The 72,089-nt window shown below is 46.4% G+C and overlaps 1 protein-coding gene across 25 annotated transcripts; it reads right to left on the bottom strand.

The window, feature by feature from the left end:
• Nucleotides 1-46,080: 46,080 nt before the first annotated feature.
• LOC119325169 lies at nucleotides 46,081-52,668 on the bottom strand. Of its 25 annotated transcripts, none has more exons than XR_005157421.1 (10): nucleotides 52,483-52,668; nucleotides 51,573-51,779; nucleotides 49,744-50,559; nucleotides 49,334-49,412; nucleotides 49,006-49,223; nucleotides 48,686-48,900; nucleotides 47,507-48,580; nucleotides 47,292-47,365; nucleotides 46,695-46,939; nucleotides 46,081-46,600 (listed from the first exon to the last, which is right to left on the bottom strand). XR_005157421.1 is itself a non-coding variant. In XM_037598924.1 (4 exons), the coding sequence occupies exons 1-3, from the start codon at nucleotides 52,662-52,664 to the stop codon at nucleotides 51,309-51,311; spliced, it is 459 nt and encodes a 152-aa protein (XP_037454821.1). In that variant the 5' UTR covers nucleotides 52,665-52,668; the 3' UTR covers nucleotides 50,560-50,578; nucleotides 51,262-51,308. The 25 variants fall into 25 exon arrangements, 1 of the variants encoding a protein (XP_037454821.1); XR_005157409.1 differs by having other exon boundaries at nucleotides 47,455-48,580; XR_005157403.1 differs by adding an exon at nucleotides 51,262-51,352 and having other exon boundaries at nucleotides 46,695-48,580; nucleotides 49,744-49,861; nucleotides 50,513-50,559.
• Nucleotides 52,669-72,089: the final 19,421 nt, after the last annotated feature.

The raw sequence follows: 72,089 nt of genomic DNA on the forward strand, positions 1-72,089 counted from the left end.
CGGTCAGGTGACAACCTGGTAATACTTCTGAGAAGATATTCAGAAAATCACGAACCACCGGTATGTTACTAAGCTCGAGAACAATCTTGCTTTTCAGGGAAGGACGATATGATCAATAGAGTAAGGATTTGAAATAATCCTAACTCATCGATCGAGGAGTGAACCAGGAGAATGGACTAGGTAGCACGATCAATCTTAGAATGATGATTCTATAACCAACACACTAAGAATGAAATTATTGTCCTTTAACTACCCAGCAACGAGGTTGCTAGGCGTATTGATTTCACACATCACAATTCATTTGTCGGTATTCCGGTTGCATCAACACGAAGACCGAGGAATGACTAATGATGGCAAGAAGTATCACTGTACCAAGAGTTCATAGGATGGTGTGCAATTCCCATGACATTCTTGATATAAAGATGGTAATACTCCAAGGTAGAACAGAACAAAAGCTGGATTAGCAATTTGATCTGCGGAGCACAACTTCTTTGACCCAATCCTGGATATGGAAGAGGTACTGGAGTTTGTTTCTCCTAGTCATTCTGAATGGAATGGCTTGACGGACCACAAGAGTAATAGGCATCGATGAACGAATGCACACATAATCTTGACTATCAATTGATAGACGGGGGTCAGAAGACAACTAAAGAGGGACAACTCAAAGGAACATACGATTTTCTGAGTTGTGGATGCATGGTTTAGCATGTCGAACAAATTCAACATATTTCTTCCGGATAACCCAAGCAGAAAGGTAGAACTGGCAGAGTCACGATTTATGAATGGAGAATTCCTCAAGAATAATCCTGTTGTGATATTTCAGTTCAACGAGGAACTTCTGCCATAAGTAGTTCACGGTATTTGGAAGAAGAAGATACCACGGACTTCAAGGACTATCGCAAAGGTTACTAATATCCTAAAGGCGCTAGCAATTACTATCAACATGAAGTAGGTAGAGTGAATCTCGGGTTCAAGAACCCAGGAACAGAATACCTACTACTAAGTGGCATCACGGGATGCTTTCGAGAATAAAAGCCAGAATCATCACACTGGGTTCACAAAACATTGCTAGATTACTAGGTGACTCCTTAAACACCTAGGGCCATAATAGTGACTCCAACATAATGTCAAGGCAATAGAATACCTCAACTCAACAATTAGTGTGATTGAGCTGGCATAAAGGAGCATCAAAACCAGAGGAAAAGGATTTTGCAAATGCATCAGACTATTTAGAAACCTGGAATGACTCGGACAGCATAACGGCTGTAAATGCTCAGAAAAGATTTGAGACATTCACAAAAATGGTGGCATAACCACTCAGAAGCACAATATCAAGGTTTCGAGATCAACAATTAACGTACGGAAGTAGTAGAAACTGAACTCAAGCTTAAATCCAACAATCTTATAAGTCTACGGATTAGTAGCACGTGATCCTAATAGAAAGAAGAGATAGCCTAGTTCTTAATCCCCGTAGAAGAGAAGATGATGACTCAGATCAGAAGGCCATGAGGTATAAGGAGTAAAAAGAGCCTTACGTTCCATCCCTCAATCAATTCCCTTATATAACTAAGAATTTCTAGACTCAACTTCGACCAGTTTGGCTTGGTAATCCTACAGGCAGTCAAGCCCTGATACCAACGCTGTCAGGACCCCGACTCAATGCCACATCGATCTAGCATGTAACACCTCATATCACTTTGCGGCCTCACGCACGGTATTTCCACGGGTGTCGCCTTACCCTTTGCCCGGGACCGTTTGCGCCTTTTGGCACACGTATATGACAGTGTCGCTAGCATCCATATGATAAGGAGCCCGGGCTGACATGGCTAGTCGTAAACCCAAAGTGGCACAGACTTACAGGGACAGGCATCCATGACCCAGCATCGAACGTGTCGGTCATCAGCGAGTGAATCCAGGCTGTAGCACTGGGCTAGCAGGACTCCGGTGAACCGGGCTGTAGCGGGCTAACAGGACTCCGGTATTCATCGCGTGACATTTCCCCGAAGGGACAGACACAGGAACGAAGAAGGACACATGCCGGCCAGCCTAAGTGTTCCGGAGCAGTAGCAAGCTACCATGGCTCGGTGGAAACACTAGGAGACATTTCCCGGTAAGAGAGGCTACTAAAGATAAACAACTAGATAGTCAGATCCCACACATACCAAGAATTTCAATAACATACACACAATATGCTCGATATGTGCAAATACAGCATAGCATCACAACATGACTCTATGACTCAAGTAATTTATTCATTAGGCTCCGAGGAGCGAGATATTACAAACATGGGTCTCATGACCCAACACTCAGAGCATACAAGTCAAAGCACAAGCGGAAGCTATCATGTCTGAGTACAGACATCTATAAATGAAAAAGGCTGAGAAGCCTGACTATCTATCAGATCCTGCCGAGGGCACAAGATCGTAGCTGAGGTATCAAGCTAAACGTCGAAGTCCACGCGAAACTACTAGTGAGACCGAAGTCTCTCTGCAAAAACATAAAATAGGCAAACGTGAGTACAAATGTACCCAGCAAGACTTACATCAGAACTATCTACATATGCATCATTATCAACAAAGGGGTGGTGGGGTTTAACTGTAGCAAGCCAGCTTTGACTCGGTGGCTATCCTAAACTACGACTGCAAGCGACTCTTTTGAGGTGGCGCACACGAGTCCACATATTCACCATATCAATACACTACTATGGATCCGCTCCCGTCTCCCTACGAGAACGCCATCCATAACACTCACGCTTATCTTGCGTATTTTAGAGTATCCACTTTCACTTGTCTATGAACTATGCAATGGGGTCCAAGTTTCCATATCCGAGGAATCCGGCTATTCGAATAGATGATGTTAACCCTGCAGGGGTGTACTTCTTCACACACGCTCTCGCCACTTACCGCCCTGTACACGTCATGTACCTCGGCAACCTTCAAGCGGAAGCCGGGCGAGGGAGTCGGCCATGACCTGACTAATCGAACAAGTCTCTAGTCCAGGTTTATCGCCTATTCGGGTTCCATCCGCAAGGAGATCCGGCCGGGGTGTCACTCACGGCCCCAAACGATGTGAGCAGGGTTCCCAAGCCCACCATCCGGGTGCCACTTGGTACACCGTGCCACTGTGCCTAGTCTGTCCCAAGCCCACCTGTACCGGGTGCCACTTGGTAGACTACTAACACTACCTACAAACACCAGAAACTAGTTGCAACTCCTGGACAGAGATCATGTTGATTAATAAGTCGAGAGGGGCACTTAAGCATTCCAATGTGTGGTAGTAGCTGGTCATGGATCACAAACACAGAACTCAGTTCCTGAGGACGGCTGCAATGAGACAACCCACCATGTACTCCTACATGGCCTCTCACCGCTACCTTTACCAAATCGTGTTCACACACTTAGCTCACACACATTGGGACATGTTCACACGCCTCTGATTCATCCCCGATGAATCAGACCTGACTCGACTCTAAGCAGTAGCAGGCATGACAAACAAGCATGAATGAGTAGGCACATCAGGGCTCAAACAACTCCTACTCATGCTAGTGGGTTTCATCTATTTACTGTGGCAATGACAGGTCATGCAAAGGATAAAGGGGTTCAGCTACCGCAGCAAGTAACAAATATGTCGTTGTTGTCCTAATGCAGTAAAAGAGAGCAGGAGCGAGAGAGTGGGATTTTATTGGAATGAACAAGGGGGTTTTGCTTGCCTGGCACTTCTGAAGATAATATAGCTCTTCATCAGTGTCAACGATCACATCATCGATATCACGTCTATCGAGAGGGGACAATACCGGCAACACAGAAGGGAACACAATCAATGCAATGCACAATATGATGCATGATCATGACATGGCAAAATGAATGTGTTTTGGGCTAATGCAACTAGCAACAGATTAAATGAAGTTGGTTTGAATACAAGATTCAAATTCAAACTCCATATGTGATTATTCAAATGCCATTTAATTGATTTGTGCTAAACAGCAGCTATAAGTTGTTCTAACATGCATGAAAATGGTACAGATGGATTCCTTGGATTTTTCTGATAATTTTTCATATATAATTTATTTAATTTGGAGTTACGGTTAAATTTCTATGAATTTTAGAAGTTTTAGGCATTTTTCTGGAATTTCAGAATTAAATTAAATCCAGAAAGCATTACTGCGTCAGCATGACGTTGGCATGATGTCAGCAAGTCAACAGGGGCCGGCTCGGGTCAAACCTGACGTGTGGGGTCCACACGTCAGTGACACAGGGGCTAATCCCGCGTTGACCCGGGCTTTGACCCACTACGGGGCCCACTGTCAGTGGCTGTGGGGGGGTGTTTAGGCGTCATTAGTGTTAATTAGGCGTGCCACGTCGGCAGTCGCCGGAGTTCGGCCGGCGACGACCAAAACTGCGGCGGGAGCTCGCCGGAGTGGCGCTGCGAGGGGTTTTGGGCCAAGCCAAGGGCACCAGAGGGTTGCCCTTGCTTGCGCGCATCCAAAGGAGGCATGCGGGAGGCGCGGGGTGGCCGGAGTTCGCCGGAGTAGGGGCCGCGGCGGCTGCCGGAGCTCGGGTTTGGGCGGAGCGAGGTTACGGAGCGCTAGGGGGCTGGCTGAGGGGCTATGCGGACTCCTGGGGCAGCTAGGAGCACGCTAGGCTCGTCGGACTGGCCGCAACAGCACGTCAGTGCCATGCCCGGCGTCCATGGCGGACGGCGGCGCTCGGGAATGTGGCCGGGGTGCTACGGCACGGGAACGAACAAAATGAAGGAGGGGAAACGGAGTGGAGCTCACAGGGGTTGCGACGGTGGCCTCGGGGAGCTCGGGGAGGCACCGGAGCCGACGAATTTGACGAAGATGGCCGGCGGGTCCGAGGTAGAAGACGACGTCGATGGCGGCGATGCGGCACGTCCGGGGCCTCGTGGCTCGTTGAGGAGGTAGAGGGAGGACCCGCGGAGCTTCCTGGGGCGTCGGTGAGGCTAGGGGTGGCCGGTGGCCATGGGTACGGCGACGATGGCGGCGAGCTCCGCTCGGTGGTGTGCGCGAGAGGGAAACAGAGGAGGGAATGGGGTCCAGGGGGAGAAAGGGGAGGTGCAGGGGGCGAGGGCGTCTCCGTGGCGTCGCGAGGGAGTCGGGGAGGCTTCCACGGCGAAGCAGGAGGTGGCCGGCGCTCTTCGGGCGCGCGCCACGCCTCGCCTCTGCCTACTGGCAGAGGAAGAAGAGGACAAGGGGGGGGGAAGGAGGTGGGCTGGGCCGCGCTGGGCCGGTCCTGTTGGGCTGCACGGGTAAGTGGCCAGGTAAAACTCTTCTCTCTCTTTCTATTTCTGTTTTTATTTATTGTTTTCTATTTTGTTCTGTTTTGTTTTAGTTTAGTAAAATACTAAACCATTTTAATAAATTCTGTAGTTTATTATGTGGCTTACTAAAATATATACAAAGCCACTCACAAACTTCCAGAATTATTTGGAGTCATATTTAATATATATTAAATATAAATCCAAAGCAAATAGTTATTGGATTAATTCAAATGGCCAAAATAAATATCTCTGTGACTCCAAAAATATTGGTTTAAATTTTACCTCTCACCAATATTTCCATGGAATAACAGGAACATTTTCTTAGACTCATATGATGAAATTTAAATGTTGGTTATTTTTAGAGGTCTTCTGAGGCTTTGAAAATTCCTCAATTCAATTTCATTTGAATTTAAACATGATGCTCACATGAGGTCTAGCCTAGTGCATTACCAGAAGCTAGGGATGTGACATTGGTCACATTGCTTGCAAGGCTTATAGTAATGTGCATTACCGAGAGGGCCCAGAGATACCTCTCCGACAATCGGAGTGACAAAACCTAATCTCGAAATACGCCAACTCAACATGTACCTTCGGAGACACCTGTAGTACTCCTTTATAATCACCCAGTTACGTTGTGACGTTTGGTAGTACCCAAAGTGTTCCTCCGGTAAACGGGAGTTGCATAATCTCATAGTTACAGGAACATGTATAAGTCATGAAGAAAGCAATAGCAATATACTAAACGATCAAGTGCTAGGCTAACGGAATGGGTCATGTCAATCACATCATTCTCCTAATGATGTGATCCCATTAATCAAATGACAACACATGTCTATGGTTAGGAAACATAACCATCTTTGATTAATGAGCTAGTCAAGTAGAGGCATACTAGTGACTATATGTTTGTCTATGTATTCACACATGTATCATGTTTCCGGTTAATACAATTCTAGCATGAATAATAAACATTTATCATGATATGAGGAAATAAATAATAACTTTATTATTGCCTCTAGGACATATTTCCTTCAGCAACAAGTTGAATAGATATCCCTGTTTAAATAGAGGCAAAAAAGGAATCAATTACTAGCTAATAAAGGAGGATGAAACATGCAGCCACAAAAATGGTAATCCCGCCAATCCCTAACAAGTGTTGCAGTTTTGAAATAAGATTCAGTAGTTAATTCTGAGAGTGGCATTGCTTAATTTTACCAGCGGTATTAGACTAACAAAAAGCATAAATAGTTCCAGGGGAGAGTGGGTGCAATAAAACCATGTGATTCCATCTACTTATAAAGGGGGTGATACAGAGTTTGTTGTAACAAAGCAACAAGCATCATGTCTGGTTTGGTACCATTTTTGTTCACTACTTAATGGGAAAAGAGAGCAATACAATAGCTTCAATTCAACATTTATTTAAACAGTACCAATACAAGTATCACATCATTTCAAAACACACTACACAATCATGTGGATGAAGGCAAGTACCAACCTGTCATGACGCACACAAGATCAAGTACGAATCTGCCAACACGAATAGGAAATCCAATCTCATTTTGTGCAGTTGCACTGAAATCAAGCAAAGTGTTTCGAGTAGCGAAGCAAAATGTCGCAATAGCAATAATTTGAATAGATACCCCTGTTTTAACAGAGGCAAAAAATGAAACAATTACTTGCCGATAAAGGAGGATGAAACAAACGGTGACAGAAAGAAGCATCTAACTTATCTTGGATGGAAAACAAAGTAGGATAGTAGCATTTCTAAAACGGTTGCAATGATTCACATTAACAGAGACATTCTCTTAAAACAACATTCGTTAAAGAATGTAATTTACTTTTAATAGTGACATTGCTTCAATTTTCCGGCGGCATTCTTAGATTAACAACAGCAAAATACCTGTATGGGACATGCCAGCACCATGTGCGTCCACACGTATAAATGGGTGATGCAGAGTATGTAGCCAAGCAGCATATATGCGTTGGTCCCATATTTGTTCTCTTTGAACCTTTTTCCTATGTGAGGGCAGCAAATCTAGTCCTGCACAAACTACCCCCCCCCCAGTTTCTTTCCCTTTTCAACAAAGAGATCGGTTCCTTACAGATGTGTGTACTGGGTTACCCCCTTTTTCCCTTTTCGACCAACAAAGCGGCTGGATAGCCAGTCTATACTACTTTCCGTCCCTCTTATCCTCATTGAACCATTCTTGCTCCATCCCACCGCACCCTTCTTTCCTCTTTGAACCAAGACCTAGATTCGACTACAGATCAAAAAAGATCCACATGTAGCTAGAGCAACAACGGTTTCAAAGAAACTTATACCTTAGGGTCATCAGGATGTGGCAAGGCGTGCGGTGGGAGGTCGGATCTGCCCACACTACATACGATAGTGAGGAAGAAGGGGTCGGTGGCCCTCCCGCACAGGCGCTAGGTGAAAGAGAATAGCGCAACTTGCAGTGGATTGCCTCCCTTGCCGAAGGCGATAGAGTGAATGCTGCACCTCCTCCCCTTCCCGGTGCGACGGGATACGGATGCCTCCTTCACCAGCTGTGAGGGGGGGGAGAGAGAGACAAGAGGCCAACGCAGTCTTGTTTAGATCTGGTGAAGAGAGGGTGAGAGACTGTGAATATAGAAAACCCTAGCAAATGAACCCTGAGCCTCCAGCATGTATATATATGTAGTGTGGCGAGAGTGTGGAGAGTGCAAACCCTAGCGAACAAGCGTTGAGGCTCCAGCTTATATATTTACTACTGCAGTATGGACTGAGCTCCGGTGCCTTCACTGCACCTGCTTTTGGCTGTATGACAGGTGAGCCAGCCACATTTTGGGCCCACCTGTCATAAACCCAAAGGTAGGTGCACTAAGTCAATGAAGTTGCGTCCATATAGTACTCTCGTGTATACGACTAATATATAGTGGAGTGGTTTTCTTATTCGCTCCATAACAATCGTTTTAAATTGTGTAAGTATGAAACAAAACTCTTTATTTAACGTACAGTGAAGAAAACTACTACTACTTCCGATGAACTAACGATCCGCGCGTCTTGGTTGCACTTCCTATCCTTCACGTGCGGTACACTACCCTCCCTTAAGTGAACAACCACACATGCGCCAAATTATCGGAAACGTGTGAGAGTGTGTACAAATAAAGACTTTTAATTTCAATTATCGGAAAGGTTTGAGAGTATTACGAAGTTTGACTTCAGTCAAATCTAATATGCGGAGTAAATAAAAATGGAGGGCTACTACGTCCATCTGGGTTTTTAGTCCACACCATTTTTTAAATCAAAGTTAATAGTTGGACAAATAAAATTATAGGGGAGCTGGAGACAAAGTTGTGAGAAGGCTTAGAAATCAATACAAAACTTATGCTCTTAGTACCAACGTCGATCCTTCTTCGAGGAAACATTTGGTTTATATCCAATTGTGTGATAAAATTGCACCAACTTGAAAGACGATTGCGTCTCCAACGCAACCAAGGTGAACTGACGAAGGATATCATCTTTGTGTGTAACAAGCAAAGAGCACTGATGGAAGACAACTTGTTTTTCATTGAAAATCGACCAGCTTCATCAGCCGATGCAACCATGAGGCGCAACCATGAGCATCATAGGTCATCGTGGTGATGCATCATCCATTTGGCATCAAGTTTGGGTGAGGCACCTATGAAGTTCGACAAATCCTCACTGTGGTCTGTTTCTTCTCAGTAATCAAGCTCGAGGAAGGAAGAACCACGTGGCAGAGGACAGTGAGGCGGAACAACAATGGCCATCCAATTTTGTGCAGTTCCACTAAAATTGAGGAAGACATGCCCGGGTATGGAGATACGCATCGCTGTTTCCAAAAATATAAAAAAGGGATATAGTGTTGTTACTTGGTTTTACAAGATTAGCAACGACATCTCAATTGTCAATAAGAATTAATGAAAAGTACACCAATAAACAGAAGCATCATAATTATCTTGTTGGGAACTAAACCAGGATACCCGAGAAAAAAAGCATTTCTTCATTTAACCAGTGATAGTACTACCACCATATGGACAATGACCGCACAACCACCATGTACTTTTTGTCGAAACAACATGTATACCTCCACCGAGGCATAAATCAGGACAACTTTTTGAGTGGCATTTCCTCTATAATAGTACTAGTAGGTGATGTTGGACCATCCGACGAACTCTAGCTACTATACATGGGGAGCTAGGGAGTAGTCGCATAGAAGAAAACCCGCACGCAGCGACCTGGGGAGCTGGACCAGTACAAGAAGTTATACCTCAGGTGGGCGAGATGTCGTTTAGGCGGGCGGGCGGGATCTGCCCACACGACGGCAACGAACAAGGGCACGGAGGATCTTCGTCCATGCCAGCGCCGGCTCCGAGAGGATGGTGCGTATCGGCTTCCTCCATCGCCGACGGCGACAATGTCAACGTTGCACCTCCTCACCTCCCGCAGCGGACTGGATTCGGCCGGATATGTGACCACCGGTGAGGAGAGAGATAGAGTGGACACTGTCATCTTGTTTTGATATGGAGAGGGTGAGAGAGCGAGACGCAAGAAACTCTATCAAATAAGAGGCTGTAATGGAGTAAACAAATCTCTCCATAGCAGTGGTTTTAAATAGAATACGCACGTTCCCGGAAAAAAGAAACGAAAACTGGCGGACAATTTTTTAACGTACCAAGAAAGAAAACTCGATCAAAAACACGCCCCCGCTTCCAGGTCGCGATAGTCGTCGAACACACACACATAGACATAGACATGCATATCCGTGTTTACGTAAAATTCCTTTTCCATCTCCATCTCCAATCATATTTGTCCAACTGGCATATTATTTACGTTGTTAATTATATATGCAGCAATATTAACGTACACCATCTCTTATTTGCGGACGTCCGGACCGCTGCCACGGCTGGTCCTGACCAACCCGAACCCTCTTCATCACCCGCGCGTGCTTCCCGCCCAAAATGGTCATTGCCGCATTCATGCCCGCCAGAGCGGACGTGACCTCTCACTGGCGCCGACATTGAAGCGGCGCGTCGGCCGAGAGAGCGTCGCCCGCGCCGCTTCCTGGTGCACGTGACTGCTCCGCATTCAAAGGTCGCAATAGCCGGCTATAACATGCATGTAAAAAGTTCTTGGGAGTCCGTGCTACAGCTAGCTGTCCTCCCCAACTCGTCAATCTCTTTCAGTAGTGCTAGTACTCCATGGCGTGATCCATCAACAAGCGGGCGAGAAAGTTATCGTATACCCGGTTTGCGGTGAGTGGCATGCCAAGCGATCGTGTGGGGTCGAGCCATGGAGGAGGTGAGACACGAACACGACAGATGTGATTTTAATGTTGGTTTTGCTCGATGGCACAATCCAACGAAACAAAACGTTGGTTTCTCTATGTTTCCATTTTTTCTCCAAAAAACGGAAACTTTCCACTCCATTTTCATTCCTATTCCAAGGTTGCCCCGTTACAACATTCCATCAAATACAAAGGAAAACTAACACGGATGCTGATGCATCTCAATGATTCACAGATCATAGCCAATATTTACTTCACAACTAAAGACAAAAGTTGTGAGACCGTGTACGAAAGAAAAACTACTAATGGGGTCACTACGACTTAAACCCTAAACCCTAAAACCTAAACAGGATTTAATTTCTTGGCCAGGTAGAACCTGTCGAAGGAAAGACGGCTGGCACCCTCGGATCATACGATGCTTTTGTGCAGTTCCACTAAAATCGACCTGAACATCCCTGATGGCAAAGATATTGAAGAAGTGTGATTATAATAATAGTACTGGCACTAGTTCATGAGACATAAACTCATCACAAGTAGAAGCCGATAGAAGTAGAGAAAGATCGACATGGAGATGGAGCTACGGAAGTGGAGCAAGCCGGCTCCAAAAGGAAGATGGACTACCTGGGACGTCGGGCTGTAGCTAGAAGGGCGGTTGGGACGCGGCATCGGCCCATACCGCGGTGACCCCCAATAGGGATGCACCGACTGTGGGTTTTCTCCCTCGCCGATGTCGACCGCGTCTATGCAGAACATTGTTCCCTTCCCCCGGCTGCGGGATCAGGCCCGTCGTTCTATGCTTGTGAAGAGAGCAACCTAAGCAAGCAGGCTTGTAGCTTAGGCTCCTGCTAGTGTATATATATTGGTTTTCTTTTTCTCTAACATATCAACCATTTTATATTGCGTACATGCCATTGAAGAGTGAAATGATGGTTGCTTCTTCCGACTAACTTACTGTGTGATTTGACTGCTCCTTAGTGCCCCTACACGTACTCCCCCTACGTGCATGCAACAGTCACACGTACACATGGATGCAAAAACGCGCGCGACGCCCTAATGCATGCATGTCCGAGCACACGACAGAACACACACGGTCACGCTCAAGTGCTCAACCTACACGTGCATGCACACACATACTCAGTCAGGGTGAGCTAGTGACCGTATAAACACCGGAATATATATATATATATATATATATATATATTGAGCGCAATGAGCGTATTATGAAGTCCACTGACCATATTTTTGCAAATATACAGTGACAGACTGTATTTATCTCATTTAAAATTAAGCTATATTAACCGAAGAGGAGGCAGTGTGGACTAGCATTACTTTGTTGTGTCCCTCAACTTGCCGAACAAGGAGAAGGTTGCAGGACGAGAGAAGCTTGCGCGTGGTGGCTCGCAGAACAAGGAGAAACTTTTGACTAATGCAAGCTCTCCCTCGCTCAGGCGGTGGACGTGCAACAGTTAATTCGGTGTCAGATTACCAGAAGCATACACTATACTAATAGTACTATTATTGTTCGACTTCCCCAATAGGCGAACATCCAAGTGCAAAGTTTACTAGTAGTACTAGTACTACTACTATACTCCCTCCTTTCCTGTTTATAGTGCTCAATTCAAAAATCTCACCAATCAAGGTAGATGGCGAGTGGTGGAATACTTTTTGTAGTTTTGCAAAAGCACCTAATTAATTCTCTTGTTTTCCTCAAAAAATTATGTTTATCAATGCATTAATTGCAATGCATGCATGCATAAAGTACATGCATTGGTCAAATTTCTCTTAATACTTACATGCAATGATTTAATGCACCTTGGAATCTGAACATGTGATGGAAAACAACCAAATTGAGCCTTATAAAATGGAAAAACTAAAATTTTGAGATAAGCCCTATAAACCGGAAAGGAGGGAGTAGTCTATAGAGGTATGTACTATACTAGTACTAGGAACCGGATGGAGGAGCGCCTGCACTCTTATTATAATTTTAAAATGTGATAAAGCAATCTTCAACACATTTGGTTCTCTTCGAGGGTTCTCGCATGTGATAATGGAAGTTGATTGCATGGAACACTCGCCACAATTCTCGCTTCATTCTGGCTCATATCCTGTTAGAAATAGGAGCACTCGGTAATATTTCCTATTTTTTTGTTATTCAGCATGTAAACAGGTCAGCAAACCTTGCGGCACATCTTCGTGCAAACCGTGCTTGCTGCACTTTTAATGTGGCCGAGAGCTGGCTTGATGAAACACCGCACTTCCTACATATTTTTCTACGGGGTACCTTGCTTCCTAGTGACCAGTGTCTTGGCTGATCGTCCTAAGAATTCTTATATATATATATGAATAAAGCTATCTCATTGACCCGCAAAAAAGATTAAGCCATATTAACCGGAAAGGAGGGAGTATGGACTAGCACTACTTTTTGGTGTCTCCCGTCAACTCGCGGAACGAGGAGAAGCTTGCAGGACAAGGTGAAGCTCGCTTACGCCTTTTGACTAATGCAACCTACCCTGGGTGGACATGCATCAGTCCATTCGGTATCAGATTGTCAAAGGCATACACTGTAGTACCCAAGGTTGTCAAAATCGTGATCTTGAATCGGACAGAGCTTCGATGGTAGGATCGCAAATCATAGAATCTTCACTATCATAATCGTAGAAACGTAGATTCTAAGAACTAAAATCGTAGAATCACAGGGGTTAGTTTGGATCGTGCAGTAGTAGAATCGTATAACAGAATCGCAATTCTGACAACCTTGGTAGTACCCAACATGCGGAGTACCATCATTGTTCGACTTCACGAAGAGGCGAAGAGCCAAGCGCAAGGTTTAGTAGTACTAGTAGTACTACTACTAGAACTGCATGGTGGAGCGTCTGTACTCTTATTTTTTTAATCTCTGATAAAGTACATGTTTATTTCAGAGAAGGGCGGAAAACGGCATCCCAACATGTAATGATGATATCGATCAACCAACCATGCTCGAATATATCTTGGCCTCCGTGCGAGCCCGTATGTGTGTTCTCGCTCCTTGTCTCTCTCAAGGAACGGTGGGTTGGCTCTTTGCCGTCAATTGAGATTGGTTTGCTCACACTCCTGTCCAAGAGGAGGTGCGTTGAACGACTAGCCATACGCGTACTTGGTTTTGCACCTTCGTAATACTCCTCCCTCCGTCACAGTTTACAGGGCGCGCTTCATTATGATGCATTTCTCTCAATGCATTTCCACCACCAGAGAGACTTTAGACGCGTTTGGTTTAATGCTTAATTAATTAGGGCGTGATAACTGCAATCAAGTCCACAATTTTCTCTCGATGTACTACTACTATGGAGTGGAGTAAGTGCATGCATTTGTGTACCCGGGGTGGAAGCACTGCATGCATGTGTGTACGCATTATTCCCTCTAGTAATAGACGTCGTGCTATAACTACCAATGCTATTTTTCAGGACGATCGCTAGTCGCCTTGGTCCCACAGATTCTTTTCTTTTTTCTGAAGCGTGCTCTATAAACAGTGATGGATGGAGTAGTATGAGCGGATTCAAAGAAGAGCGTATTGATGGTTGCTTCTTCCGAGCAACTTACAGTGGGAAAGGTGGGGCTTATGATTTGACTGCTCATTACTCACTATTAATGCAGCGCAACGACCGGGCTGAGTTCCCATGCGGTTGTGCACTACCCCCTCGGTTCTTAAATATACTCCAGAGTATTTGTCTTTCTAGATATTTCAACAAGTGACTACTCAAATATTTGTCTTTTTAGAGATTCAAATGGACTACTACATACAGATGTATATAGACATATTTTAGAGTGTAGATTCACTCATTTTGCTCCGTATGTAGTCACTTGTTAAAATCTCTAGAAAGATGAATAGAGTATTTAGGAACGGAGGGAGTACACATACGAAGCAAAATGAGTGAATCTACACTCTAAAATATGCCCATTTGAAATTTGTAAAAAGACAAATATTTAGGAACGAAGGAGTATAATTTTGTGCACGGCACATGGACCCGGATGCTGAAGAGGCTTCTGGCAATGCTATCAAGCTTCCAGCATTTCTTTACATAATTGACGTACTATACAAATAATTTTCCAGCGACATGAAATTGTACAATGGTGTGAGCTTTCAGCTTTTGTTTCGTGTGTCTTGCCATCGATGCTCTTTCAGAAACAATAAAAAACTAACTTCCTTGCTAATGCATGTCAATTGTAGCAGATCAAAGCTAATATTTATATCACAACTAAAGACAGAGTTGTGAGAAGGTGTTAAATTAAAATTGATCCATGCTTTCATTGGCAGCAACGTCCCCCCAGCTCTGTCTAAATCAACAAGGCATTTTGGGAAAAAAAAAGTAGCTGTCTGGAGCATGCAACATTCTAATCATTTTGTGCAGTTCCACTAAAATAGAGGTAAGCATCCCAGTTCCAAAGATATTAAGTGTAATTACGATAATAGAGGACTGCTGATGAAACAATAAACACACAAATAGAAGCCGGTCACCTTTGCAGTCTCTCTTAAGGCTAGCTCGTTGGAGAAGATTACGCTCAGAGTTGGATGAGGAGGATAGAGCAAAACCAATCTCCCTTTGTGCAATTGCACTGAAATGTAGAGACGTTTCCCGTGTGACATTTTAGTACAACTACACAAAACACTCTTAAGAAAAAAGTGATTTGTGCAGTTCAACAAAAGGTCGCAATAGCAACGAGGTGAAATGGATAGCCCTGTTTGCAAAAAAGAGGTAGAAAGGAAACAATTACTGGCCAATAACAGTTGATGACACATGTGACGACAAAAAATAAGCATATTCCTTGTCCTAAGGGAAGATAACAACACGGTTGTGTTTGTCTAAAATGGTGTGAGGACGAGATTGCAATATGGAAAGTATGCCGGACGAGCTACGTTTTGGGCAAAGAACTATGGAAGATCCACATGCAGCGACGTGGGAAGACAGGCAGTCGAGCAAGGCCGGAGGGGATACCTGGAGGTCGTCGGGATGTAACTAGGTGAGCAGCGGCGGGCGGAATCTGCCCATACCGCGGCAGCGAGCAGGTGGCGTAGGCCCTGCCGCACCGGAGCTTGGTCAGAGAGAACGGCGTGTACCGTAGATCGGGACGTGCTGCCTCGGCGTCATCGAACAGAGAAACGATGCAGTTCCTCCCTTTCCCCTGGTGGATGGGATGCGGCTGGATCAGTGATTGTCGGTGTCAAAACCGGCGGATCTTGGGTAGGGGGTCCCGAACTGTGCGTCTAGGCGGATGGTAACAGGAGACAAGGGACACGATGTTTTACCCAGGTTCGGGCCCTCTTGATGGAGGTAAAACCCTACGTCCTGCTTGACTGATATTGATGATGTGGGTATTACAAGAGTAGATCTACCACGAGATCAAGGAGGCTAACCCCTAGAAGCTAGCCTATGGTATGATTGTTGTTATGTCCTACGGACTAAAACCATCCAGTTTATATAGACACCGGAGAGGGCTAGGGTTACACAGAGTCAGTTACAATGGTAGGAGATCTACATATTCGCATTGCCAAGCTTGCCTTCCATGTCAAGGAAAGTCCCATCCAGACACGGGACGAAGTCTTCAATCTTGTATCTCATAATCTGGGAGTCCGGCCGATGATGATAGTTTGGCTATCCGGACACCCCCTAATCTGGGACTCCCTCAGTAGCCCCCGAACCAGGCTTCAATGACGACGAGTCCGCCGCGCATATTGTCTTCGGCGTTGCAAGGCGGGTTCTCCTCCATATTCCATGTGTTTGCTGAATAGTGTCCGGCTTCCTTATAAATGTTGCGCTCCTTGGCTTCAACGTCCAATAATGGCCCTCTTCCACATGTCGTATGAATGCGAAAAGCCAGGGTATTCTTACGTTTTACCCCCTAGCTGCGCGAATAAGCTGCCTATAAGAGAGGCGAGGATCTAGATCCGAATCACACCATCCTCCTTCCGCAAGTACTCATCGAAGCGCCTCTGACAAAAATCCATTCCATCATGGATAGTCGACGAAGCTCCTTCTCTCGCGCTCGCAGCCCTCAGCCAGGAGATTGGAGGAGATGTTCAGTCCCGCATAGCGAGTTAGTAACGCTCCAAGCAGAGGGATACCTTCCCCCAGCCTTTATGGTTCCGGTTCGAGCCGGGCTGACCACCTACAAGGGTGGGAAGCAGGCGGAGAGCGTCCCCAATCCCTCCAAAGGAGAGCGGGTATGCTTCGTCCCCTACCTAATAAGGGGACTCGGATTTCCCATACATCCGTTTCTCCGGGGCTCCTGGAGTTCTATGGACTCCAGCTTCACCACCTTACACCTGCCTCTATCTTGCACATCGCGGGCTTTGTAGCCCTTTGCGAGCTGTTCTTGGGCATCGAGCCCCATTTTGCGTTGTGGAAGAGATTATTTTGCCTCGTACCCCGTTCTCACGAGGGGTCGATATATCAAGTGGGTGGAGCCGAGATATGGCGCATCGCCGGGACCGGATATCTATCCGGAACCCCGAAGAAGGCGTCCGAAGACTGGCCTTCGACATGGTTTTATATGGAAGACGCCCCTCTGCCGGATCCAGTTCGGATCGGCCTCCCGGAGTTCAGCAACGCTCCCCTGAAGAAATGCCTGAGTTGGCACCCGCGGAGCCCTCAACGGGAAGATGATGGGAGCGTCCAATATCTGATGGGCCGGATAAGGTTACTGGCCCACTCCGGATTGACCATGATTGGAGTCATGGCCACGTGCATTATGCGAGGGGTGCAGCCGCTCCAATATAGGGGCCACCCCATGTGGGATTTCAACGGGGAGGATGACGCCACCCGTCATGGCCGCAAGGGACCGGGATCGGCCGCCGATCTGGTGAAGATCCTGTCCGGCTTGTACAAGAGGGAGAAGGAGGACTTCCTCCGCACGAGTCCATTGAATGGATTCTCCATGAATAACCCTCAGAGCTGGGTAAGCGGACGTTTATCTATCTGATCCATATTTCCAAAGTCAAGTGTCCCACTTTGTGATTTTGAAGCAGGAGCTGCGCCGGGACGTGGAGGGCATACAGAGCCTGACTCCACAACCCGAGGATCTGGGACGATCCCTTGATCCGGCCTCTGAAGAGGATCCGGACATAGAGGTGGAGCTGATTGACGGGGTGTTCCACCAACTTAGCATGGAAAATGCTCTAGTCGCCATTACGGCTGACTACCCCGGTTTATCTCCGGCTTCCCAGGTGACTACGACCGGAGCCCTGACACCATTACTTGGTCCCTGCTCACTTCTGACCACCGTATACCAATGGTGCTCCACAGGAGGCGCCTTTAAGGCGGGAAGCCGAACCCGCGGCGGCTGACCAACAAGGGTCAGTTCGGCCCAGTAGGCGGAAGAGGAGTGCGGCGCGAATCGAAACGTCGCCGCAACGGTACGGCGCACCGCCGTTTTTAAGGGAAAGGTTCCTAGGAGGTATATTAACGCTCATGATTTTTCCAGGAGAAAGAGCGCTCGCTGGACAGTGCCCGGAGAGGTTGCCAATCAAGCCTCCGCCAGCCATGCTCCAACGCCTGGTCCGGAAGGGGAGGCGAATACAAGGCATAAGTCGGATGCTCCTCCAATGGAGGATGCCAACAGGCTGTCCGTCACCAGGTCTGAGGTGGAGAGCGCCATGAATCACAGGCGCCGCCGGACGGTTCTTCGTGACGCATGTTTCTCTCCGGAGGCACTGAATTCCTTTAATGCGGGAGACGCGCACCTCCGTGCCGCTCGAGATGGTCTAACCAGAGCCACGGAGCAGTATGTGAAAGACATACGTGTGAGGAATTTTAATAGTTATATATGCCAGTAGCCCCCGAGACTTAAATAGTTAGAATAACTGATTTAAGGATCATTTGTTATGCAGGATCTTACGGAGAAGAATTCCTGTCTGTCCCAGGAGCTTCAAGAGTGCAAGGCCCAACTTGAGGCCGCGCTAGCCGCCGCAGGGGGAGCCACAGAGACCCCCTCTGGTACTACATACTTCGAAAATATAAGTAGTTTATGAAGTGCGGCGTGTGCGTAAGTCTGACAATAATATTGCAGAGGGTGTCGGACTGGAACCGGACAAGCAACATCTGTTGCGCCAGCTGAAGGCCGGCGAGAAGGTGCTTATGAGGGTGCAGCAGGAGAGAAACAAACTCCATAATGCCAACACCCAGCTAGGCCAAGAACTAAAAGATGTTCGGGTCCAGTTGTCTGACTCCGTAAAGGAGAATCGGCGGCTTCGTCGCGACATTTACAGTAAGTGCTTGAGCAAACTCTTTTGAAAAGAAGAGTTCGGCGAGGAAGTCGATTGACATAAATATGTCTGTAGGTGTGCTCACGGGTCGTCCGGTGGAGGAAATGCCTGGTTCCATGGGTGACCTTCTTCCCGAGCTGCTGCAACTGCACGAACGTATTCGGCAGGCAATGAGCAGTGTCGTTCAGGCCTTATGGCCGTCCGTCTCCCTACCCGAGGGTCTTGGAGGGCTTGCTGAGAAGCTTCAGGGAGTATGGCAGCGCTTCCGTCTATGGAAGATATCGGCCTGCCGTCAAGGCGCCAGGGAGGCCTGGGCCATGGTGAAGACTCGGTACACAAAGGCTGATCCAAACCACATGGCCGAGGTCAGACCTGTGGGGCCCGATGGGAAGGAGATCCCTGTGAGCCTAATGTACGGCCAAGTAGAGTTGGCCGCGAAATATTCCCAACGAGACTGTAAACTAGACAGCCTGTTAGATGGGATTGAAGAGGAGTTCAATCAGTTTGTTTGACAGTGTAATTTTAAAATGACATGTAAAATGCCTTCTAGCCGGATTGTAGATCGTTTATCTTTGCGGACCTTTTCGCTTCAACCTCGGGACCCAACAGTCCGGAGTGTGTCCGAATACCCTATCGGTTATATAAAAACCGGGGCATGCATGGAGACCAGGCGTAGGGGTCATTAGTGCTTTATCAGACAAGTGCCCAACTAGTTATGTTATATTACATGGTTAGTAAGAAACATCTTCCAGGGAGAATAGTTCCGTTAGGGGTTCCTTTCCCTGGGAGGCATGCCCTAAGGTGCATGTCCGTACTGCGAAGAGAGCAGAAAAAGCATCTGGGGGCAGATAAATAAATAAGCAATAAATCATCTTTCAAGTCACCGACCGAATATTCCCTTAAGAACGCTAGCTTTCGGCTTCACCTAGTCTGAGGTACACATCCGGCTGACCCGGCAGTAACAATCACAGAGGTGCTCCCTTTACCTCCTAGCCGAACAATCGGGAACGTAGGGGTAAGCATAGGAGCCAGGCAACCCAGCTTGGCCAAAACTTAAGTCATATCGATGCATATAATGGTGAATGAAAGGTACATGCGGAAGTATGACACATGTGTTGGGCATGAAGCCCGTATAAATAAGCTTCTGTTAAAGAAACCCCCAGGTATAATGAGTGCGGGTAGCACATCAAGTGTGTGCGAACAATGCGCAGATCAGCCATCAAAGGCTTTTATTAAAAAAGGGAAAAAAGAGGGGAACAAAATACAGCGACAATATAAAAGGTGGACGGAGGAAGGAGACGAACTCTGAGTCCGGCGCTAGGCGTAGAATCTTCGGAGACGGGCTGCGTTCCATGGGTTCGGCTCGAGTCGGTTGTCAGATGCGTTACGTAGATGGTATGCTCCGCTGGTCAGGACTTGGTCGGTGATAAAGGGACCTTCCCATTTGGGCTTAAGTTTGTCCTTTTTCTTGTCCGGCACGCGTAGAACTAGCTCGCCAACATTGTAAGTTTTGGCCCGTACTTCTTTGCTTTGATATCTTCGAGCCTGCTGCTGATAGAATGCGGAACGAGCTTTTGCCACGTCCCGCTCCTCCTCTAAGGCGTCCAAACTGTCCTGCCGATCCAACTCGGCTTCTCTTCCTTCGTACATGCGCACGCGAGGTGAGTCATGAATTATATCGCAGGGCAAAACTGCCTCTGCGCCGTACACCATAAAAAATGGTGTGAATCCGGTAGTGCGGTTCGGCGTGGTCCGCAGCCCCCAGAGTACGGAGTCGAGCTCCTCTACCCAGTGCATGTTAGATTCCATGAGGGACCGCACTAATCTGGGTTTGATGCCACTCATGATTAGACCATTTGCTCGTTCGACTTGACCGTTAGTTTGGGGGTGATAGACTGAAGCGTAATCGAGCCTGATGACCATGTTTTTGCACCAGAGTTTAACCTCGTCGGCCATGAAATTCGTGCCGTTATCAGTGATGATGCTGTGGGGGACGCCATAACGGTGTACTACCCCGGATATGAAGTCTATCACGGGTCCGGACTCTGCCGTTTTAACTGGCTTGGCTTCTATCCATTTGGTGAATTTGTCCACCATGACCAATAGGTATTTTTGCTTGTGGGTTCCCCCTTTAAGGGGTCCGACCATGTCAAGCCCCCAGACCGCGAACGTCCAGGTGATGGGTATAGTTTTGAGGGCGGTGGGTGGCATGTGGCTTTGATTAGCAAAGAGCTGGCAACCGACGGATCGTTGGACTAAGTCATGAGCATCTGCCCGGGCAGTCGGCCAATAAAATCCTGTATGGAAGGCCTTGCCTACAAGGGCCTGGGCTGTGGTCTGGTGCCCGTCGAGTCCAGCGTGAATTTCAGCCAGGAGATTTCGCCCTTCCTCTTCGGAGATGCACCTTTGAAGGACTCCAATTGTGCTTTTCTTATAAAGTTATCCCTCATGGACCTTGTAGGCTTTAGATCGCCGAACTATGCAGCGGGCCTCATTTTGGTCTTCGGGAAGTTCCTGCCTAGTTAAGTAGGCTAGGAATGGTTCCGTCCACGGGGCAATTACTGCCATTATTTCGTGGGCCAAGGGTGTTATTTCATTAGCTGAGCCACCGACTGTGTCAGGATGTTCTGTGTTGGGTGGCGCGGTTGGTTCCGGGTTGTTATTTCCGGACTCCTCTTCCCATAATACGGATGGCTTAAAGAGCCGCTCAAGGAAGATGTTTGGAGGGACGGAATCGCGTTTTGCGCCGATGCGCGCCAACACGTCGGCTGCCTGGTTATTATCCCGGGCTACATGATGGAATTCGAGTCCTTCGAACCGAGCTAACATTTTTAAGACAGTGTTACGATAGGCTGCCATTTTCGGATCCTTGGCGTCAAAGTCTCCATTTACTTGGGATATTGCAAGGTTTGAATCCCCACGCACCTCTAGGCGTTGAATACCCATGGAGATTGCCATCCGGAGACCATGTAGAAGGGCCTCATATTCGGCTGCATTGTTGGAGTCCGTGTACATTATCTGAAGTACGTATTGGACTATGTCTCCGGTTGGGGACGTCAATACGACACCAGCCCCCAAGCCGACCAACATTTTGGAGCCGTCGAAATGCATGATCCAATTGGAGTATGCGCCGTACTCTTTAGGGAGTTCGGCTTCGGTCCATTCGGCGATGAAGTTAGCCAAAACTTGCGACTTTATAGCTCGCCTTGGTTTGTAGGTTATGTCAAATGGTAAGAGCTCAATGGCCCATTTTGCAATCCTGCATGTCGTGTCGCGGTTGTTTATAATGTCGTTGAGAGGTACTTCGGAGGCCACTGTTATCGAGCACTCTTGAAAGTAGTGTTGCAGCTTCCGGGATGCCATGAACACCGCGTATGCTATCTTTTGATAATGTGGATACTGGGACTTGCATGGAGTTAAAGAAGTGGATACGTAGTACACTGGTTTTTGAAGAGGGAATTTGTGTCCTTCTGTTTCTCATTCGACGACGAGCACTGCGCTTACAACTTGATGTGTTGCCGCGATATATAATAACATTGGTTTGCCTAGGTTGGGCGCGGCCAGGACCGGATTTGTTGCTAATATGGCCTTTATTTCTTCGAGTCCGGTCGTGGCAGCATCCGTCCACTCGAAGTGTTCGGTGCGCCGGAGGAGGCTGTAGAGAGGCAATGCCTTTTCTCCCAAACGGGAGATGAAGCGGCTTAGAGCCGCCACGCATCCAGTCAGTTTTTGTATTTGTTTGAGGTCTTTTGGGATATCCAATTGTGACAGAGCTCGGATCTTGGCTGGGTTTGCTTCAATTCCTCTACCAGATACAATGAAGCCCAAGAGCTTTCCGGCTGGTATGCCAAAAACGCATTTTTCTGGGTTGAGCTTGATGTCATATGCTCGGAGGTTGTCAAATGTGAGCCTCAAATCATCTACTAGAGTTTTGACGTGTTTGGTCTTAACGACCACATCGTCTACGTATGCCTCCACTGTTTTGCCGATCTGGGTAGCCAGACATGTCTGAATCATGCGTTGATATGTTGCACCGGCGTTTTTTTGAGTCTGAAGGGCATTGTGTTGAAGCAGAATGGTCCGTATGGAGTAATGAATGCCGTTGCAGTCTGGTCTGTTTCCGCCATTTTGATTTGATGGTATCCGGAGTATGCGTCAAGGAAACACAATGAATCGTGCCCCGCGGTAGCATCGATGAGTTGGTCGATGCGGGGAAGGGGGAAGGATCCTTTGGATATGCCTTATTAAGGTCTTTAAAATCGACACAGAGGCGCCAGGATTTGTCCTTTTTTGGTACCATTACCAGGTTCGCTAGCCAGTCCAGATGTTTTATATCTCTGATCAATCCGGCTTCTAATAGTTTGGCTAGCTCCTCTCCCATTGCCTGTCTTTTGGGTTCGGAAAATCGTTGAAGAGCCTGTTTGACTGGCTTGAATCCTTTTAGGATATTTAGGCTGTGCTTTGCTAGCCTGCTTGGGATTCCTGGCATATCTGAAGGGTGCCAGGCAAAAATGCCCCAATTTTCCCGAAGGAATTCTCGTAGTGCGGCTTCTACATCAGAGTTTAATTGTGCCCCAATGGAGGCCGTCTTTGTGGGGTCCGTTGGATGGACCTGGAATTTGACTATTTCGTTTGCTGGTTTAAAAGAGGTGGACTTAGATCTCTTATCGAGTATCACATCGTCCCTATTCACCGTGGAGCGCAGTACAGTGAGTTCTTCTGCCGCTAGGGCTTCGGATAGTGCCTCTAGGGCTAGTGCGGCTGTCTTATTTTCAGTGCGGAGTGCTATGTCTGGATCACTGACCAGAGTGATGATTCCATTGGGCCCGGGCATTTTAAGCTTCATGTACCCGTAATGGGGTACAACTTGGAAAATTGTGAATGCCTCTCGCCCTAATAGAGCGTGATATCCGCTGCTGAACGGGGCCACTTGGAACATGACCTCCTCGGACCTGTAGTTGTCCGGCGAACCGAACACCACATCTAGTGTGATTTTTCCTGTGCAGCGTACTTCCCGACTAGGGATTATTCCTTTAAAGGTTGTGCTGCTTCGCTCAATGCGGTTCCAGTCTATTTCCATTTTTTGGTGGGTTTCCTCATAGATGAGGTTTAATCCGCTGCCGCCATCCATGAGTACCTTGGTAAGACGAAAGTCGTCCACTATTGGACTAAGGACCAATGCGGCTGGTGCTCGGGTTGTTCGGAATTTAGGTTCATCGCTGGCATTGAAGGTGATAGCCGTGTCGCTCCATGGATTTGTTGTTGCTACTTGGTAGACTTCGGCGAGGCTGCGGATTGTTCGTTTCCGCATATTATTTGATGCGAAAGTCTCGAAGACTGTTAATACCGTACTGGTACTGTTGGGCTGGTTATCAGGGGCTAGAAGACCTTCGCCACTTTTGGCCACCTGCCGTAGTATCCAACATGCTCGAAGGCTATGTGTTGGAGTGGCGCCCTTTGTATTATGGAGTTTGCAGGGTCCGCTGAGCCAACCCTCCAGTACGGTTCCGTACCCTTTAGGGTTTTTTTGCTTTTTGGTTTTTGACCCAGGTGCTTGAGCATGGTGCACCCTTTTATTCCGGACTAGGGTTGTGTTCAGGGCCGGGTTGTCCCAAAATCTGGTTTCAGTTTTCCAGGCACTCTCCATCACACAGTATTTTCGTACTATGGTCACCAGGTTGGCGAAGCGCGTAACTTCGCGACGACTTATGGCGTTCATGATTCCCTTGTCCGTGCAATTGTTGCAGAAAATAGAGATTGCGCTTTCCTCACGGCAGTCCTTTATCCTGTCCATAACCAGGAGGAATCTGGCCCAGTAATGATGTACTGTTTCATCGGGCTCTTGCCATATTTGAGATAGATCGCTTGTGTTTGGGTGGGTGGGTGGAATTAAATTCGGAACCCTGCCCAATCTGAGGATCAAAGGCCGAGGAGCTTCCGGATTTGGAAGCTTGGATTGCTGGACGTCGTCCAACGAATCTAGTCTGCTGCCTGACTTTAGGTTCAGTACTCGATTGACGTCTGTCCCTCCGCGGGAATCCGGCATGGAGGGATCAGGTATCCGGACATAACTGGTCTTTAATATAGAAGAAGAGTCGCCGCGTTGTTCTTCTACCACAGCAACGTGGTGGGTAGCCTGGGGAGAGTTAATTTCTCTCAGATCGGTTTTAAGCCCAATCTGATCGTAGTCTATAGCGACTCCCAGGGCGGTGATGCGATCCAGGAGCTCGTTTACGGAAGAGAGCTCCATCGGATCTAGCTGTTCGGTGAATTCCGAGTTGACGCGAAGATCGCTTTTGATGACCCGAGAGGTCATCGTTGAAGCGGTGGCCGAACAGGCGGTCATAAGAAAACCACTTAGCTGGATTGCCTGGCCGGCGGCCAAAGCTCCTTTGGCAATGGTACCGTCTTTAAAGACGGGAAGAGGCATCCTTCCTGATTGCGATGGCACCGAGGAACTCTCAATGAAAGCACCAATGTCGGTGTCAAAACCGGCGGATCTCGGGTAGGGGGTCCCGAACTGTGCGTCTAGGCGGATGGTAACAGGAGACAAGGGACACGATGTTTTACCCAGGTTCAGGCCCTCTTGATGGAGGTAAAACCCTACGTCCTACTTGATTGATATTGATGATGTGGGTATTACAAGAGTAGATCTACCACGAGATCAAGGAGGCTAAACCCTAGAAGCTAGCCTATGGTATGATTGTTGTTATGTCCTACGGGCTAAAACCATCCGGTTTATATAGACACCGGAGAGGGCTAGGGTTACACAGAGTCGGTTACAATGGTAGGAGATCTACATATTTGCATCGCCAAGGAAAGTCCCATCCGGACACGGGACGAAGTCTTCAATCTTGTATCTTCATAATCTGGGAGTCTGGCCGATGATGATAGTTCGGCTATCCGGACACCCCCTAATCCGGGACTTCCTCAGTGACCAACGGTGAGAGAGAGAGAGGCCACCGCAGCCTTGTGTCAGATACTCTGAAGAGCGAAAAACCAGGCAGGCAGGCTCCATTCTATATAGTGGAGAGGACTACCTTTTTCTCCATAAAAATTGTTTTATATTCTGTGTACGTGCCATTAAGTGCTATAACTTTATTTAAAAATAACGCGACAACGCGTCAAGTTGAACTTTGTTTCATGCACGCATGGTACATGACCTTCCTAGGTAAACAACCGCTACATGCATTCAAATTAGCACGTGGGTTGCCATTTCGTAAAGAAATGAGCTCCACCGTGTGCCCGCGCGGGTGTGGCTGGGCACGAAGCGTGAGTACGTGCACGGTGCACCTATTCTCTTCTTGTATACGTACACCACCTATGTGGGGTTGTGTGAGAGAGATACAAACCTAGAGAGATATAGTGTGTGGGTTCATGAGAGTTTTTTTGGGGGGGGTCAATCAAAAAATTTAACATATGCAATGTGTGTGAAATAGAGTCCTGGATATAACATATATATAGAGGGGGCGATCCACGAGAAGAGAGTGGAGGTATCATCGGCTTGAGGTGTCCATAGAATCAAAGAGAGGGATGATGTGTGTGTATGTGTGTGCACGATCGATAAAGAGTGCCATCGAATTTGTGTGTGCCCACGTCAAAGATATAGAGTGGCTGGCCTACTGGAACGTGAGAGGGGACATGTGCAATTTGTCTCTATGGCATGGGTACCTACCTGCAGTGCTCGACTATCGGTGTGTGGTGGGGGAAGAGGGAGGCCCAGTTAACTATAGAGGTACAATGGCTGGTATAGGTGTGGAGGAGGAGAGAGGCCTACCTCATGTATTAAGGAGATCGATCTGCCTCATGTGTTAAGGGAGATCGATAGGCATCCATGCCTATGTGCAGAAGAGGAATAAGGTTGGGAGAGAGACAGATCTAGAGTGTTGGAGGGGGTGGTATTGGAGTTGCTTCTAACAAATGGTGGGATAGGCTTGATAGACAAATGGAGGGCACGCCCGCAATATCAATAAGAGAGGATATGGCTGCTTGTTGTCTGTGAACGTGTGTGTGAGAGACGGGTCAGGAGGCATGCATGAATGATGAGGGGGGGCGATATGGCTGTGGTAAGCAGACGTAACTACATAGGAAGATCAATCGCCCTTTGTTAGAGAAAGGTGAGACATAAGTTGTGAGGTACGTCGTTCGATGGGGGGGGTAGTTAAAGTCGATCTAGGTATATGTTGGGAGATCGATCGGTATACATGCATGTGTGTGTGTTAGAAGCAAATGAGGCACGAGGAGAAGGATAGAGAGAGAGGGATGCATCTAGGAGGTGGTACGAGAGGCATACTATATCGAGGGGGAAGGAGTGTGCGAGTACGAGATCGATGAAAAGAGTGGTGGGAGTGAGGCATGGACGGTGATAAGAGAAGAGGGGAAGCTTGTGTTTGTGCTAGGCACACCTGGCTAGAGAGGCATATCGATCGATGTGTGCCGTAAAGAAGGAGCTGGGGGGCCCACACACACCATGGGTGAACGAACTAAAGTGAAAAGACGAATTTGCGCGATGGAGCTAGAGAATGCTGAGGGAGGGTGAGAGGGATGCAGGTGCGGGAGTCCTGGACTAGGGGGTGTCCGGATAGCCGAACTATCATCATCGGCCGGACTCCAAGACTATGAATATACAAGATTGAAGACTTCGTTCCGTGTCCGGATGGGACTTTCCTTGGCGTGGAAGGCAAGCTTGGCTATACGGATATGTAGATCTCCTACCATTGTAACCGACTCTGTGTAACCCTAGCCCTCTCCGATGTCTATATAAACCGGATGGTTTTAGTCCATAGGACGAACAACAATCATACCATAGGCTAGCTTCTAGGGTTTAGCCTCCTTGATCTCGTGGTAGATCTACTCTTGTAATACCCACATCATCAATATCAATCAAGCAGGACGTAGGGTTTTACCTCCATCAAGAGGGCCCGAACCTGGGTAAAACATCGTGTCCCTTGTCTCCTGTTACCATCCGCCTAGACGCACAGTTCGGGACCCCCTACCCGAGATCCGCCGGTTTTGACACCGACATTGGTGCTTTCGTTGAGAATTCCTCTGTGTCGTCACCGATAGGCTTGATGGCTCCTTCGATCATCAACAACGACGCGGTCCAGGGTGAGACTTTTCTCCCCGGACAGATCTTCGTATTCAGCGGCTTTGCACTGCGGGCCAATTCATTTGGCCATCTGGAGCAGATCGAAAGCTATGCCCCTGGCCGTCAGGTCAGATTTGGAAGTCTAAACTTCACGGCTGACATCCGCGGAGACTTGATCTTCGATGGATTCGAGCCACAGCCGAGCGCGCCACACTGTCACGATGGGCATGATTTAGCTCTGCTGCCGGACAGTGCCCTGGAGGCGGCACACAAGTCCGCTCCGACCCTCAATTCGGAGACGGCTGTGCAGATCGAGGATGGGTGGTTAGACACCGCCTCGGGGGCTGCAACCTCTACGGAGATAGAGCTGAATACTGACCTTGTCCCTTGTGAAGCACATGACTCCAAGGTGCCGGACTCCTTGCCGGACTCCGAACATCCTACGCCTCCCTCCAATCGAATCCGATTGGGCGCCGATCATGGAGTTTACCGCTGCAGACATCTTTCAGCACTCACCTTTCGGCGACATCCTGAATTCACTAAAGCATCTCTCGTTATCAGGAGAGCCCTGGCCGGACTGCGGTCAGGACGGTTGGGATGCGGACGATGAAGAAATTCAAAGCCCACCCACCACCCACTTAGTAGCCACTGTCGACGATCTAACCGACATGCTAGACTTCGACTCCGAAGACATCGACGGTATGGACGACGATGCCGGAGACGACCAAGAACCAGCGCCTACGGGGCACTGGAAAGCCACCTCGTCATATGACATATACATGGTGGATATCCCAAAGGATGGGAATGGCGAGGGAACAGCGGAGGAAGACCCCTCCAAGAAACAGCCCAAGCGCCGGCGTCAGCGGCGCCGCTCTAAATCCCGCCACAGCAAGAATGGAGATTCTGGCACCGGAGATAATAATACCCCAGACAGTGCCGAAGAAAACCCCCTCCAGCAAGATTCAACACAGGAGGACGGAGAAGCCAGCCCTCATGAGAGAGCGGCAGACGAAGAGGTAGAGGATGATAATTACATGCCTCCCTCCGGAGACGAGGCAAGCCTCGACGACGACGAATTTGTCGTGCATGAGGATCCCGTCGAACAAGAGCATTTTAAACGCAGGCTTATGGCCACGGCAAACAGCCTCAAGAAAAAGCAGCAACAGCTTAGAGCTGATCAAGATCTGCTAGCCGACAGATGGACTGAAGTCCTTGCGGCCGAAGAGCATGAGCTCGAACGCCCCTCCAAAAGCTACCCCAAACGCAAGTTGCTCCCCTGATTAGAGGAGGAGGCATATAAACCTGCATCACCAACGCACAATACGGCTGACCGACCACCTCGTGGAAGCGACAAAGAGGCCTCTAGGCCCTCCACTAGAACCATACCCCGGCATCGCTCGAAAAGCACAAGGCCACAGGGGAACGCTCCGGACTTGCAAGATGTATTGGAGGATAAGGCAAGACAATCAAGATCGATCTACGGATCGCATGGGCGCCCCATGATACGTGACGACAACCGTCGCGCCGGACATAGCAAGTCCGGCCGGGCCGAACACAGTAGACAAAGCTCGCTTGAGCTCCGTCGTGATATAGCCCAATACAGAGGCGCCGCACACCCACTATGCTTCACAGATGAAGTAATGGATCATCAAATCCCCGAAGGGTTTAAACCCGTGAATATTGAATCCTATGATGGCACAACAGACCCCGCGGTTTGGATTGAAGACTATCTCCTTCATATCCACATGGCCCGCGATGACAATCTTCACGCCATCAAATACCTACCACTCAAGCTTAAAGGACCAGCTCGACATTGGCTTAACAGCTTGCCAGCAGAATCAATTGGGTGTTGGGAGGACCTGGAAGCCGCATTCCTTGATAACTTCCAGGGCACGTATGTGCGACCACCAGACGCTGACGACCTAAGCCACATAATTCAGCAGCCAGACAATTCTGGACACGGTTCTTAACTAAGAAAAATCAAATCGTCGACTGTCCGGATGCGGAGGCCCTCGCGGCCTTCAAACATAACATCCGCGACGAGTGGCTTGCCTGGCACCTGGGACAGGAAAAGCCGAAATCCATGGCAGCCCTCACATCACTCATGACCCGCTTCTGCGCGGGAGAGGACAGCTGGCTAGCCTGCAGCAACAACCTCAGCAAAAATTCTGGCAGTCCGGATACCAAGGACCGCAACGGCAGGTCGCGTCGCAACAAGAACAAACGCCGCATTAACGGCGACAATAATGAGGATACGACAGTCAATGCCGGATTCAGAGGCTCCAAACCCGGTTAGCGGAAAAAGCCATTCAAAAGAACTACTCCGGGTCCGTCCAATTTGGACCGAATACTCGATCGCTCGTGCCAGATACACGGCACCCCCGAAAAGCCAGCCAACCACACCAACAGGGACTATTGGGTATTCAAGCAGGAAGGCAAGCTAATTGCCGAAAACAATGGCAAGGGGCTGCATAGCAATGACGAAGAAGAGACCCGACCGCCGAACAATAGAGGACAGAAGGGTTTCCGCCCACAAGTGCGGACGGTGAACATGATATACGCAACCCACATACCCAAGAGGGAGCGGAAGCGAGCACTCAGGGACGTATACACGATGGAGCCAGTCGCCCCGAAGTTCAACCCATGGTCCTCCTGCCCGATCACTTTTGATCGAAGGGACCACCCCACCAGCATCCGCCACGGCGGATTCGCCACATTGGTTTTAGACCCAATCATCGATGGATTTCACCTCACCAGAGTCCTAATGGACGGCGGCAGCAACCTGAACCTGCTTTATCAGGACACAGTGCGCAAGATGGGCATAGACCCCTCAAGGATTAAACCCACAAAGACGACCTTCAAAGGCGTCATACCAGGTGTAGAGGCCAATTGTACAGGCTCAGTTACACTGGAAGTGGTCTTCGGATCACCGGCTAACTTCCGAAGCGAGGAGTTAATCTTCGACATAGTTCCGTTCCGCAGCGGCTATCATGCTCTGCTCGGACGGACCATGTTTGCAAAGTTCAACGCGGTGCCGCACTACGCATACCTCAAGCTCAAGATGTCAGGCCCTCGAGGAGTCATCACGGTCAACGGAAACACTGAACGCTCCCTCCCAACGGAGGAACATACAGCGGCTCTCGCGGCAGAAGTACAATGCAGCCTCTTAAGGCAATTCTCGAGTCCGGCCGTTAAGCGACTGGACATGGCTAAACGCGCCCGGAGTAACCTACAACAAGACCACCTGGCACGTTCCGAGCACGTGTAGCAGTGTGGCCCCAACCCCAGCCCCCGCAAAATTGCAAGACTGGTCCTTCGCGTACATAATTACGCTCTGGAGATACCATGGGCATAGGGGGAGGGGCACGACCACGATAGGCCCAGAATGCGGCTTAACCACACCAGGGGCTCCCAAGTGTGTCATTCTTTTTTTCTTTTTCTTTCTTACCCACAGGACTCCGTTCACCAGAGGCCCTGTCCGGCAGTAGACCGGCCGAACTCACGATGCAACAGCCAGGGAAGGAGAAAGGCTACGACGAATATCCAGGTGGTCTCCATTACGAGCATTAAATCTGTTTTATACACCATTCCGCAGCCTACCCCTGGAGGGGGACATGTTTAATAGTCCCACCCCTTGCTTATCGCACTACTTGTATCGTTCTGCATTCATTTCAGTATTTCTTGAATAAACAATGCAGCACCTTTTTGCTTACAATTGCATTCCTTTCTTATAAATATGTTCATTTATGACATGTCGCATCCGCACACTTTGGTACGGCTAAATACACTAGGGGCTTAAGTTCCCCACATTATGGTGTGATAAGTCCGAACACTTTCACAAGTGCGGCACCCCGAACTTATAGCATTATATGCATCGGCTCCGAATCATGTCTTGGGTCAATAGTTGGGTTTGCCCGGCTCCCATGTTTTGGTACCTTATGTTCCGTTGTATCGGCTAAGGTAGCACTGGGAGAACCACTACGATTGCGCCCCAGTTGAGCTAGGCGAGCGCCTTAGTGGAGAAAGCTAAAACTGACCGTCATGATGAGGCGAGAGCCGGTCGCTATTTGAGAGGTTTTTTCGAGTCCCTAAAGACTTATGCCGCTTAGAGCGAGGAACCGGCTTCGTCCGGCCCAGGCGTGGATAGCGCCCCGAATTCGGCCTTCCGAACACTAGGGGCTTCGCCGAAATTTAAATTTATAGAATTCTATGGCTAAGTAAGAGTGTTCAAGCATTATAAGTCCGATTGCCTCATTCGTTGTGTTGAGCGCCTCCCTAGATGGACCCAAATATGGGAACAAGAGTGCTCAAATTTATCCCGAACACCCCAGCACTCGTGGCATGGGGGCTGAAGCCGACGACTCGCCATCTCTCAGATTTGATAAACAGCCACACAAAAGGTAATATTTTTAAATCAACAAGTGTTGCTTAGCGCATATGAACAAAGTTTTCAGTGCACAGGATAACAAAATGCGAGTCTACTCAAATATTACATTATTGGAGCACTCACCCGCAATAATGAGGGCACCCTTCAGGACACCCTTATAATACATCTCGAGCGTGCGATACTCCTTGCCCGGCGGTGGTGGGTCCGTCACAAGCTTCTCAGCATCCATCTTGCCCTAGTGCACCTTAGCACGGGCAAGGGCCCGACGGGCACCTTCAATACAGGCGGATCGCTTGATGACCTCAACCCATGGACAAGCATCCACCAGCCGCCGCACCAGGCCGAAGTAGCTCCCAGGCATGGCCTCATTGGGCCACAGCCGAACTATGAGGCCCTTCATGGCCTGTTCGGCCACCTTGTGGAGCTCGACCAGCTGCTTCAGCTGGTCGCTAAGGGGCACCGGATGTCCGGCCTCAGCATACTGAGACCAGAAGACCTTCTCCTCGAGCTCCCCTCCTCGGCCCTGTAGAAAGCGGCAGCATCGAACACGCTACGGGGCAGATCTGCGAACGCTCCTGGAGAGCTCCGAATTCGGGTAAGTAACAGGTAATTCACATTCACATGCTTGTTTTGCATGAAAAATGCCTTACCTGCCGCTATTTTCTTCAACGCCTCGATTTCCTGAAGGGCCTTGTGGGCCTCAGCCTTAGAGGCTTTGGCACTCTCAAGAGCCGATGCAAGCTCGGACTCTCGAGTCTCCGAGTCGCGCTCCAAACTCTCATGCTTTTCCACGAGAGCCTGGAGCTCTTGTTGTACCTCCGCCACCCGCGCCTCCTGCTTCTCCCGCCCAGCACGCTCCACGGCCGCACTACGTTCGGCCGTGGACACTGCCTCCTTCAGCGTCGCCACCTCGTTTGTGGACCCTGAAGTACCCACGTTATCCTTGTCATTTCTCTTGCAACCAAATCCTTTTCTGTAAGGTACAACTTTAATAAGGTGTTACTCACCTTCCTTGTCCTTGAGCTGCTTCTTGGCACGGCCGAGCTCGTTCTCAGACCGCTCGAGGCTTTGCTTCAAAGCATCGACCTCCGCAGTCAGTGCGGCAGAGGTCAGTAGCGCAGCCTGCAATCCCATATTGACATATTTTTTAAGACTCCTGCGTATATCTTTTTAGATCCTCAGTCCGGCTTTTCTTTCCGAACACCGAATCGAGCATCAGGGGCTACTGTCTATGCGGTACTATTTTTCATATATTAATATTCTTACCTCAAAGCCTGTTAGAAGGCTGCTGCAGGCTTCAGTCAGCCTGCTTTTGGCGAGCTAAACCTTCTGAATCACCGCACTCATGACAGTGCGGTGTTCCTCCTTGATGGAAGCACCGTTGAGCACCTCCAGCAAGTTATCCGGCGCCTCCGGTTGGACGGAGGCCGCTGGTGTCACGGTCTTGCCCTTCTTACGAAGGGGCCGCCTGCCGGACTCCGGAACCACTGCAGGTTCCGGTGCGGAGTCCGGTACGAAGTCCGGGAGGCTGCCCTGTGGCACCTCCGGGGCCTCCTCCTCTGGATGGGTCCCTCTCTGGGATCCCACCTCGGCGTCGTCGGCGTCACGGGGGGTGGAGGCGGTTGGAAGTGAAGTACTATTCACATCCGACGTACCCAAGGACCCACTCGATGAAGCGGGCAGATCGTCCTTGGGCGGACTGCAGGGTTGTATGCGGCATTAGAAAGACACCGTGTGGCGAAAAGAAAAATCATGAAGTTATTCGGAAGTCCGGATACTTACGATCTCGCCAGGGGCTTGGCCCTTGAAGGCAATCCTCGTGGTTGTCACCGGCGTTGGCGGAACAGTCCGAGGGAAGAGTCCTTCCCTTCTTGGACCCGTCGGCCTCCCTCGTTGGGGAGGCCTTCCTTTTCTTCCCTCCCCCTGCTGGGGGAGAGGCCTCTTTCTTCTCCTCCTCGTCCTTGTGGGAGGAGTCCGCCTCGGAGTCATCGGACGATGAGTACGATAACACCTGAAATTGGGAACTCTTTCGAGTGCCCATGGCCTTCTTCTTGGCCTTCTTCTCCGGCACCACGTGGGGTGCCAGAACCAGCAGCCCTGTTAAGCGGGCGTCCGCTGGGTCTTCTGGCAAAGGAGTCGGACAGTTAGTCTGCCCGGCCTTCTTCAGCCAGTCCTGTCAAAGGAGAGGGAGTTTAGATCCCACATAGAGTCAAACTATGAAAAGCAAGTGTCCCATAAAGGATAACATGGCTTACCTCGTCAGATGGACGCTGCGAGCGGAATCCGCGATCTTCAGTAGCGGATGCGAGGGCCTCGGCGCCCTTGAACAGCACCTTCCAGGCCTCTTCGTACGTAGTGTCGAAGAGCCTGTTCAAGGTTCGGTGCTGGGCCGGATCAAACTCCCACAATTTGAAGGCCCGTTGTTGGCACGGGAGAATCCGGTGGATGAGCATGACCTGGACTACGTTGACAAGCTTGAGCTTCTTGTTCACTAGCTTTTGCACACGGGCTTGGAGTCCGGTCAGCTCCTCCGAATCACCCCAGGTCAAGCCACTCTCTTTTCAAGAGGTGAGCCGTGTGGGGATGCCAGATCTGAATTTGGGAGCCGCTGCCCATTTGGGGTCACGCGGCTCAGTGATGTAGAACCACCCCGATTACCACCCCTTGATGGTTTCCACGAAGGCGCCCTCGAGCCAAGTAACGTTGGGCATCTTGCCCACCATGGCGTCTCCGCACTCCGCTTGGCTGCCCTTCACAACCTTCGGCTTGACATTGAAGGTCTTGAGCCACAAGCCGAAGTGGGGCTGGATGCAGAGGAAGGCCTCGCACATGACGATAAATGCTGAGATGTTGAGGATGAAATTCGGGGCCAGATCATGGAAATCCAGGCCGTAGTAGAACATGAGCCCCCGGACAAAAGGATGAAGTGGGAAGCCCAGTCCGCGGAGGAAATGGGGAAGGAATACCACCCTCTCATGGGGCCCGGGGGTGGGGATGAGCTGCCCCTCGTCGGGGAGCCGGTGCGCAATGTCGCTAGACAGATATCCGGCGCTGTGCAGCTTCTTGATGTGCCCCTCCATAATGGAGGAGGCCATCCACTTTCCTCCCGCTCCGGACATAGTTGGAGAAGGTTGAGGTGAGATGTGCGGACTTGGGCGCTGGAGCTCGAGTGCGCGGAGATGGATAAGCAAAGGAGGAAGAAGGCGCAGGTAAAAAGGTGGATCCTTATCCCCTTATATATGGGCGGACGAAACTATGCGTCCCCACCGGCCTGGTAAAACTTGCTTTTCTCCCAAGCGCCGCAATCAATGGCGCGGTTGGGTTACCCACGTCCGTATTGATGAGAATCCCGGAATAAGGGGAACACGATCTCTGCTTCGACAAGACGTGCCAAGGAAATCGCTTCGCTAAACACGCTGAGGTGGTATAATAAAAACGATTCAAGTAAAGGCTTGGTTGTGGTGTGACGTCACGCCACGAAATACGTCAGCCGATTGAACTTGTGTAAATATTATTCTCTCTACGGTGGAATGTGGAATTTATTTTGCAGAGCCGGACATTATCCTCGTGTTCACAATCTTCTATAAATTATTCGGAGGAGGAACCCGCCTTGCAATGCCGAAGACAATATGCGCGCCGGACTCATCGTCATTGAAGCCTGGTTCAGGGGCTACTGAGGGAGTCCTGTACTAGGGGGTGTCCGGATAGACGAACTATCATCATCGGCCGGACTCCAAGACTATGAAGATACCAGATTGAAGACTTCGTCCCGTGTCCGGATGGGACTTTCCTTGGCGTGGAAGGCAAGCTTGGCGATACGGATATGTAGATCTCCTACCATTATAACCGACTCTGTGTAACCCTAGCCCTCTCCGGTGTCTATATAAACCGGATGGTTTTAGTCCATAGGACGAACAACAATCATACCATAGGCTAGCTTCTAGGGTTTAGCCTCCTTGATCTCGTGGTAGATCTACTCTTGTAATACCCACATCATCAATTTCAATCAAGCAGGACGTAGGGTTTTACCTCCATCAAGAGGGCCCGAACCTGGGTAAAACATCGTGTCCCTTGTCTCATGTTACCATCCGCCTAGACGCACAGTTCGGGACCCCCTACCCGAGATCCACCGGTTTTGACACCGACAGCGGGCGTGTGCATGCACGAGAGAAAGTTAACGCTAGCTACAAAGATAAGAGGATTGTGTGGGTGTAAAAGACGAATAGAGATCATACTTCATTATAAAAAGCGAACTCGGATATTTGAAGAATTTATCACAGTGTTTTAAACCGACGCATGTGTGAATATATATAACGATGATACACATGGTGTGGTTATGACATGTTATACTACATATAATATATTTTATCTCTACTCTTATAAAAAACGGAGTTGTTGATGATGGTGTGCCTGCCATCCTGCAATGTAGGCCGTCCGATTTATATCTGGCGGATAGGAAGGAAACTATGGCAAGTTTGAAAAAGATACCCACGCGCCTCTCCATATTTGCAAATTAGGCCCCTTGATCATGTTGATGTTCTATGGAACGCATGGGCATCTTGCTAGTACTACGTCTAATACATAGAACTGATTATAATTTGGGCTAATGTGTGGCTTTTGCAGCTCAGGTCTAAATACTTGTCATAATGTAGGGGGCGGAGCACTATACTTTGTGTGATAAACACGGTGTACGTATGGAACATGGTTTAGATTATGAATATATAGTTAGTACATCAAATGTACTATTATTTGGAAGCAACATTAAATGTATTCAAAAATAGAATTCGAGTTCATGTAGTACACACAGTTCATATCTATCTCTATAGTAATCATGTGGTGTGTTATTAAGGTAATACACGAATGATGGTTGAAGTTGGCAACAATCATGATTGTAGATTCTTATTGAAATAGAGAAACAAATTCAAATTTAGTTCGAATTGTAGCGGTAGTATAGACATTTGGAATGCACTAAAATGTTGGTATGAGTAGGTTACATGCATTATACAACAAGCAAAAAAATTTAATCGGACATAACATGGATTCATACCCCCTCCTTCCATCTATATAGGGCATGATGATTTTTTTAAGACCGCCTTTGACTATTGACAAGATTAATGGTATGAGTAGGTTACATGCATTATACAGCAAGCGAAAAAATTTAATCGGACATAACATGGATTCATACTCCCTCCTTCCATCTATATAGTGCGTAATGATTTTTTTAAGACTGCCTTTGACTATTGACAAGATTAATAGTACATGACATGCGCAATGTGAAAATTATATCATTGAAAGATCCTTTCACAGACAAATTTAACGGTGTGCTTTGTTTAAGTTGCATGTCATATATTATTGCTCTAATATTTGGTCAAAGTTAGCATCGAAAAACGCATTAGGCCCTATATAGATGGAAGCAGGGAGTAGCTTTGAATAGCATTTGTATAGTAAAATGGGGCAAGACTCTCTCTTTGTGTGGTGTGAACAGTTTTATTCTTTTCGTTTTCTTTTTGGTTGAGGGAAGTGCGAATTGATTTGTGCTATGTCTTGAGCTTGCGTTGGTTTTCCTCGAAGAGGAGAGGGTGATGCAGCAAAGTGTAGCGTAAGTATTTCCCTCAGTTTTGAGAACCAAGGTATCAATCCAGTAGGAGGCTCCTTAAAAGTCCCACGCACCTACACAAACAAACTGAGAACTCGCAACCAACGCAATAAAGGGGTTGTCAATCCCTTCACGGCCACTTGCAAAAGTGAGATCTAATAAAGATAGTATGATAAGATAAATATATTTTTGGTATTTTATAATATAGATGCAAAAAGTAAAGATGCAAATAAAGGTAGATTGAAAGCAAATATGATAAGAGATAGACCCGGGGGCCATAGGTTTCACTAGAGGCTTCTCTCAAGATAGCATAAGTATTACGGTAGGTGAACAAATTACTGTCGAGTAATTGATAGAAAAGCGCATAGTTATGAGATTATCTAGGCATGATCATGTATATAGGCATCACGTCCATAACAAGTAGACTGACTCCTACCTGCATCTACTACTATTACTCCACACATCGACCGACTCCTGCCTGCATCTAGAGTATTAAGTTCATAAGAACAGAGCAAAGCATTAAGCAAGATGACATGATGTAGAGGGATAAACTCATGCAATATGATATAAACCCCATCTTGTTATCCTGGATGGCAACAATACAATACGTGCCTTGCAACCCTTTCTGTCATTGGGTAAGGACACCGCAGATTGAACCCAAAGCTAAGCACTTCTCCCATGGCAAGAAAGACCAATCTAGTAGGCCAAACCAAACTGATAATTCGAAGAGACTTGCAAAGATAACTCAATCATACATAAAAGAATTCAGAGAAGATTCAAATATTATTCATAGCTAAACTTGATCATAAACTCACAATTCATCGGATCTCGACAAACACACCGCAAAAGAGTTTACATTGAATAGATCTCCACAAGAGAGGGGGAGAACATTGTATTGAGATCCAAAAAGAGAGAAGAAGCCATCTAGCTAATAACTATGGACCCGTAGATCTGTGGTAAACTACTCACAACTCATCGGAGGGGCAAGAATGTTGATGTAGAGGCCCTCCAAGCTCGATTCCCCCTCCGGCAGAGTGCCGGCGAAGGCTCCAAGATGAGATCTCACGGATACAGAAGGTTACGGTGGTGGAAATTGTGTTTCGTGGTGCTCCTGGATGTTTTCGGGGTACGTAGGTATATATAGGAGGAAGAAGTACGTCGGTGGCCGCCCGAGGGGCCCACGAGACAGGGGGCGCGCCCTACAGGGGGGGCGCGGCATCCTGTCTTGTGGCTTCCTCGGAAGCTTCTTAACTTGCACTCCAAGCTCTCCGGATCACGTTCATTCCAAAAATCATGCTCCCGAAGGTTTCATTCCGTTTGGACTCCGTTTGATATTCCTTTTCTTCGAAATACTGAAATAGGCAAAAAAAACTGCAATATGGGCTGGGCCTCCGGTTAGTAGGTTAGTCCCAAAAATGATATAAAGGTGTAAAATAAAGCCCATAAACATCCAAAAGGGGTAATATAATAGCATGGAACAATAAAAAATTATAGATACGTTGGAGACGTATCAAGCATCCCCAAGCTTAGTTCCTGCTCGTCCTCGAGTAGGTAAATGACAAAAGAGAAATTTTTGATGTGGAATGCTACCTAGCATAATTCTCAATGTAATTTTCTTTATTATGGCATGAATGTTCAGATCTAGATGATACAAAATAAAAGTTCATATTGACATAAGAAATAGTAATACTTCAAGCATACTAATCAAAGTAATCATGTCTTCTCAAAATAACATGGCTAAAGAAAGTTATCCCTACAAAATCATATAGTCTGGCTGTTGCTCTATCTTCATGACACAAAGTATTTAATCATGCACAACCCCGATGACAAGCCAAGCAATTGTTTCATACTTTAATAATCTCAAACTTTTTTAACTTTCACGCAATACATGAGCGTGAGCCATGGACATAGCACTATATGTGGAATAGAATGGTGGTTGTGGAGAAGACAAAAAGGAGAAGATAGTCTCACATCAACTAGGTGTATCAACGGGCTATGGAGATGCCCATTAATAGATATCAATGTGAGTGAGTAGGGATTGCCATGCAACGGATGCACTAGAGCTATAAATATATGAAAGCTCAACAAAAGAAACTAAGTGGGTGCACATCCAACTCGCTTGCTCACGAATACCTAGGACACTTTGAGGAAGCCCATCATCGGAATATACAAGCCAAGTTCTATAATGAAAAACTCCCACTAGTATATGAAAGTGACAACATATGAGATTCTCTAACATGAAGATCATGGTGCTATTTTGAAGCACAAGTGTGGAAAAAGAGATAGTAGCATTGTCCCTTCTCTCTTTTTCTCTCATTTTATTTTTTTTCTTCTTTCTTTTTTTTATTTTTTCTTTGGCCTTCTCTTTTTTTGGCCTTTCTCTTTTTCTCTCTCTTTTTTTCTTCTTTTTTTTAAAGTCCGAAGTCTCATCCCGACTTGTGGGGGAATCATAGTCTTCATCATCCTTTCCTCACTAGGACAATGCTCTAATAATGAAGATCATCACACTTTTATGGATTTACAACTCAAAGCTAGAACAAGATATGACTCTATGAATGCCTCCGGCGGTGTGCCGGGATATGCAATGAATCAAGAGCGACATATGAAGGTGGCATTGCCACAAATACAATGTCAACTACATGATCATGCAAAAAGTAATATGACAAAAGTAATGCATGTCATATGAACGTAACGGTGGAAAGTTGCACGGCAATATATCTTGGAATGGCTATGGAAATGCCATAATAGGTAGGTATGGTGGATGTTTCGAGGAAGGTAAATGGTGGGTGTATGGTACCGGCGAAAGTTGCACGGTACAAGAGAAGCTAGCAATGGTGGAAGGGTGAAAGGGTGCGTATAATCCATGGACTCAACATTAATCAAAAGAACTCATATACTTGTTGCAAAAATTTAGAAGTCATCAAGAACCAAAGTACTATGCGCATGCTCCTAGGGGATAGATTGGTAGGAAAAGACCATCGCTCGTCCCCGACCGCCACTCATAAGGAAGACAATCAATAAATAAAATTGTGCTCCAACTTCATCAGAAAGCGGTTCACCATACGTGCATGCTACGGGAATCACAAGCTTCAGCACAAACATTCTTTAAATTCATGATCACCCAACTAGCATGACTTTAATATCACTACCTCCATATCTCAAAACAATTATCAAGCATCAAGTTGATCATAGCATCCAATTCACTTTCTATGATAGTTTTTATTATACCCAACTTGGATGCTCATCATTCTAGGACCAACTTTATGATCATAGCAAATACCATGTTGTTCTAAAAGACTCTCAAAGTAATATAAGTTAAGCATGAGAGACTAGCAATTTCTTTAAAATTAAGACACCACCGTGCTCTAAAAGATATAAGTGAAGCACTAGAGCAAAAACTATCAAGCTCAAAAGATATAAGTGAAGCACATAGAGTATTCTAGCAAATTCTAATCAAATAGGCTTCTCCCAAAAGGTGTGTACAGCAAGGATGATTGTGGTAAACTAAAAAGCAAAGACTAATATAATACACGACGCTCCAAGCAAAACACATATCATGTAGCGAATAAAAATATACCTCCAAGTAAAGTTACCAATGAACGAAGACGAAAGAGGGGATGCCTTCCCGGGGCATCCCCAAGCTTAGGATTTTGGCTATTCTTGAATATCTTGGGGTGCCTTGGGCATCCCAAGCTTAGGCTCTTGCCACCCTTTATTCCATGGTCCATAAAAGCTTTACCCAAAACTTGAAAACTTCACAACACAAAACTCAACAGGAAATCTTATAAGCTCCATTAGTGAAAGAAAACAAAACCACCACATAAGGTACTGCAATGAACTCATTCTTTATTTAATTTGGTGTTAAACCTACTGTATTCCAACTTCTTTATGGTTCATAGACTGAATTACTAGCCATAGATGCATTGAAATAAGCAAACAACACACGAAAACAGAATTTGTCAAAAACAGAACAGTCTGTAGCAATCTGTAACTAACGCAAACTTCTGGAACTCTAAACATCCTACAAAAATAGGAAGTCGTGGACAATATGTTTATTGAACAGCAGCAAAACGAATCAACGCAAAAGCACGTTCCTGTGATTTAACAAAATTATATCCGTGCGTGCAAAGTTTCTATTTTTTCAGCAGAATCAAATCAACTATCATCGTAGGTTATCCTATAGGTTCTACTTGGCACAAACACTAATTAAGAGATAAAAACACATCTAAACAGAAGATAGATGCAAGATTTATTACTAAACAGGAGCAAAAACAAAAAAAACATAAAGAAAAATTGGGTTGCCTCCCAACTAGCGCTATCGTTTAACGCCCCTAGCTAGGCATAAAAAGCAAAAGATAGATCTAACGAGTGCCATCTTTGGCACTAAGTTCATAAGTAGCACGCATGATGGATTCATAAGGTAATTTGACTTTCTTTCTTGGAAAGTGCTCCATGCCTTTCTTTAAGGGAAATTGGAATCTAATGTTACGTTCCTTCATATCAATAATCGCACCAATCGTTCTAAGGAAAGGTCTACCAAGAATAATAGGGCAAGAAAGATTGCAATCTATATCAAGAATGATAAAATCTACGGGCACCAAATTTCTATTTGCAACAATGAGAACATATTGATCCTTCCCATAGGCTTTTTAATGGTGGAATCCACAAGGTGCAAATTTATAGAGCAATCATCAAGATCATGGAAACCTAGAATATCACATAAAGTTTTCGGAATCGTGAAAACACTAGCACCCAAATCACACAAAGCAAAACACTCATAATCTTTACTTCTAATCTTTATAGTAGGTTCCCACCTCATCATTAAGTTTTCTAGGTATAGAAACTTCCAAATTAAGTTTTTCATCATAAGATTGCATCAAGGCATCAACAATATGTTTGGTAAAAACTTTGTTTTGACTATAAGCATGAGGAGAATTAACAACGGATTGCAACAAGGAAATACAACCTTTTAAAGAATAATTATCATAATCAAATTACTTGAAATCCGAGATAGTAAGTTCAACATTATTAGAAGTTGAGGATTCTCCAATCTCACTTTTACCAAATTTAACATTAAGATCTAAAGACTCCGAATTTTTGGGATGCCTTCTAGGCAAAGTTGATTCATCATCACTCCCATAATCATAAAAATTCATATTGCAAAACATAGATCTAATGGGAGACTCATCAATAACTTTAAGATCCTCATCATTATTTTCATGGAAACTAGAAGAACACACTTTTATAAAGTTTTTTTTTAGCACGCAATCTAGCGGTTCTTTTCTTGCACTCATCAATGGAAATTATCATTACTTTGAGAGACTCATTGATATCATGCTTAGGATAAGAAGATCCAAGTTTAAGAGAATTAACATCAAGCGAAAGTTTGTCAACGTTCCTAGCCAAATCATCAACTTTGAGCAATTTTTCTTCAAGCAAGGCATTAAAATTCTTTTCAAAAATCATAAATTATTTCACACTATTCTCAAAATCAGAGGGCATCTTATTAAAATTACCATAAGAATTATTGTAGGAATTTCCATAATTATTAGAGGAATTACTAGGGAACTGTCTAGCGTTAAAATTTCCTCTATAAGCATTGTTTCCAAAACTATTCCTACCAACAAAATTCACATCCATAGATTCATTATTATTCTCAATCAAGGAAGACAAAGGCATATCATTGGGATCAATAGGAGTATTTTTAGTAGCAAACATCTTCATAAGTTCATCCATCTTTCCACTCAAAACATTGATTTCTTCTATAGCATGCACTTTTTTACTAGAAGATCTTTCGGTGTGTCATTGAGAATAATTAGCCATAATATTATCAAGTAATTTTGTAGCATCTCCTAATGTGATTTCCATAAACGTGCCTCCCGCGGCCAAATCTAAGAGATTTCTAGAAGCAAAGTTCAAACCGGCATAAAAATTTTGTATGATCATCCATAAATTCAAACCATGAGTAGGGCAATTGCGAAGCATCAATTTCATTCTTTCCCAAAATTGGGCAACATGCTCATGATCAAGTTGTTTAAAATTCATAATATCGTTCCTAAGAGTGATGATCTTAGCGGGAGAAAAATACTTAGAGATAAAAGCATCTTTGCACTTGTCCAAGAATCAATACTATTTTTAGGCAAAGACGAAAACCAAACTTTAGCACGATCTCTAAGTGAAAACGGAAATAATTTCAATTTGACAATATTGTTATCCGTATCTTTCTTCTTTTGCATATCACACAAATCAACAAAATTGTTTAGATGAGTAGTGGCATCTTCATTAGGAAGGCCGACGAATTGATCTTTCATAACAAGATTCAGCAAAGCAGTATTGATTTCACAAGACTCAACATCATTAAGAGGATCAATCGGAGTACTAAGGAAATCATTATTATTGGTATTCGAGAAATCACACAATTTGGTATTATCTTGCGCCATGGCAACAAGTAATTCAACACACAAGCAAACAGAAAAAGGCAAGCAAAAAGAGAGGAGGAGATTGGGAAAGAGAGGGCGAATAAAACGGCAAGGGTGAAGTAGGGGAGAGAAAAACGAGAGGCAAATGGAAAATAATGTAAATGCGAGGGAGATGGGTTTGTGATGGGTACTTGGTATGTCTTGACTCGAGCGAAGACCTCCCCGGCAACGGCACCAGAAATCCTTCTTGCTACGTCTTGAGCTTGCGTTGGTTTTCCTCGAAGAGGAGAGGGTGATGCAGCAAAGTGTAGTGTAAGTATTTCCCTCAGTTTTGAGAACCAAGGTATCAATCCAGTAGGAGGCTCCTCAAAAGTCCCACGCACCTACACAAACAAACTGAGAACTCGCAACCAACGCAATAAAGGGGTTGTCAATCCCTTCACGGCCACTTGCAAAAGTGAGATCTAATAAAGATAGTATGATAAGATAAATATATTTTTGGTATTTTATAATATAGATGCAAAAAGTAAAGATGCAAATAAAGGTAGATTGAAAGCAAATATGATAAAAGATAGACCCGGGGGCCATAGGTTTCACTAGAGGCTTCTCTCAAGATAGCATAAGTATTACGATGGGTGAACAAATTACTGTCGAGCAATTGATAGAAAAGCGCATAGTTATGAGATTATCTAGGCATGATCATGTATATAGGCATCACGTCCATAACAAGTAGACCGACTCCTGCCTGCATCTACTACTATTACTCCACACATCGACCGACTCCTGCCTGCATCTAGAGTATTAAGTTCATAAGAACAGAGCAACGCATTAAGCAAGATGACATGATGTAGAGGGATAAACTCATGCAATATGATATAAACCTCATCTTGTTATCCTCGATGGCAACAATACAATACGTGTCTTGCAACCCTTTCTGTCACTAGGTAAGGACAAGATCGAACCCAAAGCTAAGCACTTCTCCCATGGCAAGAAAAACCAATCTAGTAGGCCAAACCAAACTGATAATTCGAAGAAACTTGCAAAGATAACTCAATCATACATAAAAGAATTCAGAGAAGATTCAAATATTATTCATAGGCTAGTAGAACGCCCGTGCGTTGCTACGGGCTTTAATTTTTTTTTAAGATACAATTCACGAAGATAAAAATAACTGAGAACAATACTGTAACGTGAATAATTTTTTGACAATCAGCTAACACACATAGTATCAAACACAATAATGTTAGAGCATTTACATCCAGTCTCCCCCAGTCCTCCTCAAACGTCCACATACACGCCCGATCAATGAGCGAACAGGATAAAGGAAAAAAGTGATCAAGTCGCAACTGGTCCCCTCAAATCTAGCTAATCGCCTATGTGCTGCAATGGAAACATACATATACATATTCTAGCGGCTCAATATTAGTTATGTCTAATCTGTATCTTTAGACCCACATCACATCAAATGTTGTGTCAATTTTTTTTAACATGAAATCAAACTTGCTGTCTCCCTATTCCTCTCACCCCTTAGGTTCTTGATGTCATCGTGTGGATGCTCTAAGACATATATAGGTAGGCTTTAAGTCAGAATAGATTGGTAGTATATTAAAAAAAGCAACAACGTAGTAGAAAGACCGCTTCTCGTAACATGAATGCAAACCTGACAAATAGAAAGTACATAGCTCATGTGTATTATTAGACAATCAGGGGTTCTGTTTTTCCCGGCAATAATAATAGACCATATAACTTTGATTTAAAAAATAACTCATTTCAAACAAAAAACTAATAAACTGAAGAAGCTTGCCATCCTTTACATTTCAAACCAAACTAATAAAGAGTACATAGCATTTAACTTCTTCAACATCCACGAGTATTAACCTATGATGTATACAACTAATAAATAAAAATATTTTTGTCTGGGAGACACATATATCAAGTTACTCAAAAGTCAGACCAGTGAAGTAACTATAGCGGGGATTATAGGAGAGATCCCATTTGTAGAAGCTCTAATGATGATTTCATCCATTCCTTTCAAAAGTTCAAAGAGCATGCGTATCAGCATGAATTAGCACATATATGACCACAATCTAGTCAAAAATACTTGTAGCTATAGATCTTGAACCCAGAGGTACTGAACCTGACATGGGGTAACAGATACGCAATCTCTTTGAAGAACAAATGACAGATTACTCTAGATAGGTTTTGGAATCAAAACACCATTGATACTGCAATTTTGGAGTATAAACACCACTGATACTGCAATTTTGGAGTATAAACACCACTGATATAAGGTCCTTGCTCTCCAACTGCATTTCAATGTACAAAGAAATATGTATCACTCAAGGATGCTTGAATAGCCAGATGCACAAATGCTAAAAAAATTCGAGCATGCATGCATACCTTTTTGGTACCAGGTTAATAGAAATCTAAAAACAAATGCACCATTACAGCATTTATTTAATGCAATTATCGACCAATGTAGTGTTGCAACTTTCTTGTTATGAAGCTGATTTTCAAGCCAGAAGGTGTAACCCACAACATTATTGGGATGTAGCTTTTCTGAAGGTATCAACCAAGCCTATCATATATTGTAGTTTTCTCATAATTTTCTGTCTTCAATGGTACAACCCGCATCCTCTGATGGCCTAAAAATCATTGTTGAACAAGGAACTTCACATGTTAATTAAGAAAGGAAACTCGTGCATTGATAAGGGAATTTTGGAAAATGTCGATGGATTTCAAACAGAATGAGAACAGAAAGCTAGATAAGTAAACATGGAATTCTGTAAACCTGAAGATAAAGTGAAAGAAAAATTAAAATAGAAACTTCCCATCAACAAGTAAAAGTTCAGGAAGTCACTGGAACATGGATCCGAAGATCAAGTGAAGAACAATGGAATTAAAACATAAAGTAGCAATAATAATGGAAGGGAAGATCAGCCATGCCAATCTACGTAAAGCTATGCTAACACTGTATTGGATAGAGAATGGTTTTACCTATGAGTTCACAATAGTACTTCTTGATTGGTAGAGCAAGCATTAGGCTTAATCCCAATATAAGAAGTGCGCCGCTGCGGTATAGTTAACTACAATTGTTAGTTAGTTTGGCATACTATTAGAGAAACCCACCAGAATTCTCTCAATGGGAAGTAGAACACACCCGCCGTGCGCCCCATCTCTAGACCCTGCGGCCGTCTCCAGCCGTCACGCACCTGTGATTTCGACCTGGCCATTCTCGTCGTCTTTGCCGAGGCCCCTAACTGACATAACCCTCGTCTTCTATGTGGCGTGGTCTAGCCACCCGACAGAGGCCAAGAACTAGGAGGCCGCTACGCTCCGCAACGTGTTTTCTTCTTCTTTTCTTTCTTGTGCTCCCATAATCTTCGTCTCCCCAATCCATGCTCACAACCGTCGTTAATGGTACGTCCGACTTTCAATCATCCAACCCTCCCACATAAACAAGGTATGTCGCGAATGGACAAGCTCCACGTCAACACGCTAATTGTTGTAAAAATACATCAGATCGACATTCCTTAATTTTTGGCAACAAACAAAAAGAAAGTAGAAATACTTGGTTCAAAGCTAGTACAGATGTAGAGAAAATAAACCTTTAAAATGTGTGGTATGTGGTCGGCTTACAGATACTTTTATATATCTAAATTTCTCAACATAATGTAGGATTCAGTATACACGATGCATCAAAACTGAAGTTGAATGGATGGATATCTACCAGTGTACATAGATATGTACGCATCCATCAACCACATGGGGAAAAATATTGAAGTGAAGCCATCTGTGTTGAACCCTGGAGTTCTGAATCTAAATCTTAAATGCCCATCACATTGGCACTCAATGGTGACACCGACTACTGATTTTTCTTAGTAGAAAACAACATCATTTACGAATCTTTCTCTTTAAAACACCACTAATACTGCCATTTTGGTGTCTAAACACCACTAATACTGCACATAGTCTGCATCCTGCCATGTAGTAACTGAAATATATGGAGCTTGCTATGTTGTGATAAAATAAAATAAGCCGGTCTTTTCTTTGTCCGGCAAAAGGCCAGTCTTTTGCCGTCCTCAAACAAGTTTGTGACAGGACTATGATTGCACTTCACACACACCAAGTAACAAAGAAATAGTTTCAACTTCGAAAAACAGAGATTAGTAAAAAGGATATATGTTCTCATTGTGCATATGGCTGGGCATCATAAGTCAAAGAATTGAATCTCAAGATGCAACTTCTCTCACCGTCAGGTATGAGCATCAATGTGCAGGTAGGCACTGCGGGATTAACATGATTCATGCACACTAATTAGACATCTTTTTAGATGGTCAGTGCTGAAGCATGTAGTAGTGAAGCAGCACTTTCTTTTGATGTATACTTACTTGCTACTCCAACTTGCAGTACTGAAGCATGTACCACACTAATTAGACATCTTTTTAGATGGTAAGTTCCTTCTGACTTGCGCATAGACATGGTGGCATTTATGTCAGAACAATGTACACGGCAGCTGACCGAGTATTAAGTCTCAAGTAATAGGACTGTAAGTAGTCGAGCAACTGACTGAGTATAATATTCAAACGTTGCAGCCTTGGTTTGCCTACAAAAAAGACAGAGTAAAACATATAGAAATGCCAATTGCATGATTTATTCCAAATTAATAATTACAAGATGCAACAATCGATATTAGTGGCATGGAGATAACCTTACGCGGCGGTGGAGCTCCGCGCTCCTCTTCTCCATGCATGGTGGCGGGGCTCCTTGGAGCCGACAAGTGTGAGGGAGGAGCTCCCTGCTCCTCTCCTCTGTTTTTGGGGTGAGACCGCGAGACGGACCAGTACATTTTGCAGACGGCCAGCATTTCACTACTTTTCTCATAGTGGTATTAATAACGAGTGGAATTCATTCCTAAAAAACATCAAACTGCCACCGAATGGTGTCCATGCGTCATCATCTATTCCCCTAAGACAATGAAACTGGATGACATGCAATCAAACAAGCCAAGTTGGGGCTAATTAATCAAAAGTACACACCTGATTTCAACTAAGAATATGCCGCTGTCTCTTCCCTTGAGCCATCAATTAATAGTACGAGCTCATGGTCAATTTTAATCTGTTAAACAAATGCACATGTGTGAAGCACACAACAAGAGATTGATCTGCTATTGGCACTACCGAAGGTACATAGAAGCATTCTTAAAAATTCTCGTATGATTGGCGGTTATTCATTTTGCGGAAATCCATCAATCAGAAGCTTATTATTTCCAATCACAAGCATGTTCTTCACTAATTAGCATGACAATGATCTCAAAAGGCACAAGCTTTCCTTCATACATGAGATCCTTGATCATTGTACTAACTGAAAGAGGCTGGCATTAAAAAGATATCAAGAAAATTATTACAATGTAAGAGTTTATTTACAGGAACTGAAAGCAGATTGTTACCTGCTCCATATCACATTTAACTTCTTCGCGAAGAAGATCACCAGCACTCAGATGTGCAAACCCATATACTGGTTCACAATCTTAGAATGCTAAGTAGCTTTGACACTGCCTCACCCTCCTGTACCAGCAATATAAGCAATGGACTGAACATCCCAAAGAGTTAAACAGGACACATCACGGACGTTACCTGTGTTGCCAAGCGAGTTCGAACAACATCCAATGGGTAAGTTATGTAAGTTACAGATGCAGTTGTCGCTCCCGCTAAACCATCACCAACTAAACGTACCGACACTAACATAATTTGGGTCATCCTAGCAAGGCACCATTCAGAAAGCCGCAAGATGCCCAATATGCCAAAAGATAAATAAATCATGTGAAAATAAAAGATAAACAAGATGTAATATATACATTCTAGTCATCTAGTGTATACCAATACACACGGAAAAACATGTGCATCGTCATCGTGCAAACACAATTTTGCTATTCTTATCATATTTTATCCATATTTCTTACATTTTAAGAAATAAATTGAAGTTACTACTCCATCAATCTGTACATGTATCATCGTGATATCCGCGTGGTTAAATATTTGAAACTTTCACAATCTATAGAAGTGCAAATATACCTGGATTGTTCATATTAATGAGTTTTGTTAATAATACAACCAATTTTACATCCCATGAAGAATTATGAAGGCCTAATAGGTTACAAAATGACGATAATGCGAGTATGCTCCACGTTATCAAGAATTTTTGCCTCTTCAACTTACATGAGCTCGTGGGACCTGGTGTCATTGATCTCCTTTTCATATTCCTCCTGAAATAGCACAACACGCCAGACACAAAAACTGAGCATTGTCAAGTACGTCTTATTCCCACCATCAAGAAATTTAAGGACTGCTGGACTGCTTGTGAAATGACGTACATGGCTTTATCACAGGGTGTTACTAATGAAAACATGAACTGATTTATCAGCACTGCAACAGTTTCCAAAATGCTAGATGCCCAAGGCAACTATAATCTACTATGCCCTATCGTAACGCAGAATATTATAAATGATACTTAGCAAGAACTAAACCTAAGGGAAGTGCTTCTACTAACATACATCAAATCTGAACAAGTTTTCAGACTTTTCTACTCAAAAGCATCCATTCTACTGGATGAACATACTGCAGACCAAGAATTAACCTAAAAATTGGTATCTATTTTACCACGATTTAGCTTCAAAAAATGCAACAATTTCAGATTAAGCACCGACAAACTCGTCTTGATGCAGACAAGTATCATGACAGTGAATAAAAAAAAGGGCAACCTGGTGCATGTAGCTCCCGCTTGCGCAGGGTCCAGGGAAGGGTCCGACCACTTTGGGTCTATAGTACGCAGCCTTTCCCTACATTTCTGTAAGAGGCTGTTTCCAGGACTTGAACCCATGACCTCATGGTCACAAGGCAGCAGCTTTACCACTGCGCCAAGGCTCAGTGAATATTCACACTAAATTGAAATCTGAGTAATCACGTACGTATAGGCTATGTAGAAGATGGGAACGAAGTGCAATCCTTCTTTGCGTCAATAATCACCATGTAGAAGAAGACCCATCCGAATTATACAGTCTGTAATGTAAGCAGTACATTCTTGACCTAATTCAGGAACACTAAATAACAGAAAAAAATTCACAATTGGTTATAGAATTTGTCTATTGTTCTTCTAAGCTAAATCCCCTTTATAGGAATTTCTGGTGGAGTCTGCCAAGGCCGTATGGGGCAAAAGAAGCGATGCAGACTTCCATGAGTGCACGGGAGTAGGGAATACGTCGAGGGCGCGGCAGCGTACCTGTCTTGTTGGTGCGGCCGCCGATGGAGATGGCGGCCAGCGTGCGGTGCTCTGGGAAGACGACCTTCTTCCGCCACCATGTGGTCACAGACCAGCGCAGCCCCATGCGCGACCACCGCCGTGTGTGCCTGCTGCCGTGACCACTGCACCCACATGGGACGCCGCGACCCCCCGCCACCGCGCCGCTATGCCGCGGCCACGAAATCGCTGCCGGCCCACAAGAACATGACAGACTGAATGATATGACATCAATTTGTAATTATTTTGAGCCCCATAATTCAACAGTTCATGAGCAAAGCACAATTTCATGAATAAATTGGAACAAATCCATGGCAGTGGATGGATTATAAATCGAAAAGGAGGTGGATGGGATCCATCTATCAAACTCACACAATACTATTTGCTTGCAGGCTTATTTTCCAAACCAAATCACGCAACAAGAGGAGTTCGCACTGGCGGATGGATTCATTTTTTTGAATAGACGAAAACACAGAAATTCGAGACTCACTCGTGTAGTCAAGCGTATGAGATTTTTGTTCAATCAGGAGGTATGACCACGCTGCTCTGCTCCGCTCACCTCAGGCGTGGCCAAATCCAACTCGCTACCTCCGCTCGTGGTGGTTGACAAGCAGCTGGCCGCCATGGATCCCCCGGACATCGCGACGGCAGCAGCGCAGGAGCACGAAGCACACGGGAGCGGCGCCGCCGGCGAGGCCGATTTCGACGGTTAGGACAGAGGCGGGGCACAACGGGGTGGGGAATGGCGCGATGCATGGAGAGCAAGGGTGTGCGGGATGGCCGGTGGAGGTAGACGACGAGGGTCGCGGCCAACGGCAGGATCTGTCTGACGGATCGGGGAGTCCTGCTTTAATGCGTGGATTGCAATTGAGATTTTGGTGGCAGGGTATACCTGTGCTCCTCCTTGATCCAGGCCTTCCAGGGTACACCGTCGGGCGTTTCCCGGAGTTCGGCGGCGGCGGGATTCAAACCGCCCTGCCTTGCAGAGGCGGCGGCGGCGCCGTCTCCCCCTCGGACGGCGGCGGCGGGGGTAGATGGGATCGATGGGAGAGGGCAACAAAGGATGGGGTCCATGGGTTTTTTTTCTGGGTGTTGGTTTTTTTTGGCTGCGTGGCATGTGGTGCGGTGGGGTAAGAGACGAAAAAAAACTAGCGAAAGTGATGGGTAGAAATAAAACCAGCGAAAAATAACCGGCGGATTATTCATCAACTGCTACATTAGGAGTAGAGATAAACTTGATCATAAACCCACAATTCATCGGATCTCGACAAACACACCGCAAAAAGAGTTTACATCGAATAGATCTCCACAAGAGAGGGGGAGAACATTGTATTGAGATCCAAAAAGAAAGAAGAAGTCATCTAGCTAATAACTATGGACCCGTAGGTCTGTGGTAAACTACTCACAACTCATCGGAGGGGCAAGGATGTTGATGTAGAGGCCCTCCATGGTCGATTCCCCCTCCGGCAGAGTGTCGACGAAGCTCCAAGATGAGATCTCGCGGATACAGAAGGTTACGCTGGTGGAAATTGTGTTTCGTGGTGCTCCTGGATGTTTTCGGGGTACGTGGGTATATATAGGAGGAAGAAGTACGTCGGTGGCCGCCCGAGGGGCCCACGAGACAGGGGCACGCCCTATAGGGGGGCCGGCCTCCTGTCTCGTGGCTTCCTCGGAAGCTTCTTGACTTGCACTCCAAGCTCTCCGGATCACGTTCGTTCCAAAAATCACGCTCCCGAAGGTTTCACTCCGTTTGGACTCCGTTTGATATTCCTTTTCTTCGAAACACTGAAATAAGCAAAAAAAACAATATGGGCTGGGCCTCCGGTTAGTAGGTTAGTCCCAAAAATGATATAAAGGTGTAAAATAAAGCCCATAAACATCCAAAAGTGGTAATATAATAGCATGGAACAATAAAAAATTATAGATACGTTGGAGACATATCAATTTGGTACGTACAAGTACAATACTACTACAAGTTAGGCTTGTCCCTAAAATTCAACCCGCGTATTGTTATATCCCAAAAATTTAGATATCATGCTCCCAAAACTGGCGCCTTCATAACCCGCGCCTTGCTATCCCGAAATTACAACACGCGCGAAAACTCCCTCCAGCTACCAAATCCCGATACATGAAATCCCCCTTCTAACCCTGAGCCGAAAGGGCCGCTAGTTCAAATCGGTGGGGGGTACTTTTGTAACACACCCTACATTTTGGACAAGCGCGTCCCTAAGTCATGGTTCACCCCCTCCCATCGCCCCCTTTTCGCCATTCGAAATTCCAGGCCGCCATAACCTCTCCGCTCCAGCCACGAAACCCCACCCTCCTCCGTCTGCCACCTCACCGCTGCCCAGTCGGAGCCTCTTCCCCGATGACGTCGTCCACCGTAATAGCTCGACGTCCCTTGTCCACCTCCCCGGATGAGGATCCGTCGTCCATCTCGTCCAGGCATCATATATTTGAATGATATCTTGCCCATCCTTTTCTTCATTACATTTCCATTTGTCAACAATGTTTGTACATTAAACTACTCTTCCTGTGAATCAGCCATTTGGGTGGGAGATGGAAAAATGTGGAGTGAAAACAAGGCCTTCAGAGCAGACAGTGCTACCTGTCGAAGCAGATCTCTTGTTGGGTCTTGATAGCTCCTCAAAGATGGATGCAGAGACAGATGACCAGTCCTATTCCCCCACCGAGGTGTATGCTCAAACATGGCACGGTTATACTGCTCATATCATGCATATGGTGTCTTGCATTGCATAGTTTAGACATCATATACACAATATTCAACACCATGTTCTTAGTTCAGACATCATATCGAATGCCCTCTGTTTAGCATATAAATCACATATGTGAATTAAATGATGCGATCCTGATTACTTAGATACCATGTAGGTGAATTATGTCATGTGATCATGTTTAGTGATTCATCGTATCTTTGAATTATGTTATGCTATGATATCCAGTTTAGATAGACATCATATATGTGAAATTATGCCATGCTATCCATTTTAGTTAAACAATATACATGTCAACTACTTCATTCCTTTTTTCCACACTATCTATTGCACATGTCTCTCATACAATGTCTGTACATTCAACTATGTTTCCTGTTTATCAGCCATTTGAATTGGAGCGGGTGATGCCAGTATACAGCGGACTAAAAACACGGTCTTCAAATAAAACAGTGCTACCTCTTGGTGGAGATAGCACCCCGGTTGTACATGCACAAGAACCAGCCCTACCACACATAACCCAAACTCTCACAGATTGTACCCCTACTGCGATGGACAGAGAACCAGGTTCACCCAATCTAACCCTAACCCCAGCAGATAGTAACCCAGTTCCTGTTGACACAACACCATCTCCACCACAGAGCTCCCAAACAAGAGCAGTTAGTAAGGCAGCTCCAGTGCCCAAAGGGCCAGTACTACCACGGCGAATCCCAACTCCACCAGTTAGTACGCCTATTCCTGTGGAGGAAGCACAACCAACTAGTCGTAGTTTAGCAGCTATCACATTTGATGTTATTAAACTATATGTGTGTATCGTCCCATCTTGGAATATTATACTGAAGATGAAGGAAAATGCCAGTTGTAGGTGTTTGTCTAGGAGTTATGTGTAAGTAATGTTATTCATGGCAATTACATTGCTTTGTCCCATACATCCTACCTCCATGATGGTTATAATACATCAAATTTTCCCATTTTTCTCTATAGAAGAGGACCGATTTGAAAACTCAGGATGAGGTAACTTGTGCTAATACCTTTGCTATCTTCAAGAATGCTTGGTGGCAATATTGGAATTACCTAAAGAAAACGTACTTCACTGGCAAAGAAACTCATCAAATTCCCTTACGTTCTCCTGAGACACATTTACTGGACGATGACTGGGAACGCCTTGTTCTGTACTGGTCCCGAACCAAGAATGTGGTAAGGTCTATGAGCTCATTTTCTATTTTTAAGTACTACTCCCTCCGTCCCAAAATTCTTGTTTTAGATTTGCCCAAATACGGATGTATCAAGTCATGTTTTAGTATTAGGTACATCTGTATCTAGACAAATGCAAGACAAGAATTTTGGGACGGAGGGAGTATATTCTTGCGTCTTACTATACTCTGTTCATGTAGAACAAGTGCCTAAACCTGAAGAACAACTATTCTAATTTAAGATTCCATTGCTATCATAGTTCAAAAAAGAGCTAGGCATTAATTGTTCATTTTGCCACCGCCTTGCGCTTTACTAACCAAAGCGCATGCTTATGCACAGTTATGCACAGATTAAGCGTAGTTATGCGCAATGCATTTTGCCAACGCCTAGAGCCTAGGCGCGCTTTTTTAACTATGATTGCTATCGTGCACACTGCTTTGCTCTTGTATCACTATATTTACTCATACAAACTTATTTTTAAATTGAAGAATCCAATCGAAACTCCAATGGCACAACAGGTATGTTCATGCATGTTTCTTTAACAGGTTTGCTCTTATCAATTGCTCTGTTGATTTCAATTTCAATTGTGTATATAGTTGACTTCTCATATCATGCATATTACTAGCATCACAACAGAGCCAATAGTCTTGTTGTACATGTAGACCCGTGGTACCCATCTGAAATCTTGTTGTGTCGTATAGTTTCCCACGCTTTGTATTATTCCACTACTGCTTTGTCTTGAACTGATATGATTTGAACCGTGTCTTTATTTTGATTTGGCAAGACAGTGCAGTGACCATAGGACATAGATATATGTTTGTTTGATGCTTTTATTATGTACTAGTACTTGGCAATAGAAGAATTGGTAGTTTAATCCTGTCCACCTTACTAATGAACTGGTTCACCGAAATGAGTTTCATATACTAGTACATGCTAAACTTGTTATGTGTCTGCTTGTTTCTTCTTTTAGAATGCTGATAGAATATTGGGGAAGATTGCCTTATTAAGCAATGGTAAAGGAAGTAATGCAGATAAGGTTCAGGATAGTGACACATCCTTGTTGGTCTCCAACAAAGCTGATAAAACAACTAAGGAAGACTATCTTGAAGGCAGTGAGACAACCCCAAAGTCCTATCTTGGTTTAGTGTTCGAGTTACCGGCCACTACCGCTTGCAGAAGCTATTCAAACTCACTGTCTGAATCAATTCGGTTTCTTGAGTCTCAACTACAAGCTGAAAGACATCGATCAGCTGTGTTGCGACAAGAAGCGGAAGGACTGCGGAAGTCCCTGGAGCATTCAGATGCATACTTTCTGGTGCAACAGCAAGCGTTGGAGGATTTTAGCGCCAAATAGGACAAAGCTAATAAGCTTGCTAAGCTTATTGCCAGCATGGTGGATACCCAGGATAACGTTACATGAGCTCTTCTGAAGTTGTTTCAGTTATGCTCTTGTTTTGCTACCGCATTTATTTGCACTTGTGGCCAATTTTGACGGCCAAGTGTATGTAATATGCTGCTTTGTTCCCTATATTTGCACTGGTGGCGAACTTTGATGCCCAGTGGATGTAATATGTGTAATAGCGGTAATAGGATAGCATTAATTGCTTGCTTATTTATTTCCTCATTGTCTTGTTTAGTTGTTTGCTTGTAGTCACTGCAGTTCTTTTTCTATGTTTTTCTAGTGGCCACAATAGCCTATTTTTGGTAACTAGGCCAATATAATCATGGCAGCACACGGACTGTTGTAACCATGGGCCTCCTGCGAGCCGTATGATCCATGGGCCTTCTACGGGTGTAGGATCCATTGGCCTTCTGTACGGGCCGTAGTATCCATGGGCCTTCTACGGGCCGTAGGATCCATGGGCCTTCTACGGGGCGTATCATCATTTCGCCAATCATGGCCGTACTATTCGTGGACCATAACGGGCCGTTAATGGGCCGTATTTGATACCTGTATGAAAATAGCCCAACGGGTTTTTTTGACATGAAAACGGCCCAACGTATTAATGGTCCACAAACGGACCAACTGTAACGACGGGCTGAATTTGGCCCACAAGCAGAAAATGACATTAATGGGCCGTAAGTAACCGAATGCTGCAAATGAGCCCAAGAATAAATGGGCCCTGAGAAGGCCGAAAGATAACTTGGGCTGGAAACGGCCCAGTGGAATAATGGGCCGTTAATTGGTATAAAGTGATACACTGTTCATTACGGACCAGTTTCACTACGGGCCGTTAATGGGCCAAGAGTTACAAAGGGCCTCATATGGCCGAAAGAAGTCATGGGCCACACATGGGCCGGAAGTTAAAACAGGCTGGAATCATATTGGACGGCCCAGATGACGCTACTGGGCCTAATTCGGATAGGGCTTAACGGGCCCTGGGTTAGCGGGTTGTAAATGGGCTATATGCGGACAAGTCGTTAACAGGCTTTCCGTGGGCCGGTCCTCCACGTTTTGACCAAGTGCCGACGTATGGGATCCGCAATGCCATGTGCCGACGTATGTTGGGCCATGCCATGTGTCGACGTATCATAGGCGCCTTGGGTCCAATGAGTGGATGACATCTGTCCCAACGGTGAGCCGACACGTGTTTCCTCCAACCAATGATGATTTTACACGTGGAAAATCCCCATTGGTCGGGGCTGTTAACGGGTTATCGGATCCAAAACCGGACCCGATAGCTTAACGGCGTTCCGTTACGGTCGATGCCATGTGTTGGTCACCCTTGACGAAAGAACTTCTGTGACGCGCGATTTATCATCATGGAAGTGGACACTTCCGTGATGATAATTTTGGTAATGTCATGGAACACTTCTACGACATCACATGTATGACTATCTTGATTCTGTCATAAAATCGTCATGGATGTACATGCATGACAGAAAATGCGACCTACTGTGACAAACACGTATCATCACGGGAGTGTATTTTTTTGTAGTGTTGGACCGGGACAATTCTAATTTACGACCATTTCAATTGTTCGCAATTTTGCCACGTCGGATCCGACGTGGCCTGGGCAGACAACAAGTGACCAAAACAAAAGGTCCTGGGTTCAATGACCTTTTGTTTTGGTCGTTGCCTTCCACGACCTTTGTCAGATTATGGGATCCGCAAACCCTTGAGAGGTTTGAACTCTAGGGTGCGTGCGAAGATCTCAACCTACCCAGCCTGCCTACTCGCGATCCTCCTAAGCCCAGCGCATCAAGCTCAAAGGGACAAAGGGACATAGCAGTTTTATCCTAGTTCGTGCCACCACTATGGTGTAATACCCTAGTCCAGCGTTTCGATGGATTGCCTCGAAGGGCTGAGGATGAGCTAGTACAGTGGATGAACAAGCCTCAGGAGGTGAGGTGTTCTTGAGTTGGTGTGGTGTATGCTCGTTCCTTCTTGTTCCTCCCATATGGTGGTGGCTAGTCCTATTTAGAGTGGCCTTGCTCCTCTTCCCAAATATGAGCAGGAAGGGATCCCACAACGGCCGGATTTGAAAGGGAAAAAGGAGTACAGTCTATCCTGACAAAAGTAGTCTTCGCCTGCAAAAAGCCTCTGGTCGTGATGCTACGGTGGGCTCGTCGATGACCTACGTCCTGCCGTCCTAGCGATCTTGGTCTCGTTGCACCATAATGGAAACCTTTGGCCGGTTCCTCGGGACTCCGCACCCGTGGCTTGCCTCCTTTGCACCGAAGAGGAAACTTGCACTCTGCCCCCGCCTGGCGCCTGCTTGGCCTTGGTCGTCATGGTTCACGTCAGCTGGGCCTCGTGAGGTAACCTTGCATAGAACTCTCCGCCCCTCAGGAGCCAGCCTGAGGAGGCCGGTCCCCTTAGGGGTCTTGGCACTGTCCGCCTCACGAGGCTTGGCCCCTCGCGAGGGTCTTGCGGTGTTGGTGTCAAAGCTGGGCCGTACCAGGCCGTCGATGCAGCCATGTGGTGGGCCGCAGGCAGGCAGGGCTAGATACCCCCAAATCCAAGATGCCGATAGTAGCACCCGGGCCCAAGGTGCGCTCGGACATGGCTTCCAGGTGAAGCCAAAGGGAAAGCGCGGAGCACCGCGAGACCTAACCACCTGCGGCCTTGATGACACATGGCGATTGATGGGACGTCGGCGATTCTGCATCCCCATGCTGCCTCGGCAAGTTCTCGACTTGACAAGTGCATGCTGCATGCAGAGAAAATCATCATTACTGGAGATCGTAGGAGGTTGATGATTTACCTTCTCCTTGCTATAAATGTGTGGGCGGGCGGAGCTCCTGCCCATCTCTCTTTCTTCTTGCTCCCGTCTACTTTTTTTCTTCCCCATCTTGCCTCCATGGCATCGCCAAGGAGGTTTTCGACGGCCGAGAAGGGGAAAGCCTCTAAGGAGGGCCAGCCTCTCCACCTCCTAAGAGGGGCCGCGGCCGCCCCCTCAAGTACCCCGTGGCTCCTCCGGCGGCTTCTAGGGGGCGCGGGCGCGCACCCCCCAAAGGCGGCATTGCTCTTGGCGCCCGTGGTGGCACCTCTTCCCGCAGCGGGGGCCACCGGCTTCGGAGCAGCCCCCATGACGAAGGAAGGCGCATCGTGATCGTGCACCCACCTTGGCCGCACTTCTCCTCGCTGGACGTGCTTCCTGAGTTCGTGGTGTGGTCGGAGAGCCCAGACGGCACCTCACTCCGCCTCCCGCGCTTCTTCTCCGGCGAGCTTCCTTCTTCAGGGCTCAATGGTCTCTGGCTGTAGGCTGACGGTTGCTGCAGTAGGGCTTCATGGGTTGGTACCGAGGTCTTCGCCTCCGGCAGCGTGGTCCAGACCCGTGGCTGGCAGACCTTTGCCCGCGCACGTGGCCTGGGCGGAAGGTGCACCCTCCACTTCAAGTACGATGGCCTTGCGACCCTCTACATGAGGGTGTTCAGGGAGGACGACCGCCGAGTGGGGTGCTGCCCGGAGGATGGCAGCAACGACGATGGTGGCGACGGCGAGCCTGGTCTTGGCAACACGCGCTCTTCCTCCCGCGACGGCAGTTCTTCCTCGGGTGAGAGCTCGAGCAGTGGCGGCTATGACCGCCCCCCGCGTCGTTGTGCTCGGGTCGAGGATGTTGGGGGTTCACCCCACCGTGGTGCTCCAATGAAGTTGGGGAGGAGCCCGGCATGAAGCTGGGAGCCGGCGAACTTGGACTCAAGGCCGGCGGCCCCAGTTCTCCTGTGGGAGAACTGGTGAAGCGTCAGGCTGCCTTGAGGTGCTGCTTGAGGATGCGGCGCCAGTGCTGAGCTCGTACGCCTTCGGGCCCTCTTTGTTTAGCCTTTCCTTTCTCCTGTAATTTGAAAAAAAGAAAGATGTACCCCGCGGGGGCGTGTAATGAACTGTGGCAGTTACACCTTTTATGCTATGCTTGCTATCTTGATGATGTACTCTAATGTTTACGGTCTGGGTGAGTTAAGGTAGGAAAGCTTAGCTTGGTAAGTGTAGTCGTTTTTCGCCTCACGAGGACCTGGCCTTGGGTACTTGACGAGGCCCCCTTCTTCGGGGAGCCTTGGGTGCAACCCCCAGGAGACACGCTTTGGGGTCTCAGGAGCCGCTGCAGGGTAGAGCTCTCTTTGAGGGAAGAGAGAAAAACTGTCAAGCGGCTCACTCCTCCTTACGCGAGCCCCCTGCCATAGATTAGCCCGTCCCTGATGCACCGCGTCGCGTTGCCCGGGGGGCACGAAGATGAGGGGTGCTGGTGCCCGTGGACTCTATCAAGGGCCCCTCGTGAGGATAAAGCCGAAATACCAGTGTTCGGCATGGTGCGTGCACGCAGAGGCAAGCCCAGGGCGCACACACCTTCCTAGCCCCACGCACGAGGTGCGCGAGAAGAAGTGGCGGGCGACTGCCACCTCTCTCATGCCCTTAGGCCAAAAACAGCTCAGGAGAAGGAAACAACTCGAGGAACCAATGTTCGAGAATAACAAATCCATTGAAAGATTAGTAAAAACAGCAAGCAACTTCGGAAAGCAAATGAACAACCGCCTCAGGCACCTAATCTAGTCTTCTCACCAGGGCAGAGCTAAGTGCTGCCACTAAGACGTGGGAGGGAGCCTCCATGAGGCCCCAGGGCGACTCTCAGGAGACTCCGAGGCGTGTACAACCCCACTCATTATTACGTGAGAGTGTCACGAGTGGAGACCTTCACAGGCCGGAGCCTTGCTTCATAGGCCGGAGCCTTTCTTCAGGGGTAGTACTTATGGAGGTGCTGGATGTTCCAGGAGTTTTGGATGGGGACCCCGTCCTGCGTCTCCAGGCGCACGGCACCAGGCCTCGAGACACGGGCAATCCTAAACGGGCCCTCCCCATGGGAGAGAGCTTGTGAAGCCCCTCCCTGGAGAGCACTCTCCTCAGGACGAGGTCGCCCACCTCTAACGTCCGGGAGCGGACGTTGTGGCAGTGGTACCGCCGCAACGCCTGCTGGTACCTCGCCGCCCAAAGCAAGGCTTGACGGCGGTGTTCCTCCCCCATCACGAGATCCATCCCCCGCGTGGTGTCCTGCCACGTTTCATCGAACGCCAGGACCTGCGTGGAGCGATGCTTGACCTCATGAGGGAGGACCGCCTCTGCTCTGTAGACGAGGAAGAACGGCGTCTCTCCTGTTGGCTTGGTCACGATGGTACGAATGGACCATAACATGGACTGCAGCTCGTCGAGCCAGCCCCTGCCGCAGGCCTCAAGCTTCTTCTTGAAGGTCCGGGTCTTGAGGGCCCTCAGGACTTCCGCATTGGCCCTCTCGTCCTGGCCATTGCTCCATGGGCGTGCTACTGAGGCGTAGCAGATCTGTGTTCCAAGGTTAGCACAGTATGTTTTGAAAAGGTTGCTGGTGAACTGCGAGCCGTTGTTGGTGATGATGCGGTTGGGGACCCCAAACCGGGTTATGATTCCCTTGATGAACTTGACGGCCGATCCAGTTGGGATGGTGCGCATGGCCTCTACCTCCGCCCACTTGGTGAACTTGTCGATGGCGACATAGAGGTATCAATAGCCCCCTGGCGCCCGAGGGAACGGTCCCAACATGTCCAGCCCCCAGACCGCGAACGGCCACGTGAGCGGGATTGTCTGGAGGCCTTGCGCGGGCTGGTGGATCTGCTTGGCGTGAAAGTGGCATGCTTCACAAGAGCACACCAGCTCTATAGCATCATTGAGCGCGGTGGGCCAGTAGAAGCCACTGCGAAACGCCTTGCCCACCAGAGTGCGCGACGAGGAATGATGCCCGTAGTCCCCATCATGAATGTCCGCTAGCAGCTCGAGCCGCTGTTCCCTGGAGATGCACCGCAACGAAACGTCATTGGGCCTCTTGCGATATAACTCACCATCCTTGATGCACTACGCGGTGGCCTGATGGGCCACGCGCTCGGCGTCCTCCTCCTTCTCTATCAAGGTCCCTTGAAGCAAGTACGCCTTGAACTCTTTGGTCCAGCATCCTTCCTGAGGCTCGAGCGCGAGCAGCAGACAGGCTCCCGAGGGGTGACCACAGGATGGGGCGCTCGTCTCGGGTGCTCGTGGCAAGTACTCCGGAGGCGGTGCTGGAGCCGTGGCGTGGGGGGTCGCAGATGGATTGAAGAGCCACTCCTCGAACACTCCCGGCTCCTGAGGGAGCCTGTGGGATGCCCTCTTGGCAATGTCATCGGCTTCCTTGTTCGTTCCGCGTGACACGTGCTGCAGCTCCACGCCCATGAACTGCTTCTCCATCTTGCGCACCTTCTCTGAAGGAAATATGCCCTAGAGGCAATAATAAAGTTATTATTTATTTCCTCATATCATGATAAATGTTTATTATTCATGCTAGAATTGTATTAACCGAAAACATAATACATGTGTGAATACATAGACAAACATAGTGTCACTGGTATGACTCTACTTGACTAGCTCATTGATCAAAGATGGTTGAGTTTCCTAACCATAGTTATGAGTTATCATTTGATCAATGGGATCACATCATTAGAAGAATGATGTGATTGACTTGACCCATTCCGTTAGCTTAACACTTGATCGTTTAGTATGTTGCTATTGCTTTCTTGATGACTTATACATGTTCCTATGACTATGAGATTATGTAACTCCCGCTTTTCGGAGGAACACTTTGCATGCTACCAAACGTCACAACGTAACTGGGTGATTATAAAGGTGCTCTACAGGTGTCTCCAAAGGTACTTGTTGAGTTGACATATTTCGATATTAGGATTTGTCACTCCGATTGTCGGAGAGGTATCTCTGGGCTGGGCCCTCTTGGTAATGCACATCACTATAAGCCTTGCAAGCAATGTAGCTAATGAGTTAGTTGCGGGATGATGCATTATGTAACAAGTAAAGTGACTTGCCGGTAATGAGATTGAACTAGGTATTGAGATACCGACGATCGAATCTCGGGCAACTAACATACCGATGACAAAGGGAGCAACGTATGTACTTATGCGGTTTGACCGATAAAGATCGTCGTAGAATATGTGGGAACCAATATGAGCATCCAGTTTCCGCTATTGGTTATTGACCGGAAACGTGTCTCGGTCATATCTACATAGTTCTCGAACCCGTAGGGTCCGCACGCTTAAAGTTCGTGATGATCGGTATTATGAGTTTTTGTGTTTTGATATACCAAAGGTAGTTAGGAGTCCCGGATATGATCACGGACATGACAAGGAGTCTCGAAATGATTGAGACGTAAAGATTGATATATTGGATGACTATATTCGGACACCGGAAGTGTTTCGGGAGGTTTCGGACATATACCGGAGTACCGGGGGGTTACCGGAACCCCCTGGGGGGTTTAGTGGGCCTCATGGGCCCTAGTGGAGTAGAGGAGGGGCGGCCAGGGCAGGCCGCACGCCCCCTCCCCCTCTAGTCCGGATTGGACAAGGAGGGGGGCGCCCTCCCCCTTTCCTTCCTCTCCTCTCTCCCTTCCTTCCCGTCTCCTACTCCAACAAGGAAAGGAGGAGTCCTACTCCCGGTGGGAGTAGGACTCCCCCCTTGGCGTGCCCTCCTCCTTGGCCAGCTGCCTCCCCTCTTGCTCCTTTATATACGGGGGCAGGGGCACCTCTAGACACAACAATTGATCATTGATCTCTTAGCCGTGTGCGGTGCCCCCCTCCACCATATTCCACCTCGGTAATATTGTAGCGGTGCTTAGGTGAAGCCCTGCGCCGGTAGCATCATCAACATCGTCATCACGCCATCGTGTTGACGGAACTCTCCTGAAAAGCTCTGTTGGATCGGATTTCGTGGGACGTCATCGAGCTGAACGTGTGCTAAACTCGGAGGTGCCGCACGTTCGGTACTTGATCGGTCGGATCGTGAAGACGTATGATTACATCAACCGCATTGTGCTTCCGCTTCCGCTTTCGGTCTACGAGGGTACGTAGACAACACTCTCCCCTCTCGTTGCTATGCATCACCATGATCTTGCATGTGCGTAGGATTTTTTTTTTGAAATTACTACGTTCCACAACAGTGGCATCTGAGCCTAGTTTTATGTGTATATGTTATATGCACGAGTAGAACACAAGTGAGTTGTGGGCGATACAAGTCATACTGCTTACCAGCATGTCATACTTTGGTTCGGCGGTATTGTTGGATGAAGCGGCTCGGACCGACATTACGCGTACGCTTACGCGAGACTGGTTCTAGTGACGTGCTTTGCACATAGGTGGATGGCAGGTGTCAGTTTCTCCAACTTTAGTTGAACAGAGTGTGGCTACGCCCGGTCCTTGAGAAGGTTAAAACATCACTAACTTGACAAACTATCGTTGTGGTTTTGATGCGTAGGTAAGAACGGTTCTTGCTCAGCCCGTAGCAGCCATGTAAAACTTGCAACAACAAAGTAGAGGACATCTAACTTGTTTTTGCAGGGCATCATGTTGTGATGTGATATGGTCAAGACATGATGCTAAACTTTATTGTATGAGATGATCATGTTTTGTAATAGAGTTATCGGCAACTGGCAGGAGCCATATGGTTGTCGCCTTATTGTATGCAATGTAATTGTCCTGTAATTGTTTTACTTTATCACTAAGCGGTAGCGATAGTTGTAGAAGCAATAGTTGGCGAGACAACAACGATGCTACGATGGAGATTAAGGTGTCGTACCGGTGACGATGGTGATCATGACGGTGCTTCGGAGATGGAGATCACAAGCACAAGATGATGATGGCCATATCATATCACTTATATTGATTGCATGTGATGTTTATCCTTTATGCATCTTATTTTGCTTTGATTGACGGTAGCATTATAAGATGACCTCTCACTAAATTTCAAGGTAAAAGTGTTCTCCCTGAGTATGCACCGTTACCAAAGTTCGTCATGCCGAGACACCACGTGATGATCGGGTGTGATAAGCTCTATGTCCATCTACAACGGGTGCAAGCCAGTTTTGCACACGCAGAATACTCTGGTTAAACTTTACGAGCCTAGCATATGCAGATATGGCCTCGGAACACTGAGACCGAAAGGTCGAGTGTGAATCATATTGTAGATATGATCAACATAGTGATGTTCACCATTGAAAACTACTCCATTTCACGTGATGATCGGTTATGGTTTAGTCGATTTGGATCACGTGATCACTTAGATGATTAGAGAGATTTCTATCTAAGTGTGAGTTCTTAAGTAATATGATTAATTGAACTTGAATTTATCATGAACTTAGTACCTGATAGTATTTTGCTTGTCTATGTTGTTGTAGATAGATGGCCTGTGTTGTTGTTCCGTTGAATTTTAATGCGTTCCTTGAGAAAGCAAAGTTGAAAGATGATGGTAGCAATTACACAGACTGGGTCCATAACTTGAGGATTATCCTCAGTGCTGCACAGAAGAATTATGTCCTGGAAGCACCGCTAGGTGCCAGGCCTGCTGCAGATGCAACTGACGATGTTTAGAACATCTGGCAGAGCAAAGCTGATGACTACTCATAGTTTAGTGTGCCATGCTTTACGGCCTAGAACCGGGACTTCAACGACGTTTTGAACGTCATGGAGCATATGAGATGTTCCAGGAGTTGAAGTTAATATTTCAAGCAAATGCCCGGATTGAGAGATATGAAGTCTCCAATAAGTTCTATAGCTGCAAGATGGAGGAGAATAGTTCTGTCAGTGAACATATACTCAAAATGTCTGGGTATAACAATCACTTGATTCAACTAGGAGTTAATCTTCCGGATGATAGTGTCATTGACAGAATTCTTCAATCACTGCCACCAAGCTACAAGAGCTTCGTGATGAACTATAATATGCAAGGGATGAACAAGACAATTCCCAAGCTCTTTGCAATGCTAAAGGCTGCGGAGGTAGAAATCAAAAAGGAGCATCAAGTGTTGATGGTCAAGAAGACCACCAATTTCAAGAAAAGGGTAAAGGGAAGAAGAAGAAGGGGAACTTCAAGAAGAACGACAAACAAGTTGCTGCTCAAGAGAAGAAACCCAAGTCTAGACCTAAGCCTAAGACTAAGTGCTTCTATTGAAAGCAGACTGGTTACTGGAAGCGGAACTGCCCCAAGTATTTGGCAGATAAGAAGGATGGCAAGGTGAACAAAGGTATATGTGATATACATGTTATTGATGTGTACCTTACTAATGCTTGTAGTAGCACCTGGGTATTTGATACTGGTTCTGTTGCTAATATTTGCAACTCGAAACAGGGACTACGGATTAAGCGAAGACTGGCTAAGGACGAGGTGACGATGTGCGTGGGGAATGGTTCCAAAGTCGATGTAATCGCCGTCGGCATGCTACCTCTACATCTACCTTCGGGATTAGTTTTAGACTTGAATAATTGTTATTTGGTGCCAGCGTTGAGCATGAAAATTATATCTGGATCTTGTTTGATGCGAGACGGTTATTCATTTAAATATGAGAATAATGGTTGTTCTATTTATATGAGTAATATCTTTTATGGTTATGCACCCTTGAAAAGTGGTGTATTTTTGTTGAATCTCGATAGTAGTGATACACATATTCATGATGTTGAAGCCAAAAGATGCAGAGTTGATAATGATAGTGCAACCTATTTGTGGCACTGCCGTTTGGGTCATATTGGTGTAAAGCGCATGAAGAAACTCCATACTGATGGACTTTTGGAATCACTTGATTATGAATCACTTGGTACTTGCGAACCATGCCTCATGGGCAAGATGACTAAAACGCCGTTCTCCGGAACTATGGAGCAAGCAACAGATTGGTTGCAAATCATACATACTGATGTATGTGGTCCGATGAATATTGAGGCTCGCACCGGGTATCGTTATTTTGTCACCTTCACAGATGATTTGAGAAGATATGGGTATATCTACTTAATGAAACATTAAGTTTGAAACATTTGAAAAGTTCAAAGAATTTCAGAGTGAAGTGGAAAATCATCGTAACAAGAAAATAAAGTTTCTACGTTCTGATCGTGGAGGAGAATATTTGAGTTACGAGTTTGGTCTACATTTGAAATAATGCGGAATAGTTTCGCAACTCACGACACCCGGAACACCACAACATAATGGTGTGTCCAAACGTCATAATTGTACTTTACTAGATATGGTGCGATCTATGATGTCTCTTACTGATTTACCGCTATCGTTTTGGGGTTATGCTTTAGAGACGGCTGCATTCACATTAAATAGGGCACCATCAAAATCCGTTGAGACGACGCCTTATGAACTATGGTTTGGCAAGAAACCAAAGTTGTCGTTTCTTAAAGTTTGGGGCTGCGATGCTTATGTGAAAAAGCTTCAACCTGATAAGCTCGAACCCAAATCGGAGAAATGTGTCTTCATAGGATACCTAAAGCAAACTGTTGGGTACACCTTCTATCACAGATCTGAAGGCAAGACATTCGTTGCTAAAAATGGATCCTTTCTAGAGAAGGAGTTTCTCTCGAAAGAAGTGAGTGGGAGGAAAGTAGAACTTGATGAGGTAACTGTACCTGCTCCCTTATTGGAAAGTAGTTCATCACATAAACCGGTTCCTGTGACGCCTACACCAATTAGTGAGGAAGCTAATGATATTGATCATGAAACTTCAGATCAAGTTACTACCGAACCTCGTAGGTCAACTAGAGTAAGATCCGAAATAGAGTGGTACGGTAATCCTATTCTGGAGATCATGTTACTTGACCATGGCAAACCTATGAACTATGAGGAAGCAATGATGAGCCCAGATTCCACAAAATGGCTTGAGGCCATGAAATCTGAGATGGGATCCATGTATGAGAACAAAGTGTGGACTTTGGTTGACTTGCCCGATGATCGGAAAGCCATAGAAAATAAATGCATCTTCAAGAAGAAGACTGACGATGATGGTAATATTACTGTCTACAAAGCTCGACTTGTTGCGAAAGGTTTTCGACAAGTTCAAGGGGTGGACTACGATGAGACTTTCTCACCCGTAGAGATGCTTAAGTCTGTCCGAATCATGTTAGCAATCGCCGCATTTTATGATTATAAAATTTGCCAAATGGATGTCAAAACTGCATTCCTGAATGGATTTCTGGAAGAAGAGTGGTATATGATGCAACCAGAAGGTTTTGTCGATCCAAAAGGTGCTAACAAGGTGTGCAAGCTCTAGCGATCCATTTATGGACTGGTGCAAGCCTCTCATAGTTGGAATAAACGCTTTGATAGTGTGATCAAAGCATATGGTTTTATACAGACTTTTGGAGAAGCCTATATTTATAAGAAAGTGAGTGGGAGCTCTGTTGCATTTCTAATATTATATGTGGATGACATATTGTTGATTGGAAATGATATAGAATTTCTGGATAGCATAAAGGATACTTGAATAAAAGTTTTTCAATGAAAGACCTCGGTGAAGCTGCTTATATATTGGGCATCAAGATCTATAGAGATAGATCAAGACGCTTAATTGGACTTTTACAAAGTACATACCTTGATAAACTTTTGAAAAAGTTCAAAATGGATCAAGCAAAGAAAGGGTTCTTTCCTGTAATACAAGGTGTGAAGTTGAGTCAGACTCAATGCCCGACCACTGCAGAAGATAGAGAGAAAATGAAAGATGTTCCCTATGCTTCAGCCATAGGCTCTATCATGTATGCAATGTTGTGTACCAGACCTGATGTGTGCCTTGCTATTAGTTTAGCAGGGAGGTACCAAAGTAATCCAGGAGTGGATCACTAGACATCGGTCAAGAACATCCTAAAGTACCTGAAAAGGACTAAAGATATGTTTCTCATTTATGGAGGTGACAAGGAGCTAGTCCTAAATGGTTACGTCGATGCAAGCTTTGACACTGATCCGGACGATTCTAAATCGCAAACCGGATATGTGTTTATATTGAACGGTCGAGCTGTCAGTTGGTGCAGTTCTAAACAAAGCGTCGTGGCGGGATATACGTGTGAAGCGGAGTACATAGCTGCTTTGGAAGTAGCAAATGAAGGAGTCTGGATGAAGGAGTTCATATCCGATCTAGGTGTCATACCTAGTGCATCGGGTCCAATGAAAATCTTTTGTGACAATACTGGTGCAATTGCCTTGGCAAAGGAATCCAGATTTCACAAGAGAACCAAGCACATCAAGAGACGCTTCAATTCCATCCGGGATCAAGTCCAGGTGGGAGACATAGAGATTTGCAAGATACATACGGATCTTAATGTTGCAGACCCGTTGACTAAGCCTCTTCCACGAGCAAAACATGATCAACACCAAGGCTCCATGGGTGTTAGAACCATTACTGTGTAATCTAGATTATTGACTCTAGTGCAAGTGGGAGACTGAAGGAAATATTCCCTAGAGGCAATAATAAAGTTATTATTTATTTCCTCATATCATGATAAATGTTTATTATTCATGCTATAATCGAATTAACCAGAAACATAATACATGTGTGAATACATAGATAAACATAGTGTCACTAGTATGCCTCTACTTGACTAGCTCATTGATAAAAGATGGTTGAGTTTCCTAACCATAAATATGAGTTATCATTTGATCAATGGGATCACATCATTAGAAGAATGATGTGATTTACTTGACCCATTCCGTTAGCTTACCACTTGATCGTTTAGTATGTTGCTATTGCTTTCTTCATAACTTATACATGTTCCTATGACTATGAGATTATGTAACTCCCGCTTACCAGAGGAACACTTTGTGTGCTACCAAACGTCACAATGTAACTGGGTGATTATAAAGGTGCTCTACAGGTGTCTCCGAAGGTACTTGTTGAGTTGCTGTATTTCGAGATTAGGATTTGTCACTCCGTTTGTCGAAGAGGTATCTATGGGCCCTCTCGGTAATGCACATCACTATAAGCCTTGCAAGCAATGTAGCTAATGAGTTAGTTGCGGGATGATGCATTACGTAACGAGTAAAGAGACTTGCCGGTAACGAGATTGAACTAGGTATTGAGATACTGACGATCGAATCTCGGGCAAGTAACATACCAATGACAAAGGGAACAACGTATATAGTTATGCGGTTTGACTGATAAAGATCTTCGTAGAATATGTGGGAACCAATATGAGCATCCATGTTCCACTATTGGTTATTGACCGGAAACATGTCTCGGTCATGTCTACATAGTTCTCGAACCCGTAGGGTCCACACGCTTAAAGTTCGGTGACGATCGGTATTATGAGTTTTTGTGTTTTGATGTACCGAAGGTAGCTCGGAGTCCCGGATATGATCAAGGACATGACGAGGAGTCTCGAAATGGTCGAGACGTAAAGATCGATATATTGGATGACTATATTCGGACACCGGAAGTGTTTCGGGAGGTTTCGGACATATACCGGAGTATCGGGGGGTTACCGGAACCCCCCGGGGGGTTTAGTGGGTCTCATGGGCCCTAGTGGAGAAGAGGAGGGGCGGCCAGGGCAGGCCGCGCGTCCCCTCCCCCTCTAGTCCGAATTGGACAAGGAGGGGGGCGGCGCCCCCCCTTTCCTTCCTCTCCTCTCTCCCTTCATTCCCCTCTCCTACTCCAACAAGGAAAGGAGGAGTCCTACTCCCGGTGGGAGTAGGACTCCCCCCTTGGCGTGCCCTCCTCCTTGGCCGGCCACCTCCCCCCTTGCTCCTTTATATACGGGGGCAGGGGGGCACCTCTACACACAACAATTGATCATTGATCTCTTAGCCGTGTGCGGTTCCCCCTCCACCATATTCCACCTCGGTAATAGCGTAGTGGTGCTTAGGCGAAGCCCCGTGTTTGTAGCATCATCAACACCATCATCATGCCGTCGTGCTGGGAACTCTCCTGTGAAGCTCTGCTGGATCAGATTTCATGGGACGTCATCGAGCTGAACGTGTGCTGAACTCGGAGGTGTCGTACTTCGGTACTTGATCGGTCGGATCGTGAAGACGTACGACTACATCAAATGCGTTGTGCTAACGCTTCCGCTTTTGGTCTACGAGGGTACGTGGATAATACTCTCCCCTCTCGTTGCTATGCATCACCATGATCTTGCGTGTGCGTAGGAATTTTTTGTGAAATTACTATGTTCCCCAACATCCTCTAGGTCCGCTTCCATGTGCTCGTCCTTAAGGCATGTACTCCTTGTTGGAGAAGTTGATGAGAAGCTGAGAGTCGCCCTTGATGGTGAGGCTCTTCACTCCTAGTGCAGCCGCGGCCCTGAGCCCGGCAAGTAAGCC

This window comes from Triticum dicoccoides, chromosome 1B (assembly GCF_002162155.2).
Source record: "Triticum dicoccoides isolate Atlit2015 ecotype Zavitan chromosome 1B, WEW_v2.0, whole genome shotgun sequence".
Taxonomy (NCBI): Eukaryota; Viridiplantae; Streptophyta; class Magnoliopsida; order Poales; family Poaceae; genus Triticum; species Triticum dicoccoides.

Bases quoted from the DNA above. Each gene is read 5' to 3' on its own strand.
- LOC119325169 (XM_037598924.1), bottom strand. From the start codon at position 52,664: ATGGACCCCATCCTTTGTTGCCCTCTCCCATCGATCCCATCTACCCCC. The intron at 51,806-52,482 runs GTATACCCTGCC...CATATCATTCAG, and splicing joins TGGATCAAGGAGGAGCACAG to TCTGTCATGTTCTTGTGGGC. The intron at 51,353-51,572 runs GTACGCTGCCGC...CTTACATTACAG, and splicing joins CGGCCGCACCAACAAGACAG to ACTGTATAATTCGGATGGGT.